The following is a 72,089-nucleotide window of genomic DNA, read 5'->3' as shown; positions in this document are numbered from 1 at the left end:
AGTACTTGGTCATTGGGAGGAGGGTGGTCTTCCTCACCATCATGTCGTCCTGTGCCTCAAACCATGCACAGAAGATGGTCAGTGCATCTGGAACAGAGGTTATCCTGTAGTTATTGATAGCCTGGATGCTCTTCCACATGTGCCATACGTCACCACTGTCTTGGAAGTGGCTGTGGATTGTCTGGCATGTGTACGCTTTGCTACTTTCATGAATTTGGGGGGTCAGAATGATGAAAAGCCGTAGGGCACACCAATAAAATGGAAAGCTCAGTCATCAAGGATAAGACGGTGTGAGTTTTTGATGCCATCCTGAAAATAAGAATCAGTGCAGAAAAGAACAGAAGAGCAACAGAGTGCAGTCTCATAATGGGGGGCAAAGCTGACCCCAGAGGCCTGTTGATTCAGTCTGTTACAAAATGAAAAAGCCTTATAAAGCCTTATATGGATTATTCATTATTCCATTTATCTATGTATCCATTGTAAAACGTAAGAGGTCGTTGTTGCCTCTTTCAACTCAACATATAGGCACACTGAACACAGGGTAAAATCACCAAGAAGGTATTTAATGATTTTCTTCTTGTTTTCCATGCCCAAAAACACCATAAACAGTCAAGTAATAATAATAACAACAATAACAATACAATAAAGCACACAAATCTGTCCTCCACTCCTCCCAGCAAGCTTTGGCCTACTACCTCCCAACTCCCGCTTGCCTGCTGGGTCTCCATTAGTCCTTTATATAGTTCTTGACCCAGAAGGGTTTCTCCTCTTCCATTCACATGACTTGCCAGCACTTCCGGGTCAGATGGAGAACTTGCTTTCTTCTTCAGCCCGGAAGTACTTTAGGCTTCTGTCCCCGAGACTCAATAATACTTTCAGGCTATGGAAAAGATACGAGTTCCCAGGTCCCCTGCCAGCATATCCTGGCAACACCCACAGTATCCAGCAGGGCTGAGAAGCTGAACTCCAAATCCCATGATGCCCTGTGGGAATCTGGGACACCGTTATGCCGCAGGGAATTTGCAATATGGTGCCTTGGGGGAGGCTGGGTCCCACAGTATCAGCCTTCCCCCTTCCTTCTCATCTTTGGGCATCCAGGCTGGGTTGAGTAGCCGGCTGTCAGCCACACCATCCATTCACCTATCCAGTTATATACCTGTTTCATTGTCCTTTATGCACACCATACTCCATCCACACATTCATTATAATGGATACATCTATGTATGAAGCCTGTGATACAATAAATATGGCTCCTGTCTTGCACCCTCAGGTGCACTGGATCTCTACCACTTTAAATTTGGATGAATGAAGATACTGGCGTCCCATTTGGGGTTGGTTAATACTTTTGACATGAAGCTTCTAGGATTGATTTTGACCTTTCATATTCTTGAACTAGATTAAACAAGACTGATAGTGGATGGATGGAGAGATGGATGAATAGTTAAAGACACCTAGTGGAGGTGCAGTAAAGGTTCAACCGTTCCTTTGGTGGAGATAAGTGTTGCAGGGTGCACCAAATTCTAAGATGCTCTTATTGATTAAGTATATATTAAGTATATAACTTCACTGCTGTATTTGCCCTTTTTGAGCTTTCTAAACTTTATTTTTAGGCAAAATTAAAAAATAACTTCAGCTAAATATTAGTAAATGGAACAGCATATTTTGCAAGTTATTTTACAACCATAGCCTTTCGACACAACATGGAAGACAGTTGAGTATGTAATGGGCTGTGTCAAGAGCCCACACTTCCTGTGACGGTTAGCAAGCTTCTCAGTTTAAAATTAGGGAATCTTGATTCTCTTCCCTATCAATCAATCAATCAATCAATCAATCAACATTTATTTATATAGCACATATTCATACAAAAAAATGTAGCTCAAAGTGCTTTACAAAATGAATAGAGAAATAGAAGACACAATAAAAAATAAACATAAGTCAACATTAATTAACATAGAATAAGTAAGGTCCGATGGCCAGGGTGGACAGAAAAAACAAAAAAAAAAACTCCAAAAGCTGGAGAAAAAAAATAATATTAAAAAATAATATATTCCCTATGCTATGTGTGGTCCACCAGGGGGCATACCACACCCCAAACCCTGACAGAGAAAGGCTGAGACACAAGTTCAACACACCACATTTATTCTTCAGTGGGGGAACGGTTTTCCTTCACTCCCCACTATACATCACTGTACAAAGCACCAATATATAAATACACCATCCTTTCTTCTTATTATTCTTTTTGTCTCTGCATTGTCTCCACTCTTTCTCACAAGCTTTGACCTCCAGCAGCTGACTCCAGCTCCCTGATTGATGGAGAGGCGGCTCCTTTAATAGCACACCCGGAAGTGCTCTAGGTTTTTCTCAACACTCTTCCAGCTGCACTTCTTGGTGTGTTTGAAATGGTTCTTCCAATTAACCTGCAGCACCCCCTGGTGGCACCTATGGAACCCAACAGGGCTGCTCCAAACTACAAGTCCCTGTATGCCCTATAGGAATCCGTGGTGCTGTGGAAACCCAAGGAGGCTGTCATTAAGCATCTCAGGGGAGATAACGTCCCAAACATGTTCTCTCCCTCAATCCTTCAGCCTGGCTGGCATCCTGGCTGGGTAATGGTCCTCGCTATCTGTCACACAGGATACTTCCTGATTTTCCTAAATGAAGTTCCAGTTTCAGGATTTTGTCTTGTCTGTTTTTTATTTCTTGTTCTTCAGCCATTCAGATCATTGATTTGTTGCATCAGCTTGTAGTAGCATTCTGGCTTACTCTGATAATGTCTTGTCTACAGATACAAAATTAAATTTGTATTGTCTTCAAACAACACATGTCAGGAAGTAGATAGCCTGAAGGTGTTATTGTGCAGAGCATGGCTTGGTTTTCAGGATGGCACGGTGGGTAGTGCCATTATTTTACATCTTAAAGAATGTTGGCTTGAGCCTGATTGCTATCTATGTGGTGTTTTATGCATTTTCTCCATGTGTTCTTATCAGTTTTTTAACTGAATGCCAGCTTTTCCCCACATCCTGGGAGTTGTGCATGTTAGGGTATGACATTTATTCACTCATTTTCAAATGAGCTTCATCCAAAACTGAATTTGGTGCTTGAATTATCATGGTGGCTCCCCACGTGATGTCTAAATAATAAATGCTGGGGAGTGTGTGGAGGGAAGTCATTGTGCTTCTTCTGCATAACTGCTTGGTGATGGAAACAAGCCATAATGAATAGTTCTGTAGTAAATGTTCAAATCATCTGTCTAATAAATCGATTTGAACTGCAATGGAGGCTAAGGCTGACCAGCCTAACCAGCCAGCAATCAGGACAATTCGAAATAATCAAACAAGCTCTTGTGTTAAAATCATTATGTAATGCTTTGCCTCTATTAACTGATATTAGTACAAACTGTTGAGTATTGATTTAAACTCATCTATTTTCCAATCCTGGTTATATAGAGTAGAGTTGTGGGGCAATTGAAAGCTATCCCAGCAAGCATCAGGCACAAGGCAGAAACAATCTCTTGACAAGATACCAGTCCATGTCAGGGTGAACACGCACACACATACATGCACACACATACACACTTTCCAGAATGCTAGGACTGCTAGGAAATAGTCTGTGGTAATTAGAATCAGCCTGGGCATCAGCCTGGGAAAAGAACACAATCCTGTAATGCAAACATGGTAGTTGTTTTAAGATTATCAGTCATTTATATAATCACTGTTAATACCACGTGCACAGAAGCCTTTGTTAGAGATACATGCTACACACATAGAAGGTTTTCATCATCACCATCAGGATGTCTGTGGGCAGAAAAAATGTTTTAGGCAGCTGTGCACTGCGCTTGAAGAGTCTCACCCTTATCGCCATTTGTACCATTACTGTAGGCACGTTTGTCGCAAATTTTAGTTTGTTGCATAGGATGATTCAGGCAATACAGACAACCCCCAAAATTCATGGGGGTTACATTCCTAGAGCACCTACGAATTGTGAAAAACGTGTATTTTGGATGTGGTCAAAAAATGACTTTAAATGTCTATTGGATTAGATAATTGGATAAACCTCTTCCGCTATCAGAATTACTAGAAGCTATAAAGAGTGGAAAAGCAGCAGGCCATGATCGCTACCCTGTCAAATTTCATAAGAAATTCTCCACTCAGCTAGCTCCCCTCTTATTAGCAACATTTACAGAAGCTAGAGACAATCAAATTCTACCTCAAACTTTTCGCCAAGCATTAATCACCATATTTCCTAAACAAAATAAGGACTTATTACAATGTGCATCATACAGACCAATTTCACTTTTGAATAATGATGTTAAGATACTCTCCAATGTCCTAGCTAGAAGGATGGAGAAATTGCTGCCTTCGGTAATATCACAAGATCCAACTGGATTTACTAAAGGCCGACACTTAGTTTTCAATCTCTAATGCCTGTTTAATGTAATATATTCACCTGCAAAGTCAAACATCCCGGAGATATTATTATCGTTGAAGACAGAAAAAGCACTTTATTTGATTGACTGGAAATATCTTTTCACTATATTAGAGAAATTTGGGTTGGCCCGAACATTTGTGTATGGATCAAATTACTGTATACCAATCCAGAAGCTTCAGTTTGTATTAACAACATTTGTTATGTGAGATTTTTGCAAATTTATTAAAAATAAAAAAATTGAGAAAGCACATGTATTCACAGCCTTTGCCATGAAGCTCAAAATTGAGCTCAGGTGCATCCTGTTTCCCCTGATCATCCTTGTGATGCTTCTGCAGCTTAATTGGAGTCCACCTGTGGTAAAGTCAGTTGATTGGACATGATCTGGAAAGGCACACACCTGTCTATATAAGGTCCCACAGTTGACAGTTCATGTCAGAGCACAAACCAAGCATGAAGTGAAAGGAATTGTTTGTAGACCTCGGAGACCGGATTGTCTCGAGTCACAAATCTGAGGAAGGTTACAGAAAAATTTCTGCTGCTTTTAAGGTCCCAATGAGCACAGTGGCCTCCATCATCCACAAGTGGAAGAAGTTCGAAACCACCAGGACTCTTCCTAGAGCTGGCCAGCCATCTAAACTGAGCGATCGGGGGAGAAGGGCCTTAGTCAGGGAGGTGACCAAGAACCCGATGGTCACTCTGTCAGAGCTCCAGAGGTCCTATGTGGATAGAGGAGAACCTTCCAGAAGGACAACCATCACTGCATCAATCCACCAATCAGGCCTGTATGGTAGAGTGGCCAGATGGAAGCCACTCCTTAGTAAAAGGCACATGGCAGCCTGCCTGGAATTTGCCAAAAGGCACCTGAAAGACTCTCAGACCATGAGAAACAAAATTCTCTGGTGTGATGAAAAAAAGATTGAACTCTTTGGTGTGAATGCCAGGCGTCATGTTTGGAGGAAACCAGGCACCACTCATCACCATGCCAATACCATCCCTACAGTGAAGCATGGTGATGGCAGCATCATGCTATGGGAATGTTTTTCAGCGGCAGGAACTGGGAGACTAGTCAGGATAAAGGGAAAGATGACTGCAGCAATGTACAGAGACATCCTGGATGAAAACCTTCTCCAGAGTGCTCTTGACCTCAGACTGGGGCGACGGTTCATCTTTCAGCAGGACAACAACCCTAAGCACACAGCCAAGATATCAAAGGAGTGGCTTCAGGACAACTCTGTGAATGTCCTTGAGTGGCCCAGCCAGAGCCCAGACTTGAATCTGATTGAACATCTCTGGAGAGATCTTAAAATGGCTGTGCACCGACGCTTCCCATCCAACCTGATGGAGTTTGAGAGGTGCTGCAAAGAGAAATGGGCGAAACTGGCCAAGGATAGGTGTGCCAAGCTTGTGGCATCATATTCAAATAAATTTAATAAATTTGCAAAAGCCTCAAATAAACTTTTTTTCACATTGTCATTATGGGGTGTTGTGTGTAGAATTCTGAGGAAAATAATTAATTTAACCCATTTTGGAAAAAGGCTGTAACATAACAAAATGTGGAAAAAGTGATGCGCTGTGAATACTTTCCGGATGCACTGTAGAACGTGGTACCAGACAAGGATGCCCGTTGTCAAAACTGCTATTTGCAATCACCATTGAACAACTGGCAGTTCACTGTCAAAATGCTTATGAGATAAAGGGGATTATCAGAGAAGGACTTGAACAGAAAATTTCTCTATATGCAGATGATATGGTTTTGTATATATCAGACCCACAAAATACTGTGCCTTCATTCTTAACAGCATTTATAGAATTTCAAAAGATCTCTGGTCTCAGAATTGAGTGTGCTCTTTCCAATGAATTCTAAAGCATACAATATTAGATTGGACACCTTCCCTTTTATTCTTGCAGATTAGTTTAAATATCTAGGGGTAAATATCACAAGTAAAAATAAAGCTCTTTATCAACAAAATTTCGCTGTCTGTATGAAAAAAATTAAGCAAGACTTGCATAGATGGTCAACCCTTCATCTCACTCTAGCTGGAAGAATTAACGTTGTTAAGATGAATATCCTTCCTTAGGTTCTCTTTTTATTTCAAAACATTGCAATATACAGTTCATTAATACATCATTCTTTAAGCAATTATATTCATCCATAACCTCATTTATTTGGAACTTAAAACATCCACGTATCCAAAGACCGACTCTACAAAGACCAGAGGCATAAGGTGACATGGCTCTACCTAACTTCCAGTTTTATTACTGGGCAGCAAACATACAAGCTATAAAAACCTGGACACAAATAGATGAACATACACAGGCTTGGTCCGCAATAGAAATAAAATCCTGCAGTACTTCTTTATATTCCCTGCTTTGTACCCCAATAAATACAAGATATCGCCAATATACTAATAGCCCAGTTGTGCTTCACTCACTCAGAATATGGAGCCAACATAGAAAGCATTTTAAGGAGAACCTTTTATCTGTGGCACCTCTGCATGAGAACCACCTTTTTCAATCTTCACAAAATATGTAGTCTTTAACACTAGAATTACCAGAGCCTACGAAAAAAACTCGTAGATCCGTCCCACCTTAAATCACTTCGCACCTCTCCAACAGCATCTTCTGTCCTATAAATGTATTGATAAGCAGGAAGCAGCCAGCAGCCTGCTATCACATCCCCCAACCTCCGCACAGTTTTCTCAGCTCGAGTCTGTTTACCTGCGTGTCAGGTGCTTAGACTTGTATAGAGTGAGAAGTCAAGTAAAATGAGACCTTTTATTAATACTATATCATTATTTGGAACACATGCATTTCATTTGTGTTCCATGTCTACAATGATCTATGTAAAAACATCGTTAACACAGAAACGTTTCTCATGTTTTAGTAATAATTGACAAAATGTATACATGAAGTGTATAATGTGTGAAGCATGAATTCCAAATGTCAAGGAATCACTTTCACAAAAATTACAAATATAACAGAAGAAATGCACTTCCATTCCAAAATATAACTGCAGAAAAAGAACCCATGTTAGGGTGAGACATTGATACACATTTGCTATGACCACTTCGGTGGTGCTACAGTATCAACTGCTGACTGGTAATCAAAAATTTACGGTTTCAAACCTGGGATAGTCAGATTTAAGTAGTGAGTTGCTCTTATTCTTACTATTTTAGAATAAAAACATACATTTGATTCCAGTCTGTAACAGCCGGTGTAAATTTATGATGCATGTAAAGGTTAGCTTTGTTTTTTTTTTTTTTTGTTCAGTTTTATTCTGTCAGTTGCGTTCACGATCCCACTAGCCCACCCCTCTCCACCCTCTGCTTTTGACACTGCTGTTTTCACATAACGATACACTATAATAGATGTGAACTCAGATCATGACGATGGTTCTACATCAGAGCAAGAATGCACGTCGCACTTTTGCACTCACTGTACTTTGTATATGTACATGGGAAGCTCTGCACTCTACTTGTGACTTTACGCTGTAGGAAGTAAGTAAATAAATAAAGGTGAATAAGTAAATAACATTCGATATGGCTCTTATATATAAAGAAAAGAGACGTCAGCTTCAACCTTCAGCTATAGACTCTTCAGTGCGCGAGTGACTCTCCACACTAGTGTTTAAATCTGGACGGTGTATGTGCCTAAAAACATTAACATTTATATGTTACTTACATAAAAGCCAGATCGAATGTTATTTACCTTTAAATATTTACTTACTTCCTACAGCATAAAGTCACAAGTAGACTATAGAGCTTCCTGTGTTTGATCGACACAGTCATGCTCAAAAAATACGTGTAATGCCACAAAAAGTGCCTGCTGACACTTTAGTACACAAGCAATGGTATGAGAATGCAGTTAGACTTTTTTTGGGGGCACATACACCGTCTAGATCTAAACACTATCGTGGAGAGTCACTGGCGTACTGAAGAGTCTATAGCTGAAGGTTGAAGCTGCCGTCAATATACTTTGTATATAAGAACCAGATCGAATGTTATTTATTTATTTACCTTAATTTATTTACTTACTTCCTACAGAGTTAAGTCACAAGTAGAGTGCAGAGCTTCCCGTGTACATATGCAAAGTACAGTGATGGCAAAAGGTCTGAGTTCACCTCTGTTATAGTGCGTCTTTATGTGAAAACAGCAGTGTCAAAAGTGCGGGGGTTGGGGGTAAGTGGGATTGTGAATGCGACTGAGAGAATAAATTGAATAAAAAAACCAAAGGTAACCTTTACATGCATCATAAATTTACACCGGCTGTTACAGACTGGAATCAAATGTATGTTTTTATTCTCAACTCACCTGGGATCGAACCCATGAAATTTTGATTACCAGTCAGCAGCTGATACCGTTGCGCCACCAAAGACGGGTTTTTTTTCTGCAGTTATATCTTGAATAGAAGTGTATTTGTTCTGTTATATTTGTACATTTTGTGAAAGTGTTTATTTGATATTTGGAATTCAGGCTTCACACATTATACACTTCATGTCTAAATTTGGTCAATTATTACTAAAACATGAAAAACGTTTCTGTTTTAACAATTTGTTTACATAGATCATTGTAGACATGGAACACACATGAAATACAAGTGTTCCAAATAACGATATAGTATTTATAAAAGGTGTAATTTTGCTTGACTTCTCACTCTATACAACTCTAAGCAACTGACACGCAGGTAAACAGACTTGAGCTGAGAAAACTGTGCGGAGGTTGGGGGATGTGATAGCAGGCTGCTGGCCGCTTCCTGCTTATCAACACATTTACAGAACAAAAGACGTTGAAGGAGAGGTGAGAAGCGATTTAAGGTGGGACGGATCTACAAGTATTTTCGTAAGTGCTAGTAATTCTGGTGTTAATATCTGGAAAACATTTGGGATTATATTGCTTCGAGATCTTTATAAAGACAACATCTTTGCATCCAATGAACAATTAATCAAATTTAACTTTCCAACAACACATTTCTTTCACTATCTTCAAATTAGAAATTTTGTTAAACAGAACCTGCCCAATTTTCCCCATCTCCAACCTTCCTCCACGCTAGAAAAAATATTGCTCAGTTTTGAGGTCTCAGACAGCATTTCTGCAATATATAAAATTATTTTACAGTCCCTCCCTTTCACAGATCCAAGAGAACAATTGGAAAAGGATCTCTCACTCAACACATCAGAAAAGGAGTGGAAGGTAGCAATGTAGAGAATTCATTCGAGCTCTATATGAGCAAAGCATACAATTATTCAACTCAAAATTATATATCGAGCACATCTGTCTCGCTTAAAATTGTCCAAAATGTTTCCAGGGCAAGATCCAACCAGCGAATGCTGTAATCAAGTCCCAGCCTCACTGGATCACATGTTTTGGGCCTGCACCAAATTAACATCATTCTGGACCAAACACTTTACTGTAAATGCCTTTCAGACGTCCTTGGTATAACCATCCCTCCTAACCCAGCTGTGTTTGGTTGGCTTCCAGAGGGGCTTAAACTGTAGAAGGACAAACAAACTGTAATTGCTTTCACCACACTATTAGCATGCAGACTTATTTCGTTAAACTGGAAGAATCTTAACTCTCCTCATTTAAGTCAGTGGGTAACTGATGTTTTATATTATTTGAAATTGGAAAAAATCAGATTCTCAGTTAGAGGATCTGTGCAGAACTTTTACAAAACCTGGCAGGATCTATCTATCTATCTATCTATCTATCTATCTATCTATCTATCTATCTATCTATCTATCTATCTATCTATCTATCTATCTATCTATCTATCTATCCACCCTGGCCATCGGACCTTACTCTTATTTTATGTTAATTAATGTTGACTTATTTTATTTTCTTACTGTGTCTTTTATTTTTCTATTCTTCATTATGTAAAGCACTTTGAGCTACTTTTTGTATGAAAATGTGCTATATAAATAAATGTTGTTGTTGTAATCAATAATATTTTAGAATAAGTTCCTAAAGAGCTAAGGAAGTAGATTCTCTTTCCATCTCTTTTTCTTCTCCATTTATCTTTATCCGCCTATTAAACTCATCAATGTATTTATTTTTACTAGCTATAAGTTTTATTCCGTTGGCCATACTCTCTTTTTCAGGAGTGGGGGTTGATTTGTTTTCAGTCCTATTTTTTGTAAAAATGGATCTGTTTGTATGGAATGATTACAATAAAATCAATAAAATAAAAAAGGAATGCCTATTTTAATAGATTAATTCCTAAATATGCCCCCCAAACGCTTTAATTTCATTTCAAACTCAACGTAATACATTACCCTAAAAAGGAATGTGAAGGTAAACCCATTCTGCACAGCACTGTACTGCTACAGTATACCTCCTGCAGCGCTAGAATGTAAAATACCGATGTTACCCCTATATGTACTGTTATTTATTCAAGCGCATTTTCTTTGGTATGCGCTGTTGTTTTCCTTGGTATAAGTAGGGTAAATATGTAATAATTTAATTTAATAAAAATACAATAAAATGTTACAGGTAATGAACGATATTGATTGAAGATGAAGATGATGATGATGATGATGAATTAGCTGTGCAGTACGATGAAGGTATGTAATGAAGTTAATGACTGCATGGCAAAGCAGAGGATTTACAGCTCCTCAGGTGGCTACTGCAGCATAACTTTTTAGTTTTTGGAGCAAATCCAGTGGTTCAGCCTTCTCCTGGACTGTCTTAAACTTTTTCTGATGCTTAGGTTCATTGCCAGAAGCCTTAGAAGGTGCAGGGCTTTTGGGTGGCATCTTAGGACTTTAAGAAGAACAAAACGAAAAACACGAGAACACTCAGTGAAACACTTGAGAGAGCTACACATGGTACACTGTTATGATTCGGGAATGCTGGGCAGCATCTGCCGGAGATATATCACAAAGCAGCAGCCAATCAGCAGCAAGCAGAAATGAGTACTACTCTCGGATTGGCTACTTTCATCTATCGCAAGCCGAGTTTTCCTCTGTGGTTGCTTTGTGTTCTCTCTACAGTACAGTTTAGCGGCGAGAAAAGACATAAAAAAATTGTGGATGATATTTGCAGTTTCCACTAACAATCATTAGTTAGGTTCTAAGGAAAAATCTGTGAATGACTAAGGGCGCAAACTTTGAACCGTGACTTTGCAGGGGTTACTATAGTGTGACGCATGTTCCAAATAATTCTACAGACTAAATATCTTTGTTTTTAAAAGTTTAGTAAAATTTCAAAGAAAAACAGTTCACACAAAAATAGAGAAAAATTGATATTAAAGAAGAAAAATGTTCCAGTTTAAAGAAGGTTCTGTTTAAGGCTTACCTTTCTTGTTTTATTTATCTAAGTTTGGCCACACAGTTGAGCTTTTGGCATGTTAAGCACATTAAAGACTGTTTCTAACTGGCTTAACTGACACTCCGTTTTACTGATATAGCTAAGAAAGCTCTATTTTGTGTTAACTTACTGGGGGTAATAGGACATACAATATTCTAAGTAAATAAGAGAAACTACCATTCTATAGAAATTAAGCAAGCACTTACTGGTATATGAATTTAATATTAAACATGAACTTTCTAAGATTGGCTTTTACACTTATATTAGTATCTTTCAATAAGACGTTTTTTCAAATACATTTCAAACTTTTCTGCTACTACTGGTTTTATTAAATTTTGTTTTATTGCAATATCAAATTTCTATTTTCTGTAAGTATAGTATCAAGAGCACCTAGTCTGGGTGACCGCATGTTCCTGCAAGGGTTAGCAGCTAAGAAATGAGACATTATACAAGCAGCAGTACCATGAATTGGCATCTTCTTTGGTAGGTGGCACAGGTATTGAGTGACACTCAGCCATTTGGTGTGCTCATGCCATGCTAGAAAGTGGTTTTGCATGAGACAGCAGTCCAAATGTGGTTAAGCGGTACATGAGGAATGCTATAAATCAACAAAATTATGGTGCATCAGCACACAAGCAGGTAAGCTGTACATGTGGGGTGCTACAAACCATGTGAGCAACCGCCTTTTGCAGGAGCTCTGTAGGAGCAATTATTAATTATTTGTATTATTATGATTTGGCTTCTGGCTTGTTACTATTAATTTTAAATGTATTTTTAAATTGCAGATATGCTGTTGCCATTGCATACACACACCCAAGCGGTCTGCCCCTTATCAACTGCCTTTTGGAGGAGCTGGGAACTTGAAAATTGCCACAGGGTGAGTGAAGAGGATCAGAAGAGTCCAATCTGTAACTTCTGAGAACATAAGAGACCCCGAGAACACAGAGTGGGACATTTTAAATACTTTCGTAGTCCGCTGGTAGCACTGTGATCACCGCTGACTGTTGCACCTAATTGTAGGAGCAGCTTGTTTGAAGCTGGAAACGATATGGGTGAAAGTAAGGTGGAAGGTACTCAGAACTGGCCTGTCTCCATCATCCAATGTTCAAATGCTTTAAAACAAGTTGGATAAACAATTAAATGTCACAGTGAGTCGTGGCAAGTTTGGGTTTTGTGGCATTTGTTTACTGCAGAGAACCAGCCTATTTTGTTTTTATTTCTGATGATATTTATAATGCTATAAAGTTTTTAGCTATATTATGCTCAGATGAACTGAAAAAGGCAGGAAGGGGACTAGAAATGAGTGAATAAGGGATGGAGAATTAGCAAGCATATTACAATTAAAACTGAAAAGTGTTATCCATTTATTGAAACTGACCAAAGTCATTAATATTGCTGCCTACTGAGATAAGTTACATCATTCTGATTAATGTTTAATAACTCAGCAACAGAAATGACTGACTCTGTTACCAACACTCTAGTGATGAATCATTCTGACCCTAGAACGCTGCTGGCATCAAAATGAGCAAACATCACTTAGCACATTCAATATTTAGTTAAAACATGCTGGGCTTGCTGTATTCGAATGTCAGTTGTCTTTAAATGTTAACCTGCAATATCCCTGAGCAGACCTGACCTCATCTTACTACCTTGTGATTGATGGCAGCAGCTCTCCTATCCAAGCCAGAAGGTCTTGTCTGTGTTTGGTGGGGTGTTGTTTATTTATATAAAACTTACATTAAAGTTGACAGTTCTGCCCAATCCTATACTCTACCCAGGTCTATTTGATCATTTGATTTTATATTATCTGCCATTCCATCTTGCATTGTATCAATTGCAAGTTTTACCAGCTTGTTATTTTTAATCATTTCAAAATCATTTTTATGTGTTGAGAAAAGCAGTGGTCCAGCACTAACCCCTGGAGGACACCACTTCTGATGTCTTCTCATAAGTCCCATGGTGCTCTTGGTGTTCAAGCTAAATTTATACCAACAACACAATGCCCTGAACCCATAAGATAACTTTACTTCTCAAAGGTTGATCTTTGGTGGCTCATGAGATTTTAAGAATGAGCTCTGTCACTAATGTTTCTCCTGACATTCCTTAGGATAGATAACTTTAGATAAAAAGGAGACATGAGATACAACTAAGGTCTAGTCTTGTTTTCACCTCTTTCAACACTTGCAGCTTATTATTGGACTGATGCCTTTATCCAAGGTGACTTACAACATTTGAGATACAATCAGAGCCATATCTTTTGTTTTTCCACTTGCAGCACAGGCAGGTGATGTGACCTACTTATCGTCATAGTGGTGTCAGGAGTGGGATTTGAACACACAACCTAATGGATTGAAGACCAGAGTCTACACCACACTGCCTTCTTTGACTTCCACAATGGATGTGAACTCATTGGAGCAGAGCAATTTAAATGAGCACAAACTGATAGTGTTATTGAGAAGCATGAACTACAACTTTGCAATCATAGTTAACTATTTTATTCCCACAAGCAACTGTCCATACATTTCACTGTATATTAGTGAGCACATAATGCAAATACTTTCAAACTGCAAAACATTCCGAGTCCATTGTGTGACTTTGCTGAAACTGAAAAAGAGACCTTTGTAAGAATACAGGGGCGTTTTATTCTGAGGAAAAAAATCTAAGAAACTTGAGATGAAGGAACATGGCTCCATTTTATTTCTCTCTGATCTCATTGTTGAATAGGAGAAACCATAAAGATGTTAAGATGATTTCTTTTTTGATTTTTTATTCCTATGGGAATTCCCATTTCTTTAAGTTTGATTACTAATGTTTCACTTTATCAAATGCTTTTGAAAATCAAGAAACAATAGCATACATGATGCTTCTTCACAATATTAAAGCAAAGTAGTCAAACAAACTCTTCCTCGTCTGAACCCATGCCGACTATTTGCTAATATGTCATGTGATGCTCAGTTTTTCCCTTAACGATTGCTTTAATTGATTTACTCTCATTGAATGTTAAGATTACAGACCAACAGCCACTCAGATCAGTCCAATGACCTTTTTATGAGACAATATGTGGGAAATTCCCAATCATGCAGGGATATTTGAAAACACACATCTGTGATTTATGTACTCACTAATCTCCTTAATCTAAGGATATATTCTAGTTGGTCCTGGTGATTTGTTTTTCTTCCTGCAAAGGACCTAACATTGATTTTTGTGACTTGTGTGACAGCATGGCAGGAGGGAATCTCTGCACACCTCACTTCCAAGTTCAGGACTCTTGAATCAGGGGCTCTGATCTTTAGGGAGATTCAGTGCCCACCTAACATCTGTACAGCTGGTAGGTGAATGCTAAGAATTAAAGAAGAGACATTTGACAGCAGCAAAGTGAAGGAAAGGCTTCAAATCTCATTGCAGAGGCTTAAACTTTATAATGACAGCTAAGTGGTGGGCCGCCCCTTCCCATAGCCATACATTTTCAAAGAGGCAGGGGTCTTATCACACAAGGGATTCAGCCCTGAGGTTTTTGTCAATCCACTTCTGGTATGCTGTCACCTTTGTGTAGATATTGACACGTTCAGGATCCTTGCAACGCCGCTGCTCATCAGCATAACGAAAAGATACAATCCCCACAGCTGCCTGGTTTCTCTTGCTGACTGGACAGACCAATGGACCCCCAGAGTCACCCTGAAACAAATATGGTGGGTTCACATTTAAAATATCTTCCATAGCACAAATTTTAAATCATCATTAAGAACCTTTTTTAATTAAACTATCTAACACAGGGCAGAACAGAAGGGTGAGAGGCACACTTACATCACAGGTCCCCTTGATGCCAGCGCCTCTCGTGCAGATCACTGAATTCATCAAGTTGTATTTTTTTGCAGCTGTACACTTGTTAATGTCCAGGACTGTCACGTTCACTTCTCTCAGCACCTTGCTGTCTTTCCCCTTGTTCTTAGTTTTGCCCCATCCTGCAACAAAGCAGACCGTGTTGGGGGGGATGTCCTGTCCTTTTTTGGGAAGGCTGATGGTCTTCACTTTATCTGTGAGTTTTGCCTTCCTTTTCAGCTGTTTGAGGTAAAAAAACAACAAAAGGCTATTAGTTTCTAATATAAGTATGGAGTACCTGTTCTGAGTTGTAGGGCAATATCGTTGCTAGGAGCATTACTGATATGTGACCACCCCATCCTTCTGACCCCTCAAAGCTAATAATGTTGCAAGCCTCCATGCATTATGAATTTAGGGCTTTGCAATGTGTACAGTTAAGTTCTGTAATTAATCTTTTTTATGTCATTCTGTTATGAATTTTTCCCTTCTATTGGAGGGAACATCAGTTATGGCATTACAGCCATGTGGCATGATTCCCTGTGCGTGATCCGGCTCGCAGGAACCTCATTGTTGATTTTTGGGCTTCAGGCTTCACACATTCTATAGTTTATGCCTACATTTTGTAACATTTATTACTAAAATATGAAAAAGTTTCTGTTTTAACAATGTGCTTACACAGATTACCGTAGACAAGGAAAACACATTAAATGTATGTATTCCAAATAATGATCTATTATTTCCACTCTAAAACTCCAGCAGTTCACTCCCAGATAATCAAACAAGGCATGAGCTGAGAGAACATAGTGCACGCTCCGTGACGGTGGGGGATGGAATAGCAGGCTGCTTGCTGCTTGTCTTAATCGGCACATTAACAGGACAAAAGATGATAGATGGAGAGGTGCGAACGGATTTAAGGTGGGCTGGATTTATGAGTTTTCTCGTAGGCTCTGGAAATTCTAATGTTAACTGATAACTTTTGAGGTCTAATAACTGTCAATGAGGGCCTAACTGCTTTGCAATTAAGAATCACTAGTGAATCATTAAAACAACTGCCACATTCTCACGATAAAAAAAAAAAAATAATTTAAAAAAGTTAAAAAATCATTACTTAGACTGTAAAACTGAACACTAAAGGGTGTCCTAAAATAGTTAGGGTTGAAATACTGTGAATGCCACGGAGGGCAGATCAGTATCCCATCTGATGGGTATGACCTCTTGCCAAGATGAATGATGCCAAAGGATGGAGGAGCAGAAGCAAAAGGGCAGGAACAGTTCCGTTCCTCCATTGTTAGATGGCAGAGGTCCACTGGAGTCAAGGGAACTGGAATCTAGAAGTGAAACCCTGTCAGGGTCCCTGGCTACTGCAAGAGGTCACTCACGGGGTAGGACTGCCCCAGTTCTCAAACAACCCGGAAGTGCTTCTCTACAAGTCATGCCATATCACTAGAAGCCATTGTGGGTCCAGCATAACAGGGGCCCAATGCCTTACCTCGGCAAGTCAGAGTAAGGAGATTGTGGGCAACACTCAACTGAAGGACTTAAAGTTGATATAAAGCAGGTCATTGATATTGGTCTATCAGACCATTTCCTTCTACTATTTAATATAGAAATAAAGATAGAAAACACTCATGAGAAGCATTTTGTTAAAAAACGCTTCTTTGACTCATCAGCAGCTTTAAAACTTACAAACATTCTAAGCAATCAGTCCGTTTATAATGCCAACTATAATAGCGAGGATAATGTAAATAGTAAAGTGGAAGACTTTAATTCTAAAGTAAGAACTGCTGTTGACATAGTTGCACCTGAAAAGACAGTTAAAAAATCCTCTAGTACTGTTATTCCATGGAAGACCCAAAGAGTGTCTGATTTAAAAAGAACATGTCGTAGAGCTGAGCGTAAATGGAGGAAAACTAAACTAACTATCCACTATGAAATATTAAAAGTTAAAATAACAGAATACAATAACACAGTCCGCCTTGAGAGGCGCTGCTATTTCTCTAATATTATAAATAACAATGCTAGTAATCCCAGAGTCTTATTTTCAACAATTGATCGTCTGTTAAACCCAGGTAACACAAAGGAATGCCCCCAGAATACTTCCAGTGAAACCTGTGAGAACATTGCTGTATTTTTCAATCAAAAAATTAATGATATTAGAGATAACATAGTATATCTCCCCAACACTGCAGAACCTCCAAAGCCCCGGTACTCCGTTATAAACAAATTAAATGCTTTCACCAGGATAGATTTACCTGAATTACATAGTATAATCTCTCAACTGAAACCCTCCACCTGCGTCCTTGACCCAATACCAACAAGGTTTTTCAAAGAAATATCAGGCGTGCTAATTGACAATATTCTGGACATAGTTAATTCGTCATTAGATACGGGGGTCTTTCCAGACTGTCTTAAGACTGCTGTAGTTAAACCCCTGCTCAAGAAAATAATCTTGACCCCTCTGCCTTTGAAAATTTTAGACCCATCTCTAACCTGCCCTTCTTAAGTAAAATTCTAGAGAAGGCAGTCATTATGCAGTTAAATGACCATCTCAATAAACATGCTATTCTTGATAAATTTCAGTCAGGTTTCAGAATCACAGCACAGAAACTGCACTTGTTAAAGTAGTAAATGATTTGCGAGTGAACGCAGACAGAGGCCATTTATCTGTTCTCATCCTCTTAGATCTGAGTGCTGCATTTGACACCATTGATCACAATATTCTTAGAAATCGCCTTAGTCAATGGGTGGGCCTCTCTGGCAGTGTCTTAAATTGGTTTGAATCCTACCTGGCAGGGGAAAATTCTTTGTGAGTTGTGGTAATCAAATCTCAAAGACACATGATATCCGATATGGTGTTCCACAAGGCTCTATCCTGGGTCCGCTGCTTTTCTCAATCTACATGCTTCCGTTAGGTCAGATTATCTCAGGTTACAACGTGAGCTACCACAGCTATGCTGATGACACACAGCTGTACTTATCAATAGCACCTGATGACTCCGACTCTTTCAATTCACTAACACAATGTCTTACTGGTATTTCTGAATGGATGAATAGTAATTTTCTCAAACTAAATAAAGAGAAACTGAAATTTTAGTAATTGGCAATAATGGATTCAATGAGGTTATCAGAAATAAACTTGATGCATTAGGATTAAAAGTTAAGACGGAAGTAAAAAACTTAGGGGTAACTGTTGACTGTAATCTGAATTTTAAATTGCATATTCATCAGACCACTAGGACAGCATTTTTTCACTTAAGAAACATAGCTAAAGTTAGACCTCTTATATCATTGAAAGATGCTGAGAAATTAATTCACGCTTTTGTTTTCAGTAGACTAGATTACTGTAATGCACTCCTCTCAGGACTACCCAAAAAAAGACATAAATCACTTGCAACGAGTGCAGAATGCAGCTGCTAGAATCCTAACTAGGAAAAGAAAATCGAACACATTTCTCCAGTTTTGATGTCACTACACTGGTTGCCTGTGTCATTCAGGATTGACTTTAAAATACTGCTTATGGTTTATAAAGCCTTAAATAATCTCGCTCCATCTTATATATCGGAATGCCTGACGTTATATTCCAAATCGTAACCTTAGATCTCAAATGAGTGTCTCCTTATAATTCCAAAAGCTAAACTTAAAAGAAGTGGTGAGGTGGCCTTCTGCTGTTATGCACCTAAAATCTGGAATAGCCTGCCAATAGGAATTCGCCAGGCAAATACAGTGGAGCACTTTAAAACACTGCTGAAAACACATTACTTTAACATGGCCTTTTCATAACTTCACTTTAACTTAATCCTGATACTCTGTATGTTCAATTCTTCATAATAATTATTCACAGTGGCTCCAAAATCTGTACTGACCCCTACTCTTCTTCTGTTTCTTTTTCCGGTTTCTTTGTGGTGGCGGCCTGCGTCACCTCCACCTACTCAAAGCATCATGATGCACCAACATTGATGGACTGAAATCCAGAGGTCTACGTGACCATCATCGTCAAGTCCTTCCAAGAGAACCCTAAATACAAAGAGGACTGTTTGACTTATGTTAGGTAGATTGCCCAGAGGGACTGGGCGGTCTCTGGTCTGGAACCCCTACAGATTTTTTTTTTCTCCAGCTTTGGAGTTTTTTTTTTTTCTGTCCCCTGACCATCGGACCTTACTTATTCTATGTTAATTAATGTTGACTTATGTTTTTTTTATTGTGTCTTCTATTTTTCTATTCATTTTGTAAAGCACTTTGAGCTACATTTTTTTGTATGAAAATGTGCTATATAAATAAATGTTGATTGATTGATTGAAGGTTAAAGGAGAGGAAAAAGGCCCATTTTTTCGGTTTTGGCTGTTCTTAATTGTAAGAAAAGTGCTTGGTGGATTAAAAATAAATTACCGTATATACTCACATGTAAGTCGGGTCTTGAAACCTGAAAATCAATCATAAAATCAGACCCTGACTTATATGGCCGTTTAAAAATATGACACATTGTTTTTTACCTCTTCTTGCTTCCTCCGATCTCACATTAGTTTCTCAGACACATTGAATTTTGTTGCAGTAGCACAGTTACCAATTTCTTTCACCATTTTAATGACTTTTAATTTAAAACCAGCTTCATATTTTCTTCTGATCGAACATTCCATCATAGGAAAGGGTTGCTCTTACGATAAAGGTGTATGAGGGTGTGAGATACACAAAACACAAATCAGTACAAACATTGCTTTGGAATAGTTCAGGTATTAGCGTGTGGTCACATAGGCACAATACATAGAAATAAAGGCTGTGTGCTCCATGGTTTCTCTCTCAGGTGGCATGTCATAATCTCTTGGACCAATAGCATGAGTTTTCCACATTCGACTTATAAAACCGACATTATAAGATACCAAAAATTATATGGTAAAATCAAGTCCCGACTTATATGTGGGAGAACTTAAACGTGAATATACACGGTATTTGAACCTGTGACTGTGTTGGGCATTATTGGACCTGTGGCTTGGAGCCCACAGCCACTGGACTCCACAATCCTGCCTTATATACAGTCCATGCACCATTAAATAGAGTAAGAGCAAAAACACACCCCTGATGAACCCCAGAATCAACCAGGAAAGACACAGAGGTTCTGACTCTACACAGCACTCACAGTACCAGTGTACAGGCCAGCCATGACATCCAGCAACTTTGGGAGATCCTGCGAAGTCACAGCATGTCCCACAGGGCAGCTCGATCATCTGAGCCAAACACTTTATGAAAACCGACAAAGGCTGCAAAGAAACTCTGCCAATATTTGAGTTTCTGCTTATTGAGAACTCTCAGTGCCAAGATGCGGTCAATGGTAGACTTCTTAGGCATAAAACCAGACTGCACTGGTCGCTGGTAGGTGAGCAAGTGATCGTGGAGACTGTTGAGGATGACCCTAGCAAGGACCTGGCACTGAGAGCAGTGTTATCCCCCTGTAGCTGCCGCAATCCAGGCGATCACCCTTCACTTTCCAGATAGGGACGACAAGTCCCATTTTCCAGTCAGTTGGGATGAAGATTACTTGCAATGCATGAATGTCAGCCATACCACCAGCCTGGAAAGGTTCACCCTGGAGACCACAGATCCCTGCAGTCTTCCCTACCCTCAGCTGGTTCACCACTTGTGCAATCTCAGTGAGATTGGGTGGTTCACAGCTAATTGGAAGATCAGCCTGAAGAACCGTAGACCCAGAGATATCCAACATCTTAGCCGGAGGATGAACTTTAAACAGCTGCTGAAAGTAGTCATTAAATGTGAGTTCAGGAAATATTTCCAAGAATAGAAAAAACTGAGACAAGTGTATCACATCTCAAGGGGAGTATTTTGACGGTGACTAAAATGGAATTGCTGTAGTTTGTATAATAAATATTTGTAAATTAAGGCTACAGTACAGTATCCAAGTATATGGATGACTCAGCAGGTGCTGTTGCTACATGGTAACGTTAGATAAGGTCATCCCCCAGAACTCTCTACACAGGCACGAAGGAGAAGCCACAGAGAGAGAGGCCAACAATCACCTTGAAGGAGTTACAGAGTTCAATGGCTGAAAATGGAGTAAAAGTGAAGCATTCAGCCATTTTAAGAACACTGCAGAACACTATCTTCTGTGGGAAGTACACAAGACACCATGTCTGGAAAGTGCATTACAGTGGGTCCATTGTGACATGTAAAAAGGTTTTATACTAAGATGAGACCAAGATAAAGCTTTTTGGGATAAGTTAAAAGAGATGTGGTGCAAAGGCATTACTGCTCAAACCTCAAACATCACCCAGTACCTGCAGTGGTACAGCTGTGGTAACGTCATGCTGTCGGGCTGCTTTTTATCAGCTGAGATTGGGCATGCAGATAAAACAAAAGGAAGAGTGGAGGGTAGAACGATAAGTCTGATAAATACTGATACTTGTCATGTCATTTTCCAACCAACTTAATCCAGACTAGGGTCACGGGGGTGCTGGAGTCTATCCCACCCAGCATAGGGCTCAATGCAGGAATAAGCCCTAGCTAGGCCAGCAATCAATTGTAAAGCAATCACACACACACACCAAACACACACATGGGCCAATTCGCCTAACCTGCTTGTCTTTGGACAGTAAGAGAAAACCGAAGCACTCACGCAGACACATGCAAACTCCATGCAGGGAGTAGTCCACCCTGGTCTCCTTACTGTAAGACAGCAATGCTACCATTGTGCCACCCAACTGAAATTTGGATGAAGGTTAAGTTTTCAACAATATAATTATCCTAAACACAAAGCCAAAATAACTTTTGTATGGTTTAAGGAGAAAAAGGCGAATGCAACGGCTCAGTCAATACCTGATTGAGTATTTGAAAGCTGCAGTGTGCAGGCTTCATCTGACTAACCTGAAGCAAACCTGCCCAGAAGAATGGGCCTGAACCACTCCTGAAAAGAGAGAAAAGCTGGCATGGGCTTACCCCAAAAGCTGTTATGACTGCAAATAATGGCTCTACAAATATCAAGGTGTCAGGATTGAATACTGGCACAAACAACTTTTTTTTCTTCAAAAGATGTTTCCTAATATGAACAAGCATCACATTAAAAAAAAAATAATAATAATCATCACAGAAAGCATAATTTCGGTGTTGGATTTGTTATTCAAAAATATGAAGACTTGGGTATCTGACTACAGTTGCCGGACATAAAACAGAACCTGTGTCTGTCCACACTTTACATCCCCTGGCATTGCTTACCTTCAGAAGCATGATGTCATGTGTGTTTGTTGTTTGGTTATACTTTTCATGGGGGATGATCTCTTGCACTTCAATCCTCTGCATGGAATTTTCAGGTTTTGAGCGATTATGAACCCCCAGAAGTGCTGTGATGTAACTGTGGATGGCAAATCAACGCACACACAATTACATGTCAGACAACATAAATCTGATTGGCTGCTGAAGATGTACATGTGGGGCTGAGCTCTGGGATGGTATCATCTGAATATTAGTAATGAAGCCAGTTATTTACACAAGTAGATGGACAGAAGGGAGGGGACACAATGGACCAACTATTGCTTGGGTGCCACATTTTATTCCTTATTGCAATATATGGCCAACTACACCATATTCTAAACGTTAAAAATTTGCTGGGGTTGGGACCATCTCTGAAGCTGAAGTCACCATGTTAGTTAAAGAGCTCCAAACAATAAGAAGATGACATCTGTAAATGAGATTGACTGGAAATGCTGAAAGCACTGGATATGGTGGGGCTGCTTTGGCTAACGTGTCTTTTCAAAGTTACACAGAAAGAGGGGACAACAACTTAGTAATGGCAAAATAGAGTAGAGGTCCTCATTTTTAGAGAGAAATAATGATTATATGTTGCAGTTACTGAATGATAACATTCCTAAGCTTCCATGGCAAAGAGAATACTGGCTCTGCCTGATAGCTTAACCTGATATTCAAAAAGGGACATGACTCATTCCATTCTGGTCATGGAAAATTGGAGCAGCTCTATATCCCTGCACAGATATTTACTTGGGTGTAACCGTGTATCTTCTAGTATCTTCTGGACTATAAGATTTGTGGTCATCTGCTGTGAGCCATTCAGTGCCTGTATCTGTGGAGCAAGAGTTGGGTCTACAGAAGAGTCCATTTCATTTGAGTATTAGACTCCTACAAGGATGCATCTTGTATCCTCTCCTGTTCATGACATTCAAAAGCAGAATATGAAGCTGTTTTAAAAGTCTGAAAGAATACAGTTTTTGGGTCTGTTTTCAGATGACTTCATCTCCATGGTTTCACCACATTGATCTCCAGTGCACAGCTGAGTGTGCTGCAGTTGGTAATAAAAGACATAACACCTCTTAATCTGAGGTGATGGTCCTCTACAAGAAAGGCAGTTACCACTAGTGAAGGACCTGAAGTACCCCCAGGACTTATTCATGAGTGTTTATGGAAGTGGTTATGAGATTGACGAGTGAATCAGTGCAGTGGCAGCAGTGTGTGACCACAGTGGTCAAGTGGTAGTTATATCCTTGGACAAAGTTACCGGTCAGTCTAAATCTCCATTCTCATCTATATATAGGAGCTCTGGGTACTGACCGTAAGAATGTGAATGTATGTACAAGTACCTGAAATGATGCTGGTGTGCTCACCTTCCAAGAAGGATTGAGAAGCCTAGCAATACAAAATAACCCTAAAGTACACCTAATGAGTTGCCAATCGGAGAGCAACCAGTTGAGGTGTTATAGGCATGGAGTGAGGGCACCCCTAGGCACCTTCTTTAGGAGGTGTACAAGGCCCAGGACATATTTGAGTCATTGGAGACAGATCTGGGACATATTGGAGTCATTATATCTCTCAGTTGGCCTAGAAGCATCTGTATATTCCTTGAGGAGTTTGAGAAGAAGTTAGGGAGGATAACAACAAAATGTTACTACTGTGACATTCACCTTAAACAATGGACTGATGATGATGATGATGACGATGATCTAATTAAAACAAATGGGTGCCTACTGGGCCAAAAGTCAAAGGAGCCTGATTTGTTTCAGGTCAGTTTTCAGATGTCTTGAAGGATGTGCAAGAAGAAAAGGAAAGAATCAGGGAATTACAAAGCATGGGCCAAGACCAACATAAACAAGCATATATTTCTTCTTGCCATGTCAGAGAACCAAATGCAAAGTCGTAAGTCAGGAAAACTAGTAAGAACAATTGGAAAGTGTAGTCACCATATCCATAAATGCGGGCAGTGAAGTCTCTATGAGGCCAGCTTAAAAAACTGTCATGACAATGATGTCACATGACAAAACATCTAGGGGCAACTCAGACCTGTGTCCTAGCAACAGCTACTCAACATGGTGGTAGCCTTAAAGAAAATGGAGTACTGGGATAAATGTAAAAATAAAATGGGGCAAAGTTTCTATTAATAAAAAATAGCTTTAAATTAGTAAATATATATATATATATATATATAATTTAAAACATATACCTACACTAAATAAAATGCACAGCAAAAGGTATAAAGCACAGAAAAAAAAATTATGATGAAAACATAACAGCAACTACGTCAAGGCATGCAGAGGATTATTATGAGATGGTAGCAAAACCAATCGATGTAAATGAATAATAGCAACATCAGGAAGGACAGAAAGTGAAAAGTGGGAGATTGATAAATAATGGCAGCCAGAACAAAAGGATTAGATGACAATTGAAAGTCAAAAAGTGAAAGACCAAACCTAACGCTAGGGCCTACTTGAAATTCAAACTAACTACACTGAAGAATTTTAAAGAAGGAGTTTAATCCACCGAAGGACAACACAGTGATCACAATCATGTGACGCATCAAACAATGAAAAACAAGATGGGAATACATAAAAACTTTTCCTCAACAAATTAAAACTAAAGTTAAACTTAATAAACAGAATCCTTATAATAAAAATGCCTACAGAGTTCAAATTTATATATGTAAAACATGTTATAATATTACTCACTATGGCTTAGACTTCAAAACTCCCCAATTTAAAATTAAGATGTGAGAGGTGGAATGGAAGAAAGATCTGCCATTAAGGGTGCTACGCCATTCCCAGTATTTGCCTTTGTGGACTTTGCAAGTTCCCCCATGTCTGTGCAGGATTTCCTCCAGGTGCTCCATTTGCCACAGATTTCAGGTTAGGTTAGTTGACTTTTCCAAACTAACCCTGTGTGGGTGTCTCCTGTCTCCTGGGCATTCACCATATCTAGGGATGGATTCTAACTTTTATCCAGTGCTCTCAAGCTCTGGCCCTTGAGGCCCTGAACTGGATTAAGCAGGTTTCAGAATGTTATGTTTTGTTATATCAAAAGTAGAGGTGGGTCACCATCAGAGCCGTTGGAAACTCACCGTCCCTTGCAGTGGGCAGCAGTCAGAATGAAGCTGGGGTTAATCAGGAAGCCTCCGCAGTCTTTTGTGTCTTCCTCTGTTTCAATTTCCAAAAAGGCCATGTAGGGCCGGCTGTGGGGCTTGGATTCACGTCCACCAATGATCTGGTCTCTGGACGCACCTGTCAGGAAGGGAAAATGGATTTATGAAGAGATCCCTCCAAGTACAGGAGCTTGATAGGAGGCTGATTTGTGGTGTCAAGCACTTAAACGACCCATGCTGGCTGGTAATCTGTATGTCACTCATCATCAGGCAAACAAACGAGCCTGATGGACTGAATGGTTTCTCTTATTCGTCAAATTTGTTATGCGGTGGTCTTAAATCTGACAGCTGCAGATGAGCTCACTTGGCTGGGTGGGTCAACCACACAGTGCGCAGATTTCTTTACAGGAATCTTTTCACATTGACTACAAAAATGTTACTTAAGACAGCAGCAAGTTAACGCAACACATAAAGTATCAGTTGTTTCCACACATTTCTAAAAATTTCAGTTGATAGGACTCGAATAGTGAAGATTTAACCTGCTTCCTTCTGCATTATACCTCAAAACCTCAATCATCGGTCCTACTAAATAAAAAGCCTTTGGTTTATCAAGCCAAGCATCCCCAGAGGAGCCCTGCCACTGTCACCTGAACACCCAGCCCCGGGTACCTGCAAATCCGAGGCAGACGCCAATTACGGTGATCCAGCACGGTGCCAGCATGTCTCCAGTCCAGCCGTATCTTGACTCTGATCACCTTAGTAGAATACAGATGAAAACTAAAGCCAACCACAATACACAGGTGGGCGGTGAGATGGCCGAGAAAACACACTTTTACATGCACTGCTCCATTTCCTTTCCTTTGAGTAAAGCAAAAAGGTTTCCATTTCTGAGTAACTTGAGTTGAATGGTTCAGGCAGAGTCTGTTGTCATAATCAGGGTATCTTTATGACGATGCATCAAAAAATGAGTCAGTTCAGTCAGTCTGGCAGAGACAAACCTGAAAGAAAAATGCAGGCGTCCCATGGCTGATCTCCCACGGTGCTTTGCACATCATGAGGAATACTGCAACTGGGGAGGGCTCGGCTTGTAAACTGACTTTCAAATTGAGTAACCCGGGCACATGTGTGTCTAGCAATTTTTATAGATGATTTACGCAGCCCCTCTACTTACATAGAAGGGAGACGCTTTATTGTATATAGTGACTGCTGTAGTAAACACTGTCCCAAGGCACTTTACAACTGGAGATAGGCATTCAAATGGTTTAACACAACATTGTCAAATCCACTTAATCCAAATCAGTGTTCTGGGGGCTCAGAGCCGATTCTGGTCCAGTCCACTTTAAAACCCACATACCCACACTGGAGTCAGTTTAGATTTGCCAGTTAGCCTAACCTGCATGTTCATGATAAGTGAGAAGAAAACTGAGACAGACAAAGGGTGAACATGCAAACTTTACACAGTCACTGGATCGTAACATAGTCACTACACTATGGTGATGTCCAAAACCGTCATGTCATTTTCTAACCTTCGTAATCCAGAGCAGGATCAGGTTTTGTTTTTATCCCAGCTAGCAAAGGGCACAAGGCAGAACAAACCATGGGGAGGGCACTGGTCCATCACAGGGCGAACACTCACACACCCAATGCCAGTTCAGCTAACTTGCGTGTCTTTGGACAATGGCATTAAACCAGAGAACCTGGAGGTAACCTGTGAGCGCTGAAGTCGAAAAACAACGAGATAAACACCAATTTAAGCTTAAAAGCAATTTCTTTAATATTTTTTCTTGGTGAGCTAGAGAGACGGCGAGACTAAACCCCCCCTGCCCACTGCCACCCCCACTCAGCTCAGCCTACTGATTTGAGTTGGGGCAGACTACCTAAAAGAAAAAAATGTTCTCTCTTTTATCACCTAGCTTGTTCATTAGCCAAAAGAGAGAACAGAAAAAAACATAACAGTTCATTTTGAGGTCATACATAAATTTAGGGTTGCATCTGAATTTATGACATACAGGAGAATGGAAAAACAAGCAGTACCAGGCACTTGCATTATCTAAAGAATGTGTCTTTCAAGTAGACGCACACAAACCCAATTTAAGCAGTTTTCTTAAAGTTTATTGCATTAGTTAAATTCTTATAGCTTTAACATCTTCATTAGATTATATTTGTTTGGTTAGATTAATAATCCTTATTTTTTAATTCATAGATGACATTTTTATCTTATATTTTCAAGCAAGAGTGAAGAAAATGATCACATTGATTTATCATATCACAGGGTGTTCTGTTAATATCAAAAGGTTAGAATGTAAGCCAGTCTCATATCCTGTGCATAAACATAATTCCTTTCCCATCTAAATGAAAATCAAATCATATAGAAGTATAAAATCATATAGTTCTCTGCAGCAAGATTAATACAAAATGCGTTTATTGGTATTTTGTGAGTTAAATTCTTATAATCATCTGCAGTGGGCTGGCGCCCTGCCTGGGGCAACCCGGAGGTAAGGATATAGCAGGTTGGATAATGGGTGGATAGATGGATACTTATAATCATTACAGTTAATAATGTTTTTTCTGCTTTCTCAAACCTCGCCTGACATGGGGAGAACATGCAAACTCCAAGCAGGGAGGATCCAGGACACAAACCCTGGTCTCCTTACTGTGAAGCAGCACCACTACCACTGCACTACCATGTCCAAAAGTGATTCACATTTATTTTTTACAGTTGGAGTGCAGGCCAATTAAGGCACATGTAGATTAGGTACTACCCATAATGCATCTATTAGTCACATAGTGTTGTATAACAAAGCCTTTATTTGTTCTTAATAACACTTAGAAAAGTTTGGTAAAGTGGTTGTTTATCTCTGTACAAATAACCATTTTGGTGGCTTAAATGGGTGTCAATAAAGATAAATATTTCATTTTTCAGTATAAGGGTTGTGAATGTTACTGAATGCTGAAGGCCAAATGTAACTCTCATATTTTTACCAGCATATCAAAAGCTCTTAATATATCTCACTATACACACACAAATAACCACTTTACTGAGGCTTTGTACACTCAGTGTGTTCACACCAAAAAAAAGCCTTTGTTAAGGTCTTATTACATAACACTATGTGTCTAATATATGTCTTAAGGGTAGTGCGGAAACTAAAATGGCAAACAACATGTTCAGAGTCACCTTTAGAGTCAGTGTTGGGCAACCTGCAGAGCAAAAGGGCAGCTCCTTAACTTCTAGACCACCCAACAGAGGTCGAACTTGATGATGATGATGGTGTAGTTTATTAATCCCCGAGGGCAAATTACCTTTTCTCCTAACATTTGGGGGACTATCAGCCTTTTCATTATGGCCCCAGCACACAAGAGTGGCTCTTGGAAGTGGCAAGTGGGGCGACCACCCCCAGGCCCCATTGCTAAGGGTGACCCACTTTTGAGGTCCACATGTCCCATTTGAGTGGATTTGACAAGTTATATTCTCCAGTATATATAAATTTGAGATGCTTCTAAGAGGAACCCTTTTAAAATCCCTCTTCATGGTCAAATTCCGTACATGTATGTCTTTGAAAACATTTCATAGTCCACCTTCATCACCTGAAAAAAGTCGCCAGTATAATCCATAGCATTATAATGGCATAGCCCATTAGTCGCTGGGTTCCTGCATATCGAGACTCAGAGTATACTTGCAATTTGGGTACATTTTCTAGAAGAGGCCCTGCTAATTTCTGCATGACACCGCATCACATTTCACACTATTTCGTGGTATTGTCATGAATTATGAATTGCGCTTTTTTAAAAGATTATATCGTTATATTGTGATAAAGTCCGCGTGTTATCTTGCAAAAAGTTTGCTGAATATTGTAATGAGAAAAGCCAGTGTATGTTAACTTTATTTGTATTAAATTTGTGTGCAAGTTTCTACAGTCCACATACCTGTTCACTCTGTCTATCCATCCAATCATCCATTCCACCTTCCATTCACCCATTTCGTGCAGATCAGGCTTGCGGAGAGCAAGTGCCTATCCAGGCATCTCTTGCAGAAAGACAGGAACGAACCTGAGATGGAGTGCCAGTTTATGAGGCCAGTTACCTGAATCTTAAAGGACTTGGGACTTTGCAGCCAACAGAAAAATCAAAATGGTGAGGTAAAAGAGTTAAAAGAGAACAGTGCACCATTGGTACTGAGAAAGTTAGCAGGAATTCATTTTAAAAAGCTGCTTATGCAGAATGCCTGTCGCCCTGAAACAAAGATGTTAGTTTCTAAAATATCCGCTTTGGCCTACTTGCACATGCATTGCACTGTAAACCACAGGGTTGTGGTTTCAGTTGCTGCCTCTGACTTCTTGCACGACCCTCAGAGAATCAGTAATCCTGCTGGTGCTTCATTTTAAAAAAAAAAACTATGGCAGAGTTGAAATAAAGAGATGTGGCTATGAAAAGTAGATGCCACCTCAGCCAGAAGCCAAATGGGTCACTGGTTAGGTTTGTCTTTTAGCTTGACTGGCTAAGACGGTTATCATCTCTAGGCTGAATGCAGTGGCATGAGTTCACATCCAGCAGCTCTGAGTTAGGACACACAGCATAAGACAGTTCATCTTGAGGTGACAGTAACTTTGAAATTGGCCTACATAATATGAGGCATGTCGGAGCATATCTGAGCAGGCCTTGTGACAGTGCAGACGGTGCCATTTTAGATGGAATTTAGCAGAGTAAAACCCATGTTGTTTGTGGCAATGGCTGCCATGCTCCTGAGATGAGTGCTGTTATCGTTCAGTGTGAGTCATGTTCAAAAGACGGAATTCACATTGAAGGGAGGCTAATTGGCAGGAGCCTCATTAATATATTAGGCGATTCACCTTGAATATGTTACATAAGGAGCCATGTCTGAGGTAATGTCAGGATGGGACACATCATGCAAAGAAGAGCACAATCAGGAAAGTAAAGGACAGTATGGTGTCCACCATGTTCACAACATCAATGGGTTAGAGCAGGGGTAGGCAAAGCTGGTTTTGGAGGGACTTAGAGGCTGCAGGTTTTTCTTCAAACAAAATTGTTTAATCAGAAGCCTTCCCTTGCCAATAACAGATCTTATTTCATTTTATAGCTTGTTAGTATTTTCATCCTGCCATGTCAATTCATTCTTACTGTGCCTAAAAAAGTATTCACCCCCTAAAAACTTTTGCACAACATTGAATCCTAGTGGATTTAACTTCCTTAGTGTTAGATCCGAGCGTCACTCGGGCTTTAAAAACAGTACTAAAATTGTTAGTCCCGTGTGTCACTTGGGCAATGATATAGACACGTCTAACGTAAGACCCAAGCTGTAAAAGTGCCAACAGCATTAGTGCCAAGGGTTACTCAGGCAATAGTATAGGCGTCTCAGGCCCAAGTGTTATCTGGGCAACAGTGTGGACGCAGCTCCTATCCTCATAACGGCGTCTCGTAAAAAAAGCCTCTCTTCAGCATTGATGACGATGTGAATCTGAAAAGGTCAGTGAAACGGAAAGTGATTCTGGAGAATCCGAAAATGACGCTCTCGTTACTCGTACAGGTGCAGTGTGCTGTTCATATTATTATCATTATTATTATTTGTATAATTATTAGACGTTCTACACTTCCGACTTTGTACTTTTAATATTTTGCAAGTTTTGAAGCAGACAGATGAAATTTAATAAAAATGTCACTTTTCAAGCCAAAAAATGCATTGCTTTTTACTTGTTTTTTTGTTTTTTGTTGAGAAAAAATATAGCGCTAAGGAGCTGAAATTGTCTTTTAAACCAAGATGGTCAGGTCCAAAATGATCAGCATGATCCTGAATCACAGTAAGAACGAAAGCAAACATAACCAGAAAAACTATTGAACCAGTCAAAGAAGGGAAAAAGGGGGAAATGACAATGAAAAGTTAAAAGAGGATTTAAGAACAGCAAATGTAACCTAACGCTAGGCCTTCTTGATTGGTTATGCAACCAAACGATGTCGCTACACGGAACCATCCTCACAGGTGCAAATGTCATGGTCACACAATGTGATTTCTGTGTCACATAAATACATAATAAAAATTAAAAAGGGATTTTTGTACAATCAAATCAAAGTGGAGCAAAACCCCTTAAAAATAGATTCAATGATGTAAAAACCTTTAAAGAATTTTAAATACACGTATACTCATGCATAATTATGACAAGATAGGTTCCAATTCCAGGATTCATGAACTACATGAAAGCATAAACTGAAAAAAACAGAGGCAGATCACCTGCAAAATATTAAATTGTACTGATAAGGCTGGATCCTGCCGACTACTCTTCCAAATGAGACCCAACTCTGATAGCTGCGATTCACCGGCAAGAAGTCTTGACTCCATTACCCCAGATACAGTTAGGTCCCATAAATATTTGAACAGAGACAACTTTTTTCTGTACATTACCACAATGAATTTTAAATGAAACAACTCAGATGCAGTTGAAGTGCAGACTTTCAGCTTTAATTCAGTGGGGTGAACAGAAAAGATTACATAAAAATGTAAGGCAACTAAAGCATTTTTTAACACAATCCCTTCATTTCAGAGGCTCAAAAGTAATTGGACAATTGACTCAAAGGCTATTTCATGGGTAGGTGTGGTCAAGTCCGTCGTCATGTCTTATCAATTAAGCAGATAAAAGGCCTGGAGTTAATTTGAGGTGTGGTGCTTGCATATGGAAGATTTTGCTGTAACAAGACAATATGGAGCTCTTCATGCAGATGAAAGAAGCCATCCTTAAGCTGTGAAAACAGAAAAAAAAATCCAAGAAATTGCTGCAATATTACCAGTGGCAAAATGTACAGTATGGTACATTCTGAGAAAGAAAGCAAGGACTGGTGAACTCAGCAACGCAAAAAGACCTGGGGCCTCATGTATAACGCCGTGCGTAGAACTCGCATTATAACATGGCGTAAGCACAAAAGCCGAAATGTGCTTACGCACAGAAAAATCCAGATGCAGGAATCTGTGCGTACTCCAATTTCCACGTTCTTCCGCTACATAAATCCCGATCAGCGTGAAAACTAACGCTCGTGCACGCACTTTATGTAACGCCCAAATCCTCCCAGAATTACGCCTCTTTGAATATGCAAATCAATATAAATCGCCCTTAAGTGCAGCCTTCTGTGAAAAGACAATAGGAAAAGCACGGGGAAAATATAAGAATTTCAGCGAATACCAAGTGGAGGCAAAGGAAAAACATACTATTTGTTCAAATAAACCGTGGTATAATCAACAAAATGAAGTTGATCGAGTGACATAGCATGTTGGAGAAACTTGAAAGCTCACATTCACAAAATCGCACAGTGCCGGAAATAAAAAGAAGTCACATATCAAAGTTGCCGTGAAAAGAAGAGTTGTAAGCCCACTGTCTGAGTGTCATATGAAAACTTATTATTGTACAGAGAAAAAAGGCACACGGTGGGGGAAAAGCACGAAATGTCAACTTTAATCTCGAATTTTCCACTTTAATCACGTAGTTTATTTTGTCATTTAGTAGAACATTATAAACTTCATCTTAAAATCGTTTAATTAACCAGTTTCTCAAAATTACATCGTAATTAAAGTAGCACGTTAAATGCTTTGTTTTGTATTTGATCTTCTACTGTATGTGATCTATGTGTGTGAATCACTACTTGCTTCTTAAACTGGCTCTCTTCCTCCAACTGGACACAGAGTCCATTACATTTGTGATATTACAGCTCTCTGAATAACTAAAATACTGAGATGTATACGTGATGTCATTTTCATGATGATAGGAGCTAAAGCATGTGTTTCATGAGCCTCGTGCTCATGACAAGCATTATCTTTTGTCGAAATTTGTGCTGCGTTTTTAGCTGTGTTGTTATTTTCTCTTTCTGTTTTATATTCAATATATATTGGTGTGTCCGCCCCAAGAGTCCTTGCTTTTCTTTCCCCAAGTAACCGATCGCCATACAATCAGCTCTGTAATAGGCGTTAAGCCATCTGTAAGCTTAGCCGATTCTTCAAAACGTTTAAAGAACATTGAAATATCTTCGTAGTACATGTTTAATTATTCTATCCTTCACGACACTCCCAGTGAAGAATATAGATTATTTAAATGAAGTTAAAGTTTTATGTGTATAATTTAACAAACATATTTTGCTGCATTTCACCTTAAAATGATATCGTCATCATATGTAAATCGCACTTTATAAAGTGGCTCAGGTTGTGAGATATTATAACTGTAGTGCAAGTTTACAGTGGGGTGATTGTACTTATAAGTACAAACAGTTCTACAAGGAGCAATTGATTGAGTGCATTTAAAGTTCTTGGGATTAAACTGTTTCTGAACCTCGAGGTCCGTACAGGAAAGGCTTTAAAACATTTTGCAGTGGCTGAGACAGCGTGTCCTTAAAGCTGTATATCGATAATTCTCTTTCCGATCAGCTGCTGCTGTGATTCACACTCAGATACAGTGATATAAATACTCCGAGTCGTGCAGTGAGAGTAATATGGAAAAAGATGATCCGCTGTGGCAACTCCTAACGGGAGCAGCTGAAAGAAGAAGAAGAAGAAGAAGGTGCAGTGAGAGTAACAACGCTAAAGCAGTTATGGTATTTGGAATACTATGGCTGTTCCCTGGACCATTATATTGTTACGAGTTAATTACAATCAGATGCATTACACTAATAAACAATATGCGGTTAGTTTCTGTGTATTTATAAAGCCGCGTCATGAAAATAATGAGAAATCACACAAGAACAGTACCATTGCTTTGACGCTGGGTGCCGCCAGTCTGCAAAACCGAGCAGAGAACTTGCGTACGACAAGGCATGAGGTACCGTGGAAAAGTGCGTGGCTTTACGCCAAGTGTAAGTTTTATACATCGCGATTTGAACGTGGAAAAGTTCTTACGCAACATTTCTGTGCGTACGCACCGTTTATACATGAGGCCCCTGGACATCCACAGAAGACAACAGTGGTGAATGATCGCAGAATCATTTCCATGGTGAAGAGAAACCCCTTCACGACAGCCAACCAAGTGAACAACACTCTCCAGGGGGCTGGCGTATCGATATCGAAGTCTACCATAAAGAGAAGACTGAATGAAAGTAAATACAGAGGGTGCACTTCAAGGTACAAGCCACTCATAAGCCTCAAGAATAAAAAGGCTAGATTGGACTTTGCTAAAGAACATCTAAATAAGCCAGCACAGTTCTGGAAAAACATTCTTTGGACAGATGAAACCAAGATCAACCTCTACCAGAGTGATGGCAAGAAAAAAGTATGGAGAAGGCGTGGAACAACTCATTATCCAAAGCATACCACATCATCTGTAAAACACAGTCGAGGCAGTGTGATGTCTTGGGCGTGCATGGCTGCCAGTGGCACTGGGACACTAGTGTTTATTGATGATGTGACACAGGACAGAAGCAGCCGAATGAATTCTGAGGTGTTCAGAGACATATTGTCTGCTCAAATCCAACTAAATGCAGTCAAATTGATCGGACGGCGTTTCATGATATACAGATGGACAATGACCCAAAACATACAGCTAAAGCTACCCAGGAGTTTATTCAAGCAAAGAAGAGGAAAATTCTTGAATGGCCAAGTCAGTCACCTGATCTTAACCCAATTGAGCAGGCATTTCACTACAGACAGAAAGGCCCACAAATAAACAGCAACTGAAAGTAAAGGCCTGGCAAAGCAAAAAAAGGAGGAAAAACAGCATCTGGTGATGTCCATGAGTTCAAGACCTCAGGCTGTCATTGCCAGCAAAGGGTTTTCAACTAAGTATTAGAAATACACATTTTTATTTCCAGTTATTTAATTTGTCCAATTACTTTTGAGCCCCTGAAATAAAGTGTTAAAAAAATACTTTAGTTCCCTCATATTTTTATGCAATCTTTTTGTTCAACCCACTGAATTAAATCTGAAATTCTGCACTTCAGCTGCATGTGAGTTGTTTCATTTAAAATTCATTGTGGTAATGTACAGGACCAAAATTAGAAAAAAGTTGTCTTTGTCCAAATATTTATGGACCTAACTGTATATATATTGTGGTGGATTGCCGGCATTTCACTCCGGCCCTCAACCCCAGGCCGCCAGGAGGAGCTCTCCGACAGCATGATCATGCCCCGAGTTCCAGCAGGGCATCATGGACTATGTCGTGTTTGTACACAGCCCTGCTGGATACCTTGGGGGCCACCAGGCGTCGCTGTAGGGGGGCTCGTAGGCTCTTACGTGCCCTATGACCCGGGAGTGCGTCACGGTCACGTGACAGGAAGAAACGACGTGCTCCCAGGTTGAAGAAAGGGACTATTTACCCTGACCCGGAATGAATAAGGACTTGTGGACTGTTGGGCAGGAACACCTCCAGGTCAGGGAATATAAAAGGACTGTGGGAGCTCCCAGACAATGAGCTGAGTTGAGAGGCAGGGTGGCTAAGCGTCTGGGAGTGGAGGATTGTGATTTATTGGTTATTGTTTATTGAAGAATAGTGGAGTGGTGGTGCTTTGTGCACAATTATTATAATAAATAATTATTGGATTTTTATCTGGTGTCTGACGTGTGGTCTGAGGGTACAAGGGTGCGAGAAAGCACTTAATTCTGTCACAATTGGCGTAGCCGGCAGGATTCTCTGGCCGTCAGTTTGGCAGAGGACCTGAATTTAAAAAAAAATTTATTGTGGACAGTATACCCCAAGAAGACAGCGTCGACACACACAGGTAAAATCGCCAGCAACCCGATTTACCAAGGACGTCATGGGGAAGAAGAAGACAAAGCAGGCGCCAGCAACAGCGGAGGTCTAGCGCCGACATTGCCTGCGCTCAAGGCGAGCCATGGAGCAGCTACGAGTTTGGGAGATTTCTGGAGGAAGACGTCTCCGACGAGGTATGTGCTGGGAATGTACTTTACAATCTTTTTAATTTAAAACATGATGTCCCATGTACATACCTCCCAGATGTCCATCCGAAGGCTCTGCGGGAGGCAGAAGACAAACCCGAAGGCGATAGCGCGCTCTCGTTCAGGCAACCGAGTAACCTGAAGGACTCTCGCATTACGAGTGCCGGCGAGGGACACGGGGCACCCGAAGGATTCCAGAAAGGTGGCGTTCCGTGTCCAGCTGTTTGTGGCTTCGCCCAAGAAAAGACGGACTTGATTTTTCCGAAGGGGAAAGGGGAGGTGAGCGAAGCACCGCTCAACCCACGAGAAGGTAAGGAGGGCCGGGAAATGGCTGGTCGATCTGCCGACAAATTAATACAGGCAGATCGCAGTTAGCCAAAGATGGCGGCCCGGTCCTCGTCCGAAAAGAACTCTAAATCCCAGGCTCCCTTGTGGGACCTGTCTGAGCACGCGCCAGGAGCGGCCGTGTTTATTGGCTCCCAGCCGGAGCGTAAGGATAATGATGGCTCGAGCATGACTCCGGTTGAATTAAGTAACTTTTTGGACGTGCACGAGCTGGAGAAGTTGCTTCAGCCCGTGCACAAATTTCTACAGGTTGTGACAACAATAAAGAAGATCGTTGGGGACTTGGGACCAGCGGCTGAAGCGCCTTTAAGAAAGCTGGATGAATACTTACGGCGATTTGGTCGGGAGTCTCTCCTCATGATTGATTTGGCGGTACAGGTGAGTTTTACCGGTACCGTACAGAATAAGGGGACACAGAGTGACGCGGGCCCAGCGTTTTATTAGTAGCGGTGCCAAGTCACTCGAGCCCTAGCGAATGTGGTGTGATGACAGAAGGGGGTGGAAGCACTGATCGTACCAGAGCAGCTGAAAAGTGCTGTCTCTCGGAGCGATGCGGTGTTGAAGATGCCACCTCTGGTTTCTTTAAAGCCAATGGGCATGCAAACAGCAAAGAGGCTCTCTTTTCCCAATAGAGAGACTCAAGCTGTGCGCCGACCAAGTAAGCAGGAGATCCCCGAAATACACCGTGGGTCTCCTGACAAGGTGGAAAAAAGGGCAGAGAACAGCGAGGCGGCCAGAAAACCCTCCTTAGCGGGGGAAAGGGTGGAGCTGACAGAATTCCCGAGATGTTTCAGGTCTCAGGAAGAGAGACAACCAGGAGGACGTCGGCGGTGCTACAACTGTCAGCAACCAGGACACATGTGGCGAGATTGTTCCCGGAGGACAGGGGAGTGGAGGGATAGAAGATACACCGTTCCCCAAGGTTCGCCAGGAGGTTTAAACAATACAGCCAAGGTCCGGATGACGCGTCCTCCTGGAAGAGGACGTCCCTCGCGGGGATCGACGTTCCACCCCAGTTGTCGTCGCTAAGGGGGGGGAACTGTGGTGGATTGACGGCATTTCACTCCGGCCCTCAACCCCAGGCCGCCAGGAGGAGCTCTCCCGACAGCATGATCATGCCCCGAGTTCCAGCAGAGCATCATGGACTATGTCGTGTTTGTACACAGCCCTTCTGGATACCTTGGGGGCCACCAGGCGTCGCTGTAGGGGGGCTCTTACGTGCCCTATGACCTATGGAGTGCGTCACGGTCACGTGACAGGATGAAACGACGTGCTCCCGGGTTGAAGAAAGGGACTATTTACCCTGACCCGGAAGGAATAAGGACTTGTGGACTGTTGGGCAGGAACACCTCCGGGTCAGGGAATATAAAAGGACTGTGGGAGCTCCCAGACAATGAGCTGAGTTGGGAGGCAGGGTGGCTAAGCGTCTGGGAGTGGAGGATTGTGATTTATTGGTTATTGTTTATTGAAGAATAGTGGAGAGGAGCGTGCTTTGTGCACAGTTATTATTATAATAAATAATTATTGGATTTTTATCTGGTGTCTGACGTGTGGTCTGAGGGTACAAGGGTGCGAGAAAGCACTTAATTCTGTCACAATATATAGAGAGAGAAAAACAGATCATTCATTCTGCTTCAGCTACTCTAAGAGACTGTATGCCAGTATTGGGTGTTGTGTTGTTGTATTTTGGTTGTTGAGCACCACCTGCTGGTCACAGTAGTTATTATTTATGTAGATTTTGAAATGTTAACGTATATTAGTAATTCTGAGCCAGCATCTAATGGCATGTTCCTTTTCCAGACACAATAAGCTGGACCTGCTTTATTCAAATGTTACCGTCTTGAAATGAACATCTGGACAGGTCTGACCATCTTGGTGCCACCTATAGCCCTATTATTGATTGCAGGGGTTCTCCAGATTTCAAGCCAGAAATTCTTATGTGTGTTTATGGGGTTGCTTTTTTTTTATTATTTATATATTACCTATTATAACCTTGACTGAAGAAACATAGACATTGGGAAATGATTTTTAACTAGTTTTTTAATAACTGTAAAATGTGTGTCAATTTCTCATTGTTGTCTCTCAGCATAAAAGGAAAAATCTCTTTATTAAGAGCTCCTTTTTTCCACTTTAAAATCCCACATCCTAACATTCTACTGAAAATTACCAACAAGAATATTAGGCAAGATCAGTATATAAATTTAGCTTGTTAATGGACATACAAATTCACAACACCCCTTACCCCCATTTTTAAATGCCTTCATAATGTTTTGCCCTAACAAGAGCGCTACAGGGCCTTAGTGAAACCACAGGTTGTGGGGTCTTAACATACACAAGTTTGCCAGTTTCAAGGATTGGTGTCACCACTCTATCTCCAGAACATTCAGGGGAAGTTGGTATTTGTGGGCTACCAGGCAGCTGCAGAAAAGTACCAGTACAGTGGCTACTGCATTGACTCAGCTTCTGGCACTGGCCATTCACCCATCAACCACTCTCTAGGCTGAGCAACGTAACAACAGCAAATGTGTCCATTATCTGTTTGAACACGGTTAGACACAGTTCCAGTTGCCTCTTGCACTGCTGCTGGTATCCAACGTGTTTCTCCTACAAATTTGCGCACAAGTCCCTTCTATTAGGGTTGAAATTGCTGAAATAAACCTACATGCATCCGTGCTAGTTCCCTTTGCTTTGAATGCATGTCACCTTGAAAGGCTGGGTGAAGGAGACCAAGTGTAGTCATCAGTTGTCTTTTCATTAGCAACTCTGCAGGTCTTTTATCTGTAGAAGATGTTGTACTGAACTAGCAAAAATCTGGCTTTGCTTGTTTGCCAGTTACCAGCTATGATTATCCATAGGGCATCCTTTGTTCTTCGTATCATTCACACTGCTTGCCCATTTCAGGACAAGGTCTGTTGTCACATACTGAATCCCATTGCTTTTTGTAAACTCTTTGAATTCAGCAAATATAAATGCTGTACCTTTGTCCAAGACAATAATATTTGGCAATCCATGTGTAGCAAAGATAAGACACAAAGTGTCAATAGCAGCATTATGGCAGACCTGGGGCCTCATGCATAACGCCTTGCATAGAATTCGCACTATAACATGACGTAAGCACAAAGGCGGTGTAAAAGACTCAAGAGAAAACAACATAAAGGTTTGGGGTTTCTGGCCCCGTATATTGCAGAAAAATCCACAATAAATCAAAAAACAGGTCAAAATATAAACATAAGCAGTTCATATGCGCGACGCCATACTAGGCGTCGGGCCATTTTATAAGGGAGGAGCCGGAAGTGGAGGAATGCTGGGAAGGAACTGTGAGGGAGGATGGGACTGATGACGTCAAGAAAGATGGCGGAGGAAGGGCGGAAGTAACGTACTGCGGGAATGAGGCATATGGTGGCGGAGCGTCTTTATTCCTGGAAGAAGGCAAAGAAGAAAGGTTAGTACCCCGCCACTCCCTGCCGGCGAACGTCTTCCGAAGCGTGTTAAGGTCTGTCCACGGTCTCCTATTCGCGAGTGCGTGACAGCGGAAATGTACTTACGTACAAAAAAATCCAGATGCATAAATCTGTGCGTTCGCCAACTTCCATGTTCTTCCGCTACATAAATTCCGATCAGTGTGGAAATTAACGCACGTGCACGCGCCTGTCGCCTCACCCCAACTCCTCCCAGAATTACGCCTCTTTGAATATCCATCCATCCATTATCCAACCCGCTATATCCTAACTACAGTAGTAGTAGTAGTAGTAGTAGTAGTAGTAGTAGTTTATTTATATAGCGCCCTTCACAGACAAGAGGTCACAGAGCGCTGAACAGCAAATACAGAATAAATACAAACAGTTGACGGAAAAACATAAACAAAAGCAGTAAAAACAATAAATAAACAAACTGGAACTATTTAGCACTAATTAAAAGCTTGTTTAAAAAGAAATGTTTTTAGTTGTTTTTTTTTTGTTTTTTTTTTAATTTTTATTTATTAATTTTATTACAATCCATATAAAGCAATCAAGTTTTTACAAAAAAAAGAATTACGCTAAGAACAGATCGATCCCCACCCTTGAGAGAGAGAGCAAGCTAAACGGTGTAAAATTTAAGGCTTGTAAACATACCTAAATTAATAAATTCTCTGTGCTTTATAAACTTATTTTAAAATATTACTGATTAGATCCTGCCATGTTTTGAAAAAAGTCTGCACAGATCCTCTAACTGAGTATTTGATTTTTCCAATTTTAAATAATATAACACATCAGTTTCCCACTGACTTAAAAGAGGAGAGTTTGGGTTCTTCCAGTTTATCAGAATAAGTCTGCGTGCCAACAGTGTAGTGAATGCAATCACAGTTTGTTTGTCCTTCTCCACTTTAAGACCCTCTGGAAGAACACCAAACACAGCTGTTAATGGGTTAGGAGGGATTGTGAGTCCAAGGCTGTCTGAGAAGTAATTAAAAATTTTTGTCCAGAATGATGTTAATTTGGTGCAGGCCCAGAACATGTGACCTAGTGAGGCTGGGGCTTGGTTGCAACGTTCGCAGGTTGGATCATGCCCTGGAAACATTTTGGAGAGTTTTAGTCGAGACAGATGTGCTCGATATTGTAATTTTGAGTTGTATAATTGTATGCTTTGCGCATATGGAGCTTGAGTGAATTCTCTGCATTGCTACTTTCCACTCCTTTTCTAATATATTAATTGAGAGATCTTTTTCCCCCCGTGTCCTCTTGGATCTTTGAAAGGAAGGGATTGTAAAATGATTTTATATATTGTAGAGATGGAGTTTAATTCCTCAAAATTGAGCAATATTTTTTCCAGCGTGGATGAGGGTGCAAGATGAGGAAAATCTGGAAGGTTCTGTTTTTTACAAAGTTCCTGATTTGAAGATAGTGAAAGAAATTTGTAGCTGGAATGTTAAATTTGGAATGTAATTGTTCATAGGATGCAAAGACGTTGTCTATATAAAGATCTCTAAGCAAGTTAATTCCAAATTTTTCCAGATATTAAAAACTGCATATGTTTGTGAAGGTTGAAAGAGGTGGTTCTTTTGCAGGGGTGCCACAGAAAGAAGCTTCTCCGTCTTAAAATGCTTTCTACATTGGTTCCAGATTCTAAGTGAGTGGAGCACAATTGGGTTATTAGTGTATTGCCGATAACGTGTGTTTATTGGAGCGCAGAGCAGGGAATACAAAGAAGTACTGCAGGATTTTACTTCTATTGCGGTCCATGCCTGTATATGTTCTTCTATTTGTGTCCAGGTTCTTATCGACTGTATATTTGCCGCCCAGTAATAAAACTGGAAGTTAGGTAGAGCCATGCCACCTTCTGCCTTTTGTCTTTGTAGGGTCGCTCTTTTGATGCGTGGATGTTTAGAATTCCAAATAAATGAGGTTATTGTTGAATCTAATTGCTTAAAGAATGATTTATTAATGTATATTGGTATGTTTTGAAATAAAAAAAGGAGCTTAGGAAGAATATTCATCTTAACAGTGTTAATTCTTCCAGCTAGTGTGATATGAAGGGTTGACCATCTATGCAAGTCTTGTTTAATTTTTTCCATGCAGACAACGAAATTTTGTTGATATAGAACTTTATGTTTACTTGTGATGTTTACCCCGAGGTATTTAAACTGTTCTGCAATGATAAAAGGTAGGGTGTCTAATCTAATATTATATGCTTGCGAATTCACCGGAAAGAGTACACTTTTATTCAGATTAATTAGGGTTAGGGTTAGTTGTTTTTTAAAAGAATCAACAGACTCGACTCCACGCAGACCACAAGGCAGGCTGTTCAATAGTCTTGGTGCCACAAATTGAAAGGAACGATCCCCACGGGTTTTTAGCCGAGTGCATGGGACAACTAGAAGGCCCTGTTGACCAGATTTTAGAGTCCGGCAAGCTGTATGGCGTTGGAGCAGGCTGGTTAGGTACTCAGGGGCCTGTTCATGCAAAGCTCTGAAAGTGAATACCAAAACTTTAAAATGAATTCAATAAAACACTGGGAGCCAGTGCAGTGTGTGCAGAATGGGAGTGATATGATCACTCCGGCTAGCACGAGTTAGGAGCCTGGCAGCTGCATTTTGAACTAACTGAAGGCGTGAGAGAGAGGACTTGCTCAAACCTGTAAAGAGAGCATTACAGTAATCAAGCCATGAAGAAATAACAGAATGAACAAGCAATTCCAATTCTGATTTAGAAACAACATTTCTTAGTTTTGAAAGATTTCTTAAATGAAACAAACACGAGCGGCTGACTGACCTTACATATTCATCAAGTGTCAGGGACTGGTCAAAAATAACCCCAAGGCTACGTAGACTCGACTTAATAACAGGAGAGACAGAAGATAATTTTAAACTGATCTCAGAATGAAGAACAGGAGGAGCAACAATTAATACCTCAGTCTTTCCTGAATTCAACTGCAGGTAATTACTACTGAGCCAGTCGTTAACCTCAGACAGACAATCAACTAAAGTGACCAAAGTATTAATTTGGTTAGGCTTAAATGAAAAATACAGCTGTATATCATCTGCATACAGATGATACGAGATGTCTTTGAAAGAGTTAAGAATCTGTGATAAGGGAAGAATATATAAAAAGAAAAGTACAGGTCCAAGAACCGATCCCTGTGGCACTCCACATGTCAAAGGAGCAGAGTCAGATGAAAAACCAGCCACACCGACTGGGAAACTACAGGGTCATGGGGTTCTGCTGGAGCCAATCCCAGCCAACACAGGGTGCAAGGCAGGAACAAATCCCGGGCAGGGCGCCAACCCAGCTCTTTGAATATGCAAATCAATATAAATAGCCCTTAAGCTCAGCCTTCTGTGAAAACGCAATGGCAAAAACATGAGGGAAAATAGAATTTCAGCGAATACCAAGTGGAGGCAAAGAAAAATGTACTATTTGTTGATTTAAACAGTGATGTAAACAAGAAAAGGAAGCTGATCGAGTGACATAGCGTGTCGGAGAAACTCGAAAGCTCGAGTTCACAAAGTCGCACAGTGCTCAAAATAAAAAAGAAGATGTCAGATATTAAAGTCACCGTGAAAAGGCGAGTCGTAGCCCACCGTCTGAGTGTGATATGAAAGCTCATTAGGGTACAGAGAAAAGAAATAGGCACACAGTGGGGAAAAAGCATGAAATGTCAACTTTAATCTCAAAATTTCCACTTAATTACATAGTTTATTTTGTCATTAAAGTAGAACATCATAAACTTCTTCTTAAAATCATTTAATTTACTAGTTTCTCAAATCCCATCATAACTAAAGTAGCACGTTAAAATGCTTTGTTTTGTATTTGATCTTCTATGTGCTCTGTGTGTGAATCATTACTTGCTTCTTAAACCGACTCTCTTCCTCCGACAGGACACAGAATCCATTACATTCATGATATTACAGCTCTCTGAATAGTTAAAATTCTGAGATGTATACGTGATATCATTTTCATGATGATAGGAGTCAAAGCACGTTATTAAACATGTAGAAGATGGTACAGTGAGATTAACAACGCTAAAGCAGCTATGGTATTTTGAATTGTTTGACCATTCTGTGGACCATTATATTGTTACAGGTTAATTACAATCAGATGTATTAAACTAATAAGCAATATGCGGTTAATTTCAGTGTATTTATAAAGCCGCGTCAGGGATGTGGATCTGAAAAATCAGGGGTAACCACACTGGAACAGTAGCACTGCTTTGACGCTGGGTGCCGCCGGTCTGCAAAACCGAGTGGAGTACTTGTGTACGACAGTGTACGAGCTACCATGGAAATGTGCGTGGATTTACGCCAAGTTTAGGTTTTATACATCACGATTTGAACGTGGAAACATTCTTACGCAACATTTTTGTGCGTATGCAATATTTATATATGAGGCCTCTGGAGTGTAGAAGAGACACCTTCGGCTACTAGGAATGGGAATCCATGGTCCATCAAAATCAATGTGGATTTGATACCAAGCCTTATCTGGCCATTCCCAGGATTGTAGTGGTACTCTTGATGGTGCATGCATGACTGGTAGCATGTTTTACAACACTTTACAGCCTTCTCTATTTGTTCTGTTATAAATAGAGCCCAAAAATTAGATAAACCTAGCATTACCCAGGGAAAGCTTGTGTATCCCAAAAGACCTGGGTAAAGCTGGAATTGGATATAACATTTCGTCTGGGTAAAGTGCAACCTTCCCTCATGCATCTGGGTAAAGCTGTTTTTTTCTTTTGTTAGGTGTTTGAGCATGCACAGTGTGTAGAAGTGTATGTTTCTCTACTACCCCCTTAGAGATACCAATGGCTACCATCAGTGAAACATGATGCATTTAAACAGCATTTTAGGAAAGTTTTGATCAGTTAAATAGTTTCTACATGACAAATGAGAAATAGGAAAGACATCATCTTCAAAATGATCTAAGGACTATCGCTGCCTGAAACGGTTTAATGTAATTACCGTTAGAAGAGTTGAGAAGCTTATTGTTTCTGTTCGACCAGGTCAGTCTAATGTAAGGTAGATTGTGATGAAGAAAGAGATGTTTAATGTATTACATGATACGCATCTCTCTATTGGACATGGTGGGAAGCGAATTTGAGAAAAAATATGAGAATATGACACAGAAATTCATTAAGCTCTATTTGCTTTGCTCTATTTGAGATTGGATAAACCAAGGATTACCCTGGTAAAGTTATTACACCTTTACCCAGGTCTTTTGGATAATGCTAGGTCTATCTAGTTTTTGGGCTCTACCCATAACAGATCAATTCCTGGCCATCATACATAACATCATGTGGACTATGCCAGGGTGGGAGTCATAAAGTATTTTAAGCACGTCCTCTCATGCTAGAACAGGTACTACAAAACGACTACCCCATAAAACACAACCCTTGGGAGCTGATAGTTCGTTATGTCTATTGGCAAATCACTACATGGACTTCAATGGGCCAACCATACAAAAGCCATTGCAGCTCACAAGACAGAACTGGATCATTCTGAGTAAGTGTAACAAAGCATAAAGTGTGACATGGGTTTAGAATGATGTAGGAGACCGAGAAGTAGCTTGTGGTCTGTACAAATTGTAAACTGACAACCTGCAAGAACTGGTGAAATTTTAAACACCAAAAATAACAGCAAAGAGCCTCCTTATCTGTCTGAGCATAATTGTGTTCAGTGGCCGACAGTGTCCATGAGGCAAAACTAAATGGGGAATCCGCAGACAGCTGCAAGGCGGTATTGAGAGGCATCTCTAATACAGATGGTCTTATATTCTGAACTGTGTTCATTGGAATCATAGTGTGTATCTCTTCCATACCATTAGCAGTTACAGTCTTCTCTGTCCTCAGCATATGTGCATTCTGATTTGCCATTTCTGCTGCTAGAAAACGCTCCTCTTTCATGAATGTTAAGATCGGCTCTGCTAACAGCTGATGCTGCAGTAAAGGATCAGCTGCACCACACACTATGTGATCTGTTTGAGTTGTTCACATAAAGAAGCTCTGAACCGCAGAATGAAACAAATTATGGAATAATCTTAATCTCGTACATTTGTGAAAATATCTCATACATATAGGATACTTTTATGTATGTACGAGATGTTTTAACTTACATCCTCATGTACACATGGGATTCCCACAGTGCACTTTTGCAAATTTTAAATCTAACTTCATCTGACACGCATGTGAAAGTATCCCATATGTACGTGAAAGTATCCCGTACATGCAAGACATTGTTCACGTACATATGATATAAAGGTTGTCCCATAATTTTTTTGACTGTGCAGTTCAGAGCTTCCTTATTCACTAAGTTACATTGGGGTGATTGTTTTCTTAGTTCAGCAGCAAAGCAGGCAATATTTTGATTCAGCAGTTGTTTACAAATGTGAAAATGAAAATGTTGTACAACAGAGTTTTTGTTTTAGATATCCATAATCTTGGTTTCTTTCAGGGTCACAACACTTGCTGTTTAAAGTGTCACACTTCTGTCTCAGTGAAATCAATTATGGGGTAACTGTTCTTTCATATATACATGGAGATATCTCATATGTACAAAATATTTTGATGTACATGCAGGATACTTTTACATTCATATGAGATGTTTTCACATATGTATGAGATACTTTCACTTCCGTACGGGATGCTTTCATGTACGTATGAAATAAAGTTAGATTAAAAAAATTACAAAAGTGCACTTTGGGTAGCTCATACGTATGTGTAAGAATGAATCTGAGATCCTCTGAATTAAGCAGGAGTGGCACAGTGATAGCACTGCTGCCTCACAGGAAGATTCACTCCTGGGTGCTCCCTGTTTGGAGATTGAATGTTCACCGCGTGTCCAAGTGCATTTGTTCATTTCCTCCCACAGTCCAAAGTCACAATAATGGCTAACTAGGTTATATTTTTTTATATACTGTTGACTAAAGTGAAAGGTCAATGTTACCTCACTGATGGAAAAATTCAGTTAGCTTTGTTTATTCGTAAATGTCCCAATTCTGAGTTCACATGTAAGTTCTGGTTTGGAAACCTGTCTCCAAATAGTGTGTACTATAGCCCATAAACTAACCTCTTCTCTGCTAATCCGAAGACCTCAAGTGCGTTTTGGCTTTGGCTCTATTTCTAATTTTTGGACATTGGACATTTTGGACATTCTCTACTTGTGATTTGTGTGGCTGTACTTCTAATACTCATCTTACCAGTTTAGACCTTGGCTTGTTATTTTTTTACACACTATCTTCTATTTCCATCTCAATGCCAAATGACTGTTGCTCTATTTAATCAGTACACTTCATTTTTATTTTGGTCTCTAAAACTTTAGACAACAGGGTTTAACTGATAAAAATGTAAGAAAAAAAGGGCCAGATCATGACAGTCTTGGGTCCAACTGCAAGCATTAATTCATGTTGGGGAGTTTTAATAAAGTTTAGATAGATAGATAGATAGATAGATAGATAGATAGATATTTTATTAATCCCAAGGGGAAATTCACAATTATTGATTATTGATCTATTTTAAAAGAAGGAAAAGAAGCAACTGTGAGGGAAGGGGTAGAAGGGAAGAGAAGTGTTCTTGAGTAACTCAGTGTTGTATATTCATTGTTGTGTTATAAAAAAAATAAAATTGTTAACTAGTTAACATACTGGTGTGGAGGCTGGCCTGAACACAGACATGCAGACACGTTCATTTTACTTACCACACGTTTATTTGCAAAATTTACAAGTCTTAAGTGCACCACAAACCCCACTAGTCCCCAAAGTCCTGGCCACACAATGCCTTTCTTCAGACCACCTCCTTCTCTCCTCTCCAGCTCAGTCAACTTCGCTCCCGATTCTCGCCCTTGTCTGAAGGGAGGCGGCCCCTTTTATAGCACCCAGATGTGATCCAGTTGGGTTCCGGCAATCTTCCACGGACAAGCCCCAGTGTGGCAGAAGTGCCGGCTGCATCCCCGGAAGCACTCTGGGTGTCCCCTCTCTTCTTCCCCTCAGCACTTCCGGGTGTGGCGGAAGTGCTGAGGTCCAGGGGCCTCATGTATAAACGGTGCGTACGCACAGAAATGTTGCGTAAGAACTTTTCCACGTTCAAATCGCGATGTATAAAACCTACACTTGGCGTAAAGCCACGCACTTTTCCACGGTACCTCATACCTTGTTGTACGCAAGTTCTCCGCTTGGTTTTGAAAACTGGCGGCACCCAGTGTCAAAGCAGTGCTACTGTTCCTGTGTGGTTACTCCTTATTTTCCTGATGCAGCTTTATAAATTAACTGAAACTAACCTCATATTATTTATTATTGTAACGCATCTGATTGTAATTAAATTGTAACAATATAATGGTCCAGGGAATAGCCATAGTATTCCAGATACCATAACTGCTTTAGTGTTGTTACTCTCACTTCTTCTTCTTCTTCTTTCAGCTCCTCCCGTTAGGAGTTGCCACAGCGGATCATCTTTTCCCATATTACTCTCACTGCAGCACTCGGAGTATTTATATCACTGTATCTGAGTGTGAATCACAGCAGCAGCTGATCGGAAAGAGAATTATCGGTATACAGCTTCAAGGACACGCTGTCTCAGCCACTGCAAAACGTTTTAAAGCCTTTCCTGTACGGACCTTGCGGTTCAGAAACAGTTTCATCCCAAGAACTGTAAATGCACTCAATCAATTGCTCCTTGTAGAACTGTTTGTACTTATAAGTACAATTACCCCACTGTAAACTTGCACTACAGTTATAATATCGCATAACCTGAGCCACTTTATAAAGCGCGTATTTACATATGATGACGATATCATTTTTAAGGTGAAATGCAGCAAAACATGTTTATTAAATTATACAGATAAAACTTTAACTTCATTTAAATAATCTATATTCTTCACTGGGAGTGTCGTGAAGGATAGAATAATTAAACATGTACTACGAAGATATTTCAATGTTCCTTAAATGTTTTGAAGAATTGGCGCTAAGCTTACAGATGGCTTAACTTCTATTATAGAGCTGATTGTGTGGCGATCGGTTACTTAGGGAAAGAAAAGCACTGACTGCAGTGACGGCTACGCCAATATATATTGAATATTAAACAGAAAGAGAAAATAACAACACAGCAAAAAATGCAGCGACAAATTTTGGCAAAAGTTAAATGCTTGTGTCATGAGCACGAGGCGGCTATGCAGTGACCGCAACGAACGTGGCCATCCACCGTGCATAAGCTACCTTATTGACATTGGCGGGCGAAGGAGCCACCGATTCTTCCTCTGCCCAGTGCCTCCACAAGCCTAGAGACGCCCCTGAGTACTGCTGCAATAAATTATTTCATTGAAGTGAAACACATGTTTAATAATGTGCTTTAACTCCTATCATCATGAAAATGATATCACGTATACATCTCAGTATTTTAGTTATTCAGAGAGCTGTAATATCACGAATGTAAAGGATTCTGTGTCCAGTTGGAGGAAGAGAGCCGGTTTAAGAAGCAAGTAGTGATTCACACACAGGCACATAGAAGATCAAATACAAAACAAAGCATTTAACGTGCTACTTTAATTACGATGTGTTTTTAGAAACTGGTTAATTAAACGATTTTAAGATGAAGTTTATGATGTTCTACTTTAATGATAAAATAAACTACGTGATTAAAGTGGAAATGTCGAGATTGAAGTTGACATTTCGTGCTTTTTCCCCACTGTGTGCCTTTTTTTCTCTCTATTCTAATAAACTTTCATATGACACTCAGACGGTGGGCTACAACTCTCTTTTCACGCCGACTTTGATATGTGACTTCTTTTTTATTCCCAACACTATGCGATTTTGTGGATGTGAGCTTTCAAGTTTCTCCAACACGCTATGTCACTCGATCAACTTCATTTTGTTGATTATACCACGGTTTATTTGAACAAATAGTATGTTTTTCCTTTGCCTCCACTTGGTATTTGCTGAAATTCTTATATTTTCCCCCATGCTTTTCCCATTGTCTTTTCACAGAAGGCTGAGCTTAAGGGCGATTTATATTGATTTGCATATTCAAAGAGGCGTAATTCTGGCAGGAGTTGGGGCGTTACAAAAAGCGTGTGCACGAGCGTTACTTTTCACACTGATCGGGATTTATGTAGCGGAAGAATGTGGAAGTTGGAGTACGCACAGATTCCAGCATCTGGATTTTTCTGTGCATAAGCACATTTCGGCTTTTGTGCTTATGCCATGTTATAGTGCGAGTTCTATGCACGGCGTTATACATGAGGCCCCAGGGCTCCAAAGGCATGAGGTCGCCCCCTGGCGGAGACCACGGTCCACTACAGGGTGGATCTTCAAAGCTCTGTACCCGTGGCCAGCAAAGGAACCAGGGTGGTCGCCCCTACATGGTCTGCGGAAGGCGTAAGCCCTCCTCCAGTCCTCCTAGGCGTCCCGGCCGGGTCGCCACCTCAGCCATCTCCGACACTGGGGTGACCATCTATGTGTGCCTTCCTAAACATCGAGGACTCCTCTGCCATGCTACTGAGGTCACTCAAGAGCCAAGAAGAATCGACACTGCAGTCTGGTACGGTGAGAATAGCGGACTTTCTTCACCCGCTCTTACAGCATCGCATCCACAACGTACAGCTTTTACACAACAATTTAGCTGGACTGAGTGGGTATGATAATAAGATGTATGGATGATGATGTCAGAGTGAAAGATGCTGGGATTGATCATCCCCATGTCCTCACAAGACAAAGCTCCATGCATTGAGTAATAATGTCAAAAAACAGGGAGGGCCTGTTAACACCCATTGCCTCATTTCTTGTGTGATTTTGGACTTTTCAAGAAATTAATTGTTCTTGTTGTTATTGTTGTAATCTCATCTGCCTAGGTTGAAAGAAATATACTGGTTTTCGAAAGTCTGGCAGTGTGGACCCAAACTGGATTCCTGAACTTTGTTTAGCGGGTTCAGATTTCATGGGGCCTGCTTTTATTTGTCTATCTAAACATAATCCTCTCACCTCCATTGTCAACCCAGCTCAAGTTAACTGACATCACTTATCACACCATTCAATCCCACAGATCATCCTTGGTGGTCAGGCTTTTTGTTTTATCAGGTCAGTTCATCTGAGCTGCTTCAACTGCACACTTAAAAAGCCATAACAGACCTTTGCCATATTTTTATCAGTAATTCCGTTGTGCTGGCCTCACTTTATCATCACCGAAGTCTGTCCTTACAGTTTGTTCAGTGGTAGGTGGTGTTCACGGTGAAAGGCGCTACACACAATGACTGATTTCTTTCTGATGTCCATCTGATTTTTCCACTCAATTGGTTGCTCAGTCATTGACAATTTCATAAGTGTAGGCAATGCTTTTTAAAACCATGTAAACACATTCTAACGCTTTACATACATGGAATGTGCCATAGAGTTAGAATGAGCATAACTAAAAGACCACTGGAAAAGGCAGAGGGCACACTAGCTGGCATGAAAGTATTAGGAATAATAACCATACTGAGGCTTTAGTGCAGAAGTAGGTGTGTTACCAATCTAAGACGGGTTGAAATCTATGCAATCAACATAGACCTCATGTTGTTTTATTTAGTGCATGGGTTGCATTATCCATTTGGCCATTATCCATCCAGTGAACACCGCTTTGCAGTAGTCAATCCTACTAGAAATAAATGCATGAATTAATTTCTCAGAATCCTGTTTATTTAGCAAACACCTTAATTTCCCAACATTTTTAAGATGGAAGAAACATGATTTGGACAACTTTGTAATGTGTGCTTTAAATGACATGCTAGAATCAAAGAGGCTGATTCATTAAAATTAATGGTGATTCCAACTCAGTTAAATGATGACAGAATATTGTTGTGATCAGCGTCATTCCCTCCAACAATTAATATCTCTGTTTTATCTGTGTTTAAAGACAAATAGTTCTCATCCATCCACTCCTTTAATTCACCAACACAAGTTATTAAAGACATCAGGGAAACTTCATTTGATCTTAATGAAAGGTATAACTGTGTGTCATCTGCATACGAGTAAAAATTAACATTATGTATCCTAATGAGAGATCCCAGTGGAAGTATGTAAAGTGAAAACAGTAAAGGTCCCAGTACTAAGCCCTGCTGGAAACCATATCTCAACTCTGTACATACTGGAATCGATTTGATAAATAAGAACTAAACCAAGCGAGCACAGTTCCTGTAAGCCCAATGTCTTTTTCTAGCCTGTGCAGTAAAATAGAATGATAAGTGGTGTCAAATGCTGTACTTAAGTCTAACAACATAATTACAGTGCCGTTTCCTTCATCAGAGGATATCAGAATGTCATTTACAACACGTGTTAGTGCCGTTTCTGTACTATGACCAGTGCGGAAACCAGACTGGAATTTCCCAAGTAAATTGTAATGCATAAGGTGTGACTGAAGCTGATTAGTGACTACTTTGTCAAGTATTTTAGAGGGAAAGGGTAAATTTGAAATGGGTCTATAATTACTAAGAATGTGTGGGTCTAGGTCTGACTTTTTAAGTAATACATAATATATGTTGCCTGTATAGGTGTGATATATTATTGCATATAATTGCACAGATAATTTCTTCATATCTTGCAGTCATGATAATATTTCGCAGTATTAAAATAATTTTCTATAATGCAGAAAAATAACCTTCAAGCGTATACAGTATGTTATGATTGCACAATGTTGCACGTACCTATCGCTGTCCTTTCTTTATGACTTCCTGCCCCAGCCTCTTCAGCATCACTAAACTGACCCTCTGTGGTAGCAAAGGTACAAATAATTAGAGCAGAATTGTGCAACACAAATAGCATTTTGGGTATTCAAAGCATGTAGCATTAGTGTTGCTTAATACCTGCATCATAAATTCACTTAACATTTTCCTTTTCTTAATAGCTACATATAGCCTAAATTCTAAAGCCTGAAACTACCTACTAATGATGCTAAGCCACAACTACACTTGTTGGTCACCAAGTTATTTACTGAACTGATATTAACTGTTGAAAGGTGCAAATGAAGGGTAGGAGAAACCAAAAAAAGTTGTCGTGCCAACCGGGCCACCTCATATACTTCCAGCGTTCAAAACAAAGAACAAATCCCAGTGTGCAGTGGCGCAACAGATATCAGTAGTAAAACATGCCTTTTAAGAAGGCATACAAGGCCTCTGTGGCTTCTCAAAATTATTGGTATCCTCGAGCTGGTCTGGGTCAGGGAGCTACGTCATGTCGGATGGTGTTCTTCTGACTGAGATGCTCTCTTCCAGGAGCCCTCAAATTAATGTCGTCCTAACCGGAAGAGGCGTGGCTTAGTTGAGCAGGGGTATGGCTGAGGAGCCCTCACTGGGTGGCTTCTCAGAGCTATAGAGGAGAAAACAGACTGTATTGTTAGTGTTGGTCCCTCTCTTGGGTAAAAGGTATTGCAGGCCTTTGCTGAGCCTGGAAACTAATCCTCAGCCACCCATGCGTGACACTGTGTTGTTATGTGCAGCACCGCACATCTGTGTCAACTACACCAGTGCTTGCAACATTTTATGGTCTTGGAGTCCAGTTTTATCTTTTTTAAGTTCAGTAGGCAGCAGTTAAAGAGTGGCGCCTTACTGAAAAAATGGAAAAATATTGATTGCATAGAGGTTGGCATTAGCTAAAACAGCCATCAATGACCACCCACATCTCCTTGAGAAACACTCACTTCGCTCGCCAACTCCCAGGTGGGTGCTACACGCTAGCCACTTTGCAGATCAGCTGCTCGCGTATGGAGGAGAGGTTGTACAATTTAAACAGATTGTTGTTTTAATGGGAATTGTTACATATGGATAATAGAACTAACTATTTTACATTACAGCGAGCAATTAACCATAGTAAAAAATAGTAAAACGTAATAAATCGAAAGAAAATTATGTTTCATGTTGCGTTTGAGGTATTTGTTGCATTATATGTTTTTGTTCTGATTGGCTTTGAAATTAGCACGCCAATGGTTTTTAAACTTACACTTTTACTGTAAAACTTCAGTAAAAACTATTTTTTCAATTAACTTTTCAATATCGCAATGAATTTTGATTCTGTGTTTGGACTTACATTGTGACAACACTTCGTATAACTGCCCGTGATTGAATATCGTTTCCTTCTCTCTAATAAATTAACCAACTTTTTCGAATGTTTGTCTCTGTGATTTGTTAATTGTCATAGCAAAAGCTATTATAACAGGAAACTGTAAACGTTTTAATACAAATGGCATTTTAAGATCTCCTTTGGTGTCTAATGTTATCCAAAGAATATGTACTACATTACCTCTCTTGTCGCCTGTTAAAATTTTACACATTAGAATTGTTCGACCAATTTTCAATACAACTAATCTTGTTCTATTGCATAGCCCATCACTCAGACATAAATTTCACAATAACATCACGATACATCCTTCTTTTAACAGTAATTCAGCCGGTGGAAGACCGGACTGTGTTAATGGTTGTAGATATTCTTTAGGATGTTGTAAGTTGATGTTTTCATCTTCCGCACAATCACCACCAACTGTTTCAGCATAGTCTATTGATACACAGTTAACCAATTTGCTGTGTAATCGATCAACTATTTTCACGTTAATTTGTTTGACTTCATTGTTTCTTGGTGCTAGGATTGCCTGTGTACTCATTTCTTCTGTTGATAATCCTTCGGGATGAAATTCTTCAATAAGATTTGGACATAATAAGTCTTCTTTTATTGGGGAACTTAAAGTGAGGAAAATGTAAAAGAGCTGAGAGTGCAGGAACTGTGTCTGACAAAAGCATTCACACGAATAAAAGATGAGAGGACCGTGAATGTGATTGAAAATGGTTGAGAGGAGGGTGTGACTTGAAAAAATCTCTTGGCAATAGTCTCGTCTCAAGATTTTCTTTTATAATAGAGAGGTATGACAGACCGTGGGGCCAGTCACATTTGCTACCATAGCTAGCTGGCTACTTTGCTGTCGTCCCGTGCTACTGAAGTCATAACTCAATGCAGCATTGTAATTTTAATGGATGACACCATTCTTTGCCTATTCTAAAGAAAACTGACATTTTCATACATTATGTAACATCCTCCTTCAGTGCAGTTTTTTTTGGCTTAGTCCTTGTTTTCTCAGTACCTCCTCTCTTTTTTCTTTTGCCTTTGGTGTCCATTGTAAAAGGGTTTCATGCAGAGAATGGGTTAAGAAGATGGATGGATAGTTTCAATCTCACTCGGGAAGGGCTTTACCATTTGGAATGGGGTCACTTCATTTTTCCCAAGAACGAATATGTGCACGTAAAGCAGGGATAGACCACTTGGGTAGGGGCCGTCTTTTATTTATGTTTGAAATCTTCCAGTGTTCCTGATGGCCACTCCGCCCCATGACTCTAAGGTATGACTTTCAACTGTAGTATTAGGTGATGTGATCCATTTATCTATGATTCTTTATTGTAAGGAATATTTTAAGAATTTTGATGATGGAGAATTTTGACTGGGATCTGCTGATGAAGACCTTCTTGTGAAATCAAGTACTTGAGTTGCTGATATGAAGAGGTCCATCATAGGTATTAAGACATCCATCCATCCATTTTCAAACCTGCTTATCCTAAGCTGGGTCATGGGAAGGCTAATGCCTATCCCAGCAAGCAAATGGCATAATACAGGAAAAATCCATGGACAGGGCACTAGTCCATGGCAGGGTGAGCACACATGCATACACACATAAATTCACCTGCCTTTAGATTATGAACCTGGAGGAAACCCACATGAACACAGGGAGGTCATAAAAACACCACACAGAACTCCAATCTCCATATTAAGATATGAAAAAGTTTATTCTGTTCTATCTTGAGATTTAACACAGCCTTGTTGAGTATATGAAGTACATGAAAGGAAAGAGAACAAGCAATCTTCATTTTATATAGCGCCTTTCTATAGTTAACACTGCCTCAGGGTGCTTTACATACAGTACAGTTATTTACTTGTATTTTTAGAATTACAGCATAAGCAGGATGAGCAACTTTGTCAGGGTCAAGAATTGAAACAACAGCCTTTATTTTTAAAGTCCAATATTTAAGATTTCAAATTTTAAAAAAGTGAGATGCCAATTTTGTGAAAGAACTTCGATTTTACTCGAGTTCTCTTTGAATTTTTTTGTTTAATTGCAATTTTTTTCCTGAAAAAATACAAATGCTATTTATTATCATTGCTTTCTTTCAATAAAAAAATATTTTATTTTTTTTACAGCTGGCACCTAACCCAGAAGAACAGGGAACAAGAGAGTAACCAAGCCTGGACAGTCCACCATCTTTTTGTATTACTAAAATAAAGCCACGTTCAATGGACTGCAAGTACATTTTAGCTGAGAGGATCGTCTGGCATTGTTTTGCAGGTTTGGTGGTCTCATCAATGCACCCAAGGGCTTATCAAGCAGAAGAACTTGAGCTGATTTTGTTTTCAATCCAGTCACTGTACACGGACAACTTTGTGTAGATGTCCAGGTGGTGAGGGTCTTCACAGTTACTAGTATCACTTGTCGACACAATCCCCACCGCTGCAAAACTACTGATTAAACAGACCAGTGGTCCACCTGAATCTCCCTGCAAGTAAACAAAAGCGAAGGTCACTTTAAAGGACATCACGAGTAATTGTAAGTTTCTTTTTGTCTCTTTCTCAATGCATGAAGTAAAGCTCATTGCTCTTTGGCTTCTTAAATTGATAAAACAAAGAAATCTGGACTTACAAAACAGGTGCCCTTGCTGCCACTGCCCCTCGCGCAGATCTGTAAGGGGGACACACACTGATTCTGGATCGACACGTTCGCCTCTCTCAGCACACTGCTGGCTGTCCCATTGGAGCTGGTGCGGCCCCATCCGGCCACCGAGCATGGGGCGTCAGGAGGGATGATCTCGCCTTTCTGCGCGAGTCTGATGAGCTTCACGTGAGGTGTGTCCATATCAGCACTGTGATTCAGCTGTTTCAAAAAGAAGAGCAAAGAAGAAGATATTATTAGCCTCATCTGCCATTTTTTGGGGAATATTGAATTTCCTGTAGTTTCTTTGATACTGACTATACTACTTTGTATCTGTGCCTATAATTTGGGGAAAAAATATTTTGTTGTCAATGAGGTAACAGCAAATTCACAGGATCATAAAGAAGCATTACCCCCATGTAAATTTGAGATATGGGGATAAAATTAATATTCCACAGAGAAGTGACCAGGGCAGGATTTTAACTGGAGGTGTGAGTAAACAACACTAAAAACCGCACTGCCATATCACCCTACAAATTTTTCCTAGATCAGTTGAATGAATGGCCAGGCAGTACAGTAAATTCCCACTATCTACAGATTTGCTTATCCACTATTACAAGTAGACACCATTTTGCTTGTTCTTGCTCTAACCCTGTCTATTCACAATATTGCACAGCAAGCACAGTAATACTGTAGGTCTGTGATGCTCTTAGATGTCTGAAGCTACACACACACTACACTGAATAGATCAACATGTGTCTACCCAGAGATAAGGGGTGTGGCAGATGGCCAAAACCCTTACCCGACCGGGATGACCTGAGTATGGAAGGCCCTGAGGAGAGAGTATTTATAAGACATACCAGCAGATGGCAGCCCCCTTGTCCCCCTTGGGGTTATGAGCATAGAAGCTCAACCCTTCTGTGGCCCATGGCCACAATCAGGGGGGTGCCTGGACTTTTACAGGGCCCTATTTGGCAGCACATGCACCACACCCGGAAGTGCTGCCGGAAGAAGCTCGTTGGGCACCTGGACTCCTTCCGGGTGCCCTATAAAAGAAGCCAGTCACCACCACTCAATGAACAGAGTCGGGTGGAAGAGGACAAAGCCTGAGGAGGAGTGGAGGTGGAAGGACTGGCGGCAAAAGGGACTGTGTTGTGCTTTGCCTTGTGTGCTGCGAAAGGCAAACTGTAAATAAACCGTGTGTTGTGTGCCAAACCTGTGTCCTGCCTGTCTGTGTCGGTGTTAGGGGGGAAGCTATCAAACCCTGTTCGTGTTGGGGACCAAGACTTGCATTTGTTTCTCACAAATGAAGAATTCCCATAAGCTCAATCTGATTAAGTCTCTGCCCTTTGTACACACTACTCTTCACTACTACTGCTTGGATGGCTTATTGAGGTACACGGACATGCCCTGCTGCAGTTGCTTGTGGCCTCTGCTGGAGCACCTAGAAGATGATCAAACTTGACAATGGAGAAAGTAAAAACCATAGCAAGGTTTCCATAGGTGAACCTGTGGAAGGATCATTACTGAGCATCTAGAGGTGAGAGTGGAGGGCCTGAACATCTGCCTGCCAATGATTCTCCCCACCACTCCTCCCCTGAGTTTATGTTCCAGCTCATTCAACCTTATTTTTCACCATAGGATCAATACTTCAGTATTTGTGGTTTACGTATTTGTGGAACTTTTTAGGAACATAACTCCTGGGGATAACAAGAAGAGACTGCACATTTGGTGTTTGTATTACTTACATATAAATGTGTCTCCTTTAATTTGCCATCGAGAATGCAACCACTCACCGTTTCCTCAAGGAAAACTTTTAGAAGGAAGAGGTCAAAGGGGTCTCCAACCAAAAAACTCAACATATCTGAGATAGCCACAGTCCACTCAGGCAAAAATCTACAAAATATGTCTCTGGACCACAACTTCCAGTCTTAGGGCCCACAAAATGGAATGATGAGACTCAAAGATGGAGAATGACAAACGAGAGAATGACCTGCTCACCTTTAGAAGCATGATGTCGTTCTCCTTCACCGCTTTTGTGTAATTTTCATGGGGTATGTGCATCTGCACGGGTATCTTCTGCCTGAAGTTTTCTTCTTTTGTCAAATCATGAGCTCCGAGCAATGCAGTAATGCTCCTGTAAATGAAAAAGGCAGGACTTGAGAAAAAGGAGTTCAGGGAGAGGCTGTTTTGCAGTCACCTTAAAAAGGAGACCACTGTCCAATTCTGAGACTATAACTTTGAAGCAAAGCACAAACTGCTGGCTGCAGGCCCTACATGAGGAATCTGCTTCACATGATGATGGTTGTGTGCTTGGTTGAGTGTCTCTGGGCAAAAAGCATCCCATGGAAAATACAGGTAATTCAAAATTTGAATTGAGCTTCAAATGTTCTAAAATCATTTAAATCAGACATAAACAGCTTGAGTATGGATGATCCCCTTCATTGTCTCGCTATCTTTGTGTCATTTATTCTCTTTATCCACATGTCAAAGACCAGAGGTCTCAACATCCACCTTTTTAAACAGTACATTAATTATTAGAATTCAGAAGCACAGACTGCAAGTCGTGACAAAATTTCAAAGAAAGCTGACCACAGTCCAACTTTATCATACATAATAATAGTCACTGCACATTTCAATTATATTACCAATATTTATGAATCAATAGTGCTACGGAATAATTACAAATAAAACCTCTCTTTGCAGCATAAACTTTTCTAAAGTGGTATTTCTACACCAGACCCCTGTTGGTCTACACTAAACATTAGGCTTTGACCTCGGTCCTTACCTTCATTTTTAATTTTATACTTTTTGGCCAATCATTCAGATGAATTTAATGCAAACTGATTTTAGGTAAGGAGGACGGTGGCACTGATGCCTTGCAACAAGCAGACCAGGGTTTGTGCTCTGGGTGATTCCTGCAAGGAGTTTGCATGTTCTACCTATGGGTTTTGCTCCGGATTCTTTCCCCAATCTAAAGTAGTGCAAGTTAAGTTAATTGATAATGCTAAATTGGCCGTTGTGGATGTATCGGTGGGTTTGCCCTGCAATGCTTGCCTGGATAGGAAAATGGATGGATAGGTGATTTTATGATTTTATGTTGACCACTGGGGGTCAGAACACAGGGTCAGTCATTGTACAGTGCCCTTGGAGGGTCTTGCTCATGGATTTGAACAGGCAACCTTTCAGATACCAGCGCAGATTCTTTAGACATTGAGCCACCACTCCCCATACATAAAAAAAACATAATGACAATAAACATGATTCTAGTTTTATTACTACTACTAATAATAATAATGATATGCAATATTTGGAAATAAATCCTAAACAATCTACTAATGATTACTTATTTTACATCCAGAGGATAATAATAATAATAATGATAATAATGACAAGATGAAGAGGAAGAAGAAGAATGACAGAAGAAATGCACCATTTATGGAGAATGGACAAGGAGACCACTGGATCCACTGGTGGTGTCCTCCCACCTACACTACACAAATGCCTACTGACATTTAAATAAATACACAAACATAAAACTACAGAAAGCAGCCATCTTAGATACTTGTCACATAGTAAGGTAATTCTTTAACACAATCAATCACATAAAACACGTTCATACATACATATCAGATAAAACTGACCTATGTTCTGCTCTAGGCTTGATACAGGCAGTAGCAATATGACCGTCCAAGAAAATATTTAAAATAATAATAACAATAATAAAGGGTGATTGCTTTATTTTTAGGCACATTCATATATAATGCCCAAAGCACTTATCGTGATAGCCATGCTTGTCTGTATGTTCGTCCATCTGGCTGTTAGAATGAAACAATTTGCCCCATACATGGACTGATTCTGTTAAAAATTTGTCAAAGCACATCAGTTTTCATTCAGATATTTTTAAGAGATCATGCTGTACAAAGTTCTGAAATATTAAAATTTCCCTTTGAAAAGCAATGGCTAGTTTACAAATCTATGTATCTTTAACTAAAGAAATGATCTGTACGACTTAAACTAAGAATTCATTTACTGTTTCAGTTTTACCTTGAAAGTAGATTGTTTGACTTTGTATACCGTCATGCGCGGATATACAGCCAACTGAGTTAAGGCAATGCGATAGCCATAGGGAAACAAAAAGGTAATAACGTGCTAGAATTTGCAAAAATCCTTATTATTATTATTATTATTATTATTATTTCAAGGGGCCTCATATGTTTTCTGACTTACTTTAAGGTTTGTTTAAACTGATTCTACTATAAGTGGCTAATTCTTACACATTTGATCCCCACCACCTTCCATACTCCAGTGTTTGTCAACCTTTCTGGTCCCACACCCCAGATTTGCCTTCAATTCCAACCCAATAGCAGCATTTGCAAATTGCCCCTCAAGGAGACGGGTGAGATCAGTTGGGTCCCCCTCTCTGAGACGAGCTCATTTAGAAAAATGGAAACATATCGCGCATTTCTGCTGATGGTTTAGGTGACCCACTCATGACCCAACGACCCCAAAATATGACACACTGGCGACGTAGTCCAGTGGTTGAGAAACACTGCCTTGCACAGACCCAGTATGTGGCCACCAAGACACGAAGATCAGTTTGTGTTACACGGTACTGGGAGTTAATGTTTGCATAGTGGTGACCCACAGTGCCTCAATTGCAGTGACCTGTACTTTTTATCACCGAAATATAGACAATCTGATATACAACCAAATGGCTGGTCACAGGTGGAACTGTAAGTTGGCACATGACTGTATTTTGTATATTTCCTTCTTTTACTTGTTTGACAGCTGCTTGGATTCCCCATGAAAATGAGTCAAACACCGGGCAGAACACGTGGGCAAACATCTCCCATGGGACAGCCTTCTCCTTAAGCTTTAGGTAAGTTAACCATAAAAGCACACAAGAGAAATAACTAATATGGAACTAAATGGAAAGAAAAACAATTATGTAAGCATATATAAGACTGAATTGATTAAATTAATATTATCTGTTGATTAATATTGTAAAAAACTGACATTACCAGCATACAACTAAATGGTGTTTGAACTCACGGTTGACCTAACTGAAATAAACACAGGATGGGTTTAGAAATGGACCTGCTACTGCTCTATGAGCAGGCCATAAGGACCATGCTGGCCACTAATAGCAAATGTATGCCATGCTGATTTTTGTTTAGTATAAATGTACAACCCCTGCGGTGGGCTGGTGCCTTGCCCAGGGTTTGTTTCCTGCCTTGCGCCCTGTGTTGTCTTGGATTGGCTCCAGCAGACCATGTGACCCTGTAGTTAGGATATAGCGGGTTGGCTAATGGATGGATGGATGGATAAATGTACAACAGACTGACCACGCGTTATGGTTCACCCACACCAGAAGAGCCGCTTTTGCTTCCATCTATCTTCAGACTGGAACTAAAATCTTTAAGACAATTGTCACCTTTTGTATTCTTGTTATACAATTAATCAGTAAGTCAGTCAGTCATTGTCCAACCCACTATATCCTAATACAGGGTCATGGGTGTCTGCTGGAGCCAATCCCAGCCAACACAGGGCACAAGGCAGGAACAAACCCCGGGCAGGGCACCAGCCCACCACAGGACACACACACCAAGCACACACTAGGGACAATTTAGGATTGCCAATACACCTAACCAGCATGTCTTTGGACTTTGGGAGGAAACCAGAGTACCCGGCGAAAACCCACGCAGACACGGGGAGAACATGCAAACATGCAGGGAGGAGCCGGGAAATGAACCCAGGTGCCCTTACTGCGAGGCAGCAGCTCTACCACTGTGCCACCGTGCTGCCACAATAAATCAGTTCCTTTCCAAATTCTTACTTATTTCTATAGTTTTTAACAAATGACTGTGTTAGCCCGATAGCTAGATGGTAAACTTATTTCAGTTTCTTTTCTCCCGTCGTTGACTAATATTGATGCTGATTTTATGCTAGTGTTGGTCATTATGTACTAATAGATATTTTTCATTTGGTAATTATTGGGTACTACACTACTGGGTATGCTTTCAAAAATGTTACGTTTTAGAGGATTGAACAGCAGTTTGTCCCAGACTCTACAGCACATCAGTCGATGCCCCTTTCACTGAATTACAATCTGCTGGATATGAAAGCCACTAAACCACCACAAGCCTCTTTGTGCTCCATTTATAACCCCATTGTAAAGTGCTGTTAAAATTCATGTATTTAATGTAATAATAATACTTTGCATTTATATAGTCTACTAACACATGGAATTGATTTCTATAATTGCTATTACTTTTTTAATATGAATCATTGTTACAAAAATATAATAAGCAAAAATGTGATGAAGTAAATAAAATATGTAAAACACACCAACTTTCATATCAGTTTACTTAGTCACCCCAGGCCGACATTGTCTAGCTTTTATATTATGGGGCCATCAAAAAAGAGGGCCTGTTTGCCTATCAATTGACAAAATATAGACATGAAGTGTATGATGCGTGAAGACTGAAGTCCAAATATCAAATAATCACTTTCACAAAAGGTACAAGTATAAGAAATCAAGTATGCTTTTATTCCAGAATGTAACCGAAGGAAAAGAAATCATGTTAGGGTACAACACTGACACAATCACTTGGGTGGTGCAGCAGTAAGAACCGCTAACTCATATTCAAGAGGTTCCCAGTTCGATTCCAGGCACTTCCTAGATTTACCATTTAGAGTAGCAAGCTGCTCTTATTGTTACTATTATAGAATAAAAACATACATTTGGTACTTGTAAAGGTTAGCGTTTTAATTTTTTATTCAGTTTTATTCTTTCAGTCATATTCACACTCCCCCTGATCTGACACTGCTAGTTTTCAAATAAAGATGTGCTATAGCAGAGGTGAACTCAGATGAGGATGAGGGTTCTACATCGGAGAAAGAGAACAGAAGTCCTCCTCGCAAGAAACGTCCACTCACATATAAGAACAACGCAGCTGCACCAGGCGTAAAGGCGAACAATGACCCTGTTTGGCTGGAGCAACAGGTCGGGCGTCATCCTGCCAGTCAGTCTGCCCCACACCTGTCCTTCAATGAAACAGCATGGCTTACAGAGCTCGCCAACGTATCATGCAAAGTCCAGTTTGTGATTATGTTTTGTGATGGTCTTTATATAAAAACATTTATATGTTACTTATATAAAAGCCACACTGAATGCTGTTTACCTTGATTTATTTACTTATCTTCCTACAGCGTAAAGTCACAAGTAGACTGCAGAACTTCCTCTGTTTGATCGACATGGGCACACTGACACAGTCTTTATATGTAATACACTACCGTGGCTGTTCGCTTGTCTGTCCAGAATTTTAAATCACCTGTCGCTCACAAACTGTTTGAACTATTGACCTGACATTTGGTACACATTTACTACATGATGTCTACTGTCCACTTTCAGGGTGATGATTGACCTCCAAGGTTATTCCTCTTTTTATTTTAATTTTATTTTATTGTAGAATCAACTCTTGGCAGTGGCCAGCAGGGCGGCCAGGCAGCACATGTGTAAGGGCGCCGTTCTCACTCCCTACCACCTTCGCTATCACTTCCCCTACCTCTTCATATCTTAAATCATTCTTGAGGCAGGTTGAAGTGCCAGCTTAAGTGAAAAATTAAAAAAAAAACACACTAAGTAATTGCAACACAAACACTGACTTAATTAGTTTTAACACGAAAAGATGCGGATGAAAGAAGAGAAGAAGCGGGCCGCTAGGGTGGAGAAAAGAAGAGCTGCTCAGGAATCAGCAAGCACATCAAGCTCTGAGCAAACAAATGGTAAATGTACAGAGAAAGAGGAGGAAAACTAGGACTGCTCAAGTCAAGTGTATTCACTGCACGTTACTGGTACTCTTAGAATTCCCTAGGACACAGATGTACATGATGGATGATAATATTGTCCAAAGGCTGTGGTCTGAGAAGAGACCCATTTGTGTCTTTTAAAACATTGTCATGGAAGGAGTGGGAGGCTAAAAGAAGAATTGTCAGTGTTAGTCATAATGACTTCTAATATTGCCACTTATCTATTATATAGTGCCTTTTCTATCTATCTATCTATCTATCTATCTATCTATCTATCTATCTATCTATCTATCTATCTATCTATCTATCAAATGAATTGCCCATCCAAAAGTCTGACTTGCCCTCCTAAGTTGTAGGTGAAACCTTAACAATTCTGCTGCACAAGGTTATACCTCAGCCATTGTTTTTCATTCTCTGGAACCTTTCACATACACTTCTATTACCCTCAGAGTTAACATTTTGCTTTTCCACTGGATAACTAGGACTAGGATGTAATGAAAGCCACATTCCTCAGGTCAGACCATGACTGCCTATATTAAGACAAAGCTGACAAGATATCTCCATTTGGTAAGAAACTTACCCTTCATTGCAATGAGCAGCAGTCAGGATGAAGTTTGGAAGAATGAGGAACCCTCCACAGCCCACAGTGCCAGTCTCTGTGTGTATCAGCAAACGTGCCATGTAAGGTCGGCTATGAGGTTTAGCTTCATTCCCATTAGTAATATCGTGTCCAAAGACACCTGACAGGAGAGAAGATGGACATATGTCAAAGAACAGCAAAACTCAAATAAGACCTGTAAGCACATTTAAAGATTTCTGATTCAGATGTCTTAAAAGGCCAAATAATGGCCACCACACAGTTAAAACCCCAAGTCACCCACCATGTCCCAATTCACTTACCTGCCATTCCCAGACAGACAGCAGTGACGGCGCTCCAGTACACTCCCTGCATGGCTCTAACCCCCAAACACTGCATTTCTTTCCACGGGCTTATTTAAAAGCCGTAGTGAGTGACCACAAGCCACAGAGCTCACGTGTTACTTAACTTTACTCTTGCAGTAGAGAAAAAGGAAAAGGAAAGAAGCCTCAGGTAGGGAGCTACAGAGTTTTTTTTTTTTTCTGCTGCCACTTGAAATGCACCGCTGCTCTTGTCCATTGGCAACTCAACATCGCTCCATTGCTGCAGCACACCTGGGAAGTTCTCACAGTGCACTACTGTGGTGTGGCACAATGATTGAAAAACACTGTGCCAGACCAATGCTAAGTGTCACATGATTACACCCAAGAAGCAGTAAATTGAAGACTTCTTATTATTCTTTAGCTTTTCATGATCTTCAGTGATACTGGTAGGCCTACCTCTTAGTCAGTGGTTTGCTTCACTCTTCTGTTGGTTGTATTATGTTTTATATATTTTATTTTGATTTTCTGTTTGTTAGTTCTGTCTTTTGTCTATTTTATTTTCTATGTAAAGCACATTGGTTACAGCATTGCTGATGTTGTTTTAAATGTGCTCTATAATGGGTCAGGTGAAACCTCCTTAAAGTACTGAAGTCCTCACCCCACAGCTCTCTCTGGCAGCGCCCAAGTATCTCTACAGGGCTGTCAATCAGAATTACAACTCCCTTGATGAGCTGCTGGTATACAAATGGGATTTCCATCAAAGGGATGCTGCCAACCAACGTACTGAAAAAATTATTTGACCCCAAGAGGCAGTCCTTCCCTGTGCTTCCATTAACGTTCCCGACCAAGAAACTAAACCAGCTTAGACACCAGTTCATCCAGATCCTTCCCTTATGGCATCTCATCTACAACAGCTGTATGTTAAATATGCTGTTGTATATTCAAACTCTGCAAAGGTTTTGTCTAACATAGGATTGTTAACACAACCCTGATCTCTTACCAGGGGTGCTCCAAAGGCATCATTGTTAAATACATTTCTTAAACTTATATATTGCTGGTGTCTGAAATTTGTTTTATTAAAAAGCACTGAAGTAGAACTCCTTTGACTTTCATTGGCATGTTGAATAATGGCAAGCCAAGGTATCTTATGAAACACACACGAAGAATCACAAACACCTGTGACACAAATTGTATCATACATTATGGTGCCCTGAAATCATGGGATCATGTAGAATACGTGCTGCTATTTCTACAAGGTGTTACCAAAATGTATGTATGTATGTATGTAGATAGATAGATAGATAGATAGATAGATAGATAGATAGATAGATAGATAGATAGATAGATAGATAGATAGATAGATAGATAGATAGATAGATAGAGCAATATTCATGACAGAAGGCAGAATATAATAGATAAAAATCTAAAAATTGATTATGGTGTTAGCATTGCTGCTTTCCAACAGGAATTTTAAATTTCACACCCTGGATGCTTGCGATGTGCAGTTTGCATGTACTCCCTCTGTTCATGTGGCTTTCCACTGGGTGTTTCTCCCACCATCTAAACACATGCACATTTGATTAATTCAGCGTTTCTCAACTTTTAGTATTTGAGACCGGAGTTTTCATAACAGCTTTAATCGCGCCACCTCTAACATTTTTTTGAAATGTAGATGCATATTTTATTCCATCCATCCATTTTCTAACCCGCTGAATCCGAATACAGGGTCACGGGGGTCTGCTGAAGCCAATCCCAGCCAACACAGGGCACAAGGCAGGAACCAATCCTGGGCAGGGTGCCAACCCACCGCAGGACACACACAAACACACCCACACACCAAGCACACACTAGGGCCAATTTAGAATCGCCAATCCACCTAACCTGCATGTCTTTGGATTGTGGGAGGAAACCGGAGAGCCCGGAGGAAACCCACGCAGACACGGGGAGAACATGCAAACTCCACGCAGGGAGGACCCGGGAAGCGAACCCGGATCTCCTAACTGCGAGGCAGCATATTTTATTATACCTACTTAACTTTTATCGACATTTATCTAACTCTATATTTATTGTTCTAGTATCAGAATGTAGTTTAAGTTAATTTGGTTTCAACAGATGTTTTTTTTCATATTTTTGATTCTTGTTTTCTTTTTTTCACATCTTCGCGCCCCCTTTTTGTTACTTCGCGCCCCCCTAGGGGGGCCCGTCCCATAGGTTGAGAACCACTGGATTAATTAATACTGCTAAACTGGCCTGTTTAGCAATATAATCCAATAAACACTGTAAAATTATGCCTTGAATTTCTAGTTATAGTACATTACCCGTGACCCCTAGTCAGGTGGGGTCATTTTCCTGAATGTACATTTCTGGTGTTCAGTAAAAAAAGGATGTACTCGCATCCTTTGTTTGGTGGTAGTCCTTTGGTTTACTAAATTTAAAACATAAGTTGTTCTGAATAAAATATCATATAGCCAACTTTGATTCTAAACATCAATTTTGCATTAATGCTATTTAATACTACCAAGATCCAGGCCTTTAATGACCTCTTAGGCACGGCCATCAGCAGTGTGTCTATCTGCGGAGAGAGTGTCGACCTCATCAAGAGGTTTATTTACCTCGTCAGTGACATTCATGTCTTCCTATGAAGTCTGTAGATGGATTGGGAGAGCATGGAGGATCATGAGGTCGCTGGAAAGGGGTGTGTGGCACTCCCGATATCTATGCAAAAGGACAAAGGTCCACGTCTTTAGAGTCCTGGTGCTTCCTGTCTTGCTGTATGGTTGTGAGACATGGAAGCTTTCCAGTGATGTGAGATGAACACTGCACTCCTGTGGTACTGTGTCTATTCAAGAATCTTTGGGTACTGCTGTTTTGTCTTTGTGTCGAATCAGCAGCTGCTCATGAGTCCTGAATTAGGCACATTACCTGCATTGTGAGGGACCACCAGTTACAGAACTACGACCATGTAGTGCGATTCCTGAGGGTGATCCGGCTGGCAGGATCTTCATTGTTGAGGACTCGAGTGTCTGGATCAGGCCAAGGGAATGCCCACGTAACACCTGGCTGTGGCAGATAAAGGGTCATTTGCGGAGAGTGGGACTGGACTGCATGTTTTTCTGGAGGGGTTGCCACCTGGGATTCCAAGCTGTTTTGTCGTATGGTGGGTGTGACAACGTGCTGTAGCAGTGCATGTTCCCCAATGTCTACTCACTAGGACATGTCCCATTCAACTGCTTTTAGAAGAATGGTAACCAGTTTTTACGCTTGCCCTAATAAAACCATTATTCTGGCAAATGAGGAGTGATGAATTCTGGGACAGAAAGTCTCCCCTGCCTGATAATGCACCTCAGGTCCTGCACAAGGTTGGTTCTTCCTTTCCCAGTAGACTTCTGTGTCTTTTGTTTTATTTCTCTGTCTCCTCTGAATAAGCCAGGGTGTGCTGAGATTGAAGATCTCCTTCACCTCACATTTGTCATTGATTTTTCATTTACTCTGAAAAGTTTTTCAGTTCTCTACAGTAGGTGATTTTGAGTCTTTGTGTGGACCCCATTGAACCCCTCTGTACATTATGAGTGTGGCTTTTTGCAGAATATCAGATTAACGGACTTCAGTTATCAAGGCTCTGATATCCTCAGTGGGCTACCGTGTCCTATCTGGTCCAGTCATCTGAGCAGCCACCATGTCTTCACACATCTTGTGGGTAATAACTGACATTCTTGTGGTGTACTTGCTTCTTCCACTTTATCATTTTCAGATCTGTCCTTGTTTTCCATTACCTTCTCTGTACAGCCTGAATTTATTCATTTTCATGAATGAGAATCAAGTCTGAAGTTCTTTTTTGCTCTCTTAATATTGGGAATTAATTTTTAAAACACATTGAGTACTCATAAGGAAAGGTCCATCCATTACCATTACCTGAATCTCTTTATTCCATCAGAGGTTCTTTTTTGGCCAAAGCTTCTCCTGTCAGCATTAGGCATTACAAGTTGCTTGCCTAGGTTGTGTTAAAGAAGGCATTGGCTAAAAGGTGGATGGATGAAGGGAACTTGTGATCTCAACATATTCACTTTTGTGCAAATTTACATTTGAATTAAAAGTCACCGGGTCAGTGTGTTTTAGTACACAGTATTACTAGACCTGAAGTCCATATAGAATGACATTTAGCCAAGACAACTGGACCTTACATTTCAGTTTTGTCTTCTATAGAACAGTCTAAGTACAAGACAGAAATCTGATGCTATCTAATACAGTACATATCGATACTGTTTGTAAAGAATTATTTTTCAATGTTCTTTCTGAAATGGGTGTCTGCTCATCACTGGCTAATCCTAGCGTACACACCAGAAATGTTAAATTGGAATACAAAATGGGAGGTCTGAAAGTTGAAAGTACCCCTTATGAGAAGGAGCTGCCACTGTCTTCATTAAGACAGTATAGAGAAGAGAAGAAGAAGGCTAATAGGGTCTTAGATTATATGTGTGGAGTACAAGTCAATAAGGTTATGCACTAGTGTGGCCTCACTTTGCAGTATGGTGTAAAGTTTTGGTCTCCATATTACTAAAAAAATACACCAGCACTGAAAAAATGTCCAAAGAAGAGGAGATATGGAAGGACTTGTACTTCTCAGTTTGAGCAAATGGAGATTAAGAGGTCACATGATATGAAAGGAATTGGTATAGTGGACCCCCAGCTGTATCTTTAAAATGACATGGAAACCTGTTAACTTTCTAACAAACATTTGAGAGTTTTTCCTTTATGCAGAGGACCAGAGGTACATGGTATACAGTAGCAATTAGTAGGACTTTATGGACCTTCAAAACTCAACATGTTATTCTGGGGAAATGACGTGGATAGGATTGGTGAACATTGTTGGGCTGAATGTCCTGTTCTCATCAAAATTATTTTAATGTTCTAATGAAGTTGTATGTTAATTGTACTGTGAGCTTCTGCACTCCAACTGACATGGCTGCAAAGTGGATGTAGACGGCTCTCAAAGGCAACCCAGGGATCATAAGCTCTAAGGAAGTTGACATTTCCCTGTATTGTCCACCCATTCATCCATTGTTTTACAAACCGGATTCCAAAAAAGTTGGGACACTAAACAAATTGTGAATAAATGCAATGATGTGGAGATGGCAAATGTCAATATTTTATTTGTAATAGAACGTAGTGACAGATCAAACGTTTAATCCGATGTAAATGTATCATTTTAAAGGAAAAATATGCTGATTCAAAATTTCACGGTGTCAACAAATCCCAAAAAAGTTGGGACAAGTAGCGATAAGAGGCTGTAAAAAGTAAATTTGAGCATAACGAAGAGCTGGAAGACCAATAAACACTAATTAGGTCAACTGGCAACATGATTGGGTATAAAAAGAGCTTCTCAGAGTGGCAGTGTCTCTCAGAAGCCAAGATGGGTAGAGGATCACCAATTCCCACAATGTTGTGCAGAAAGATAGTGGAGCAATATCAGAAAGGTGTTACCCAGCGAAAAATTGCAAAGACTTTGCATCTATCATCATCAACTGTGCATAACATCATCCGAAGATTCAGAGAATCTGGAACAATCTCTGTGCGCAAGGGTCAAGGCCGTAAAACCATACTGGATGCCCGTGATCTCCGGGCCCTTAAACGACACTGCACCACAAACAGGAATGCTACTGTAAAGGAAATCACAGAATGGGCTCAGGAATACTTCCAGAAACCATTGTCAGTGAACACAATCCACCGTGCCATCCGCCGTTGCCAGCTGAAACTCTACAGTGCAAAGAAGAAGCCATTTCTAAGCAAGATCCACAAGCTCAGGCATTGTCACTGGGCCAGGGATCATTTAAAATGGAGTGTGGCAAAATGGAAGACTGTTCTGTGGTCAGACGAGTCACGATTCAAAGTTCTTTTTGGAAATCTGGGACGCCATGTCATCCGGACCAAAGAGGACAAGGACAACCCAAGTTGTTATCAAAGCTCAGTTCAGAAGCCTGCATCTCTGATGGTATGGGGTTGCATGAGTGCGTGTGGCATGGGCAGCTTGCATGTCTGGAAAGGCACCATCAATGCAGAAAAATATATTCAG

At 40.3% G+C, this 72,089-nt stretch overlaps 1 protein-coding gene across 1 annotated transcript; it reads right to left on the bottom strand.

Moving 5' to 3' along the window:
• Window positions 1-14,211: 14,211 nt before the first annotated feature.
• On the bottom strand, window positions 14,212-66,074 carry LOC120538253 (transmembrane protease serine 13-like). Its single transcript, XM_039767706.1, has 10 exons — window positions 66,020-66,074; window positions 65,700-65,859; window positions 59,306-59,441; window positions 57,296-57,526; window positions 56,985-57,152; window positions 26,584-26,665; window positions 25,894-26,053; window positions 22,770-22,905; window positions 15,537-15,791; window positions 14,212-15,407 (listed from the first exon to the last, which is right to left on the bottom strand). Exons 1-10 carry the CDS (start codon window positions 66,069-66,071, stop codon window positions 15,219-15,221), a joined length of 1,569 nt encoding a protein of 522 aa, XP_039623640.1. The 5' UTR covers window positions 66,072-66,074; the 3' UTR covers window positions 14,212-15,218.
• Between the last annotated feature and the right edge of the window lie 6,015 nt (window positions 66,075-72,089).

Source organism: Polypterus senegalus, chromosome 10 (genome assembly GCF_016835505.1).
Source record: "Polypterus senegalus isolate Bchr_013 chromosome 10, ASM1683550v1, whole genome shotgun sequence".
NCBI classification, from domain to species: Eukaryota; Metazoa; Chordata; class Cladistia; order Polypteriformes; family Polypteridae; genus Polypterus; species Polypterus senegalus.
This window is presented reverse-complemented; position numbering and strand designations above follow the sequence as displayed.

What these genes read in the sequence shown, in the direction of transcription:
- LOC120538253 (XM_039767706.1), bottom strand. Translation starts at nt 66,071, where the DNA reads ATGCAGGGAGTGTACTGGAGCGCCGTCACTGCTGTCTGTCTGGGAATG. An exon ending in ACGACATCATGCTTCTAAAG is followed by an intron (nt 57,527 to 59,305) that starts GTGAGCAGGTCA and finishes TTTTTGAAACAG; the next exon opens with CTGAATCACAGTGCTGATAT. An exon ending in AAATCAGCTCAAGTTCTTCT is followed by an intron (nt 26,666 to 56,984) that starts GCTTGATAAGCC and finishes CTACTAAGGTGA; the next exon opens with TCAGAGTCAAGATACGGCTG.